Below are 72089 nucleotides of genomic sequence, written 5' to 3'. Positions count from 1 at the left end.
CCCAACAAAGATTTCTTGAGGGAAAGATTCTTCACATATAAGATAGATGCAATAAAGTCCTTCATGGATAATCTGAATGAGTTTAAGAGACTATTTTTTGAATTCAGATCAAAGAGGTATTGGAGACAATCTTAAATCCTGTGAACATTGCATATTAGGCAAAGCAACAAAACAACAGTTCCCCAAAGGACAACACAGTTCAAAGGAAATCCTTGAATATGTGCATTCAGACTTGTGGGGGCCAACTCACTCTCCATCTCTAAGTGGAGCAAGGTACTTTCTTTCATTTGTAGAAGATTATTCAAGAAAGAGTTGGGTTTACTTTTTAAAATCCAAAGATGAAGTGTTTAGTAGATTTAAAGAATGAAAGACCTTGATTGAGAAGCATACCTCTAAACAAATTAAACATTTGAGAACTGATAACGATTTATAGTTTTGTGGAGAAGAGTTCAACATGTTTTGCAGGGAGCATGGATAGTAAGGCATAGAACTGTGAGGTACGCACCTCAACAAAATGGAGTAGCTGAAAGGTTAAATAGAACTGTGCTGGAAAGAGTAAGATGTTAGTTGTCCAATGCCCTATTGCCTAAAAAATATTGGGTTGAAGTTATCTCCTATATCATATACACTCTTATCAATCCATAGAGCTGAAGACTCTTGAAGAGAGGTGGATTGGGCACCACCTAAGCTGTAACACTGGAAAATGTTTGTTTGTGTAGGCTACGTGTATCAAAGTCAAGGGAAGTTGAAACCAAGGGCTGTAAAGTATATGTTTTTAGGCTTTACACTAGGAGTAAAGGGCTTTAGGTTGTGGCATCTGGTTGAAAAGAGGTGTGTGAATAGTAGAGATATGGCTTTCAGAGAAAATGAGATGCTTATGATGTCTGAACAGCCATCTACTTCAATGACAAAGACTAGTAGCACAAGATTTGAGGTGGAGCCTCAAAATGATCATGGAACTTCTACGTCCTTTCAAAATCTAGAGTTAGAAGGTGATGAGGCTGTTGCAAATAGTGAGCATGTGTCAAGTGAACAAGTTCAGACAGATGGAAACTTACACAAGTATTCATTAACAAAAGACATACCTAGAAGAACAATTGTGCCACTAGCAAGATACCAAGAGTCTGATTTTGTTAGCATAGCATTAAGTGCTACTTTTTCTTTTGAGTAATAATGAACCTTCCATCTTTGAAGAAGCAACAAACAGTCCGGATGCTAGGCAATGGATTGAGGCAATGAATATGGAAAGAAGCCCCTCAACCAAAATGACACTTGGAGACTAGTACCTTTGCGTAAAGGGTACAAACCTATTTTATGTAAATGGATTTAAAAATTTAAAGAAGAGATTCCAGGTGTGCAGAAGTCTAAGTTCAAGGCTAGGCTTATTGCTTAGGGTTAACTAAAAAAGAAGGTATTGACTACAATGAGGTATTTTCTCCAATTGTAAAGCATACTCCCATTAGGCTGCTCATTTCCTTAGTTGTGCAAAAGGATTTGGAGCTAGACTAATTGGATGTAAAGATAGCCTTTCTCTATGTGTTTTGTTGAATGAGACAATTTACATGAGTCAACCTCAAGGCTATGTGAAAAGGGGAGAAGAAAACCTAGTGTGTTTATTCAACAAGTCCATATATGGCCTCAAGCAGTCACCAAGATGTTGGTATGAAAGGTTTGATGTAGCGATCTCCAAGATGGGGTTCGAAAGAAGCTCATATGATTGGTTTGTCTACACAAACTCTAGTAGCTTCAAGGAACCGATCTATCTACTTTTCTATGTAGATGACATGCTGCTGGCCGGGAGATCCAAAGAAGAATTAAAGCAAGTGAAAATGCTTCTTAAGAAAGAGTTTGATATGAAAGACCTAGGGGAGTCAAGGAGGATCCTAGGCATTGAGATTGAAAGAGACAGAAAATAGGGCAGATTGCATGTTGATCAATCTAAATGTTGTTCAAAGATACTACAGAGGTTCAAAATGGAGAGTGCTAAGCCAGTTGGCACTTCTCTTGCACCTCAATTTAAGCTTTCAGCTGCCAATAGTCCAAAGAGCGTAGATGAAGAGTATTTGAACTATGAAGGTCGTCCCTTATTCCCAAGCAGTGGGATTATTGATGTACCTTATGACTTCTACACGAACAGACCTGTCCTATGCAATAAATATGGTCAGTAGGTACATGGAAAATCCTAGTAGAAGACATTGGGAGGCAATCAATTGGATACTAAGGTATCTATGTTCATTCAAGGATGCAATAGTCTTATATAGACAGAATGAGCCATCCAATGATGAAGTATATGGTTATATAGATGCAGATTATGTAGGAGATTTGGATAGAAGATGTTCTCTATCAGGCTATGTTTTCCTATGGAGGAACAATTTGATCAGTTGGAAAGCTACTTTGCAGCTTGTTGTGGCCCTTTTCACAATAGAGTCTAAGTTCTTCGCATTGTCTGAAGTTGTGAAGGAAGGTTTGTGGCTGAAAGGTTTACTAAAGGATTTCGACATAACATAAACAAAAGTCAGAATCTATTGTGATTGTTGAAATACGTTGAATTAGCCCTAAAGGCATTTTTGTAATTTTTTCTATATTTGTTAAATTAGGGTTTCACCTCATTCTATTTATATCTGAGATTGGTCTATTGTAAACATGACATAAAATAATAAGTCCTTTTCTACCGTGGTTTTTCTTCCCTGAATTAGGGTTTTCCACGTAAACTCCTTGTGTCGTCTTCTTTTTCTACATCAATATGGTATCAGAGAAATGTGATGAAACCCTAGCCCTGGTAGAAGAAACTCAGTCATCAAACTTGATAGGTGAAGATACGCTGACTAATGAGGCTGTGATTCAAGCAGCGGTTGACCGCTATCTCCGAACCATCATCCCAGGTGGCTCAGCTGAACAGATCCAGCTGGCGAGCCGAACAGCAAGTGGTGGAATTGCTCCAGCTGGCGCGCCAATTAGCTTCCAGTCTCAGCCGTTCCAGCCGAACACCATCGATCGGACCTTTCCAGCCAAACAGCAGGTGGTGGTGGAAGGTCACGCTTTCCAACCGGCGCACGCGAACGGGTCACAACCGATCGGACTCTCGACTTCGCTCCAGCAGGCACATGCGAACGGGTCACAACCGATCGGACCCTCAACTTCGTACACAATCGTCTCAGCCTCGCACGTTCCCCAGCCAGCGCACGCGATCGATCTACAGCCAATCGGTACCTCGGCGTCGCACAGAACCGGATCTACACCAGACGGTCATGGGTTTGCTCCAACTGCCGGGTCGGGTCAGATCGGTGCGATTTCTTCAACCTCGCAGCCGATCGCCGAGCCTTCTGTTCGTTACCCACCATCACAGCCGTCTGGGAGCAACGCCAGTCATGGGTTGCCGAACTTTACTGCTGGTGGATTTCCGGCAGTAGCTTCTTCACAGTACCATGGTGGACAGCTTCTTCCTCATGTATATCCAGTTCAGCCCCAGTTTCGAATGGGTGATTCCATTAAAGAAAATCCCATGGTTTTTAGACAGAAAAATTCCAGATGTGAATCTCATGGGGAACTCCAACAAGAATTAGTTAGTCTTCAACAACAGATGGTCGCCCTAGGAGCCAGATTGAATGGCCATGATTCTTCCCCGATGTATTCAGAAAATCCGGTATCAATGTTTCCTACTCTTCCAACTTCTAATCTTTTATCTGGAACAATTGGAAATTCTGCAGGAATGATCACGGGAGAGAAGTTGAATGGGCAAAATTACTTCTCTTGGTTCCAAAAAATTAAAATGGTTCTTGAGGGACGCCACAAGTTTGGATATTTAACTGGAGAGATACCACGACCGAATCCTGGGGATCCTCAAGAGCGTGTCTAGAAGGCAGAGGATTCTTTGCTCCGCTCAATGTTAATCAATAGCATGGAACCACAAATCGGGAAACCCTTACTCTATTCAGCCACTGCTCGAGATATTTGGGATGTAGTCCGAAGGTTATATTCGAGGCGTCAGAACGCATCCCGCCTGTATACTCTACGTAAATAGGTTCACAAATGCAAACAAGGGAGCATGGATGTAACGTCATACTTCAGCAAGATATCATTGTTATGGCAAGAAATGGATCTATGTCGGGAGATCAATTGGACTTGCCCACAAGATGGAATTCAATACTCCAAGATAGAAGAGGTTGAGCGTGTGTATGATTTTCTTGCCGAGCTGCACCCCAAATTTGATACAGTTCGTAGTAGAATACAAGGGCAGAAACCAATTCCGTCTCTCATGGAGGTCTGTTCAGAAGTTAGATTGGAAGAAGATAGATCGAGTGCAATGAACGAGCTAGGTGTTACCACTGTAGAGTCAGCTGCCTTCGGGGTAAAGTCCGCTGGAGTTGATGGTGACAAGCAGAATAGTAAAACACTCCCAGTTTGTGAGCATTGCCAAAAACAGTGGCACACGAAGGATTAGTGCTGGAAATTGCATGGTCGCCCTCCAAATGGTAAACGTCGCCCTCCGAATGACAAGTCGAAATCTGGGCGTGCTCTAGTGGGTGAATCAGTTAAGGGGGCTGCATAACCTCAGACACAGCCTCTAGTGACTAATCCTGGTGATTCAGGTACCATAGGGATCGAAACAGTTGCTCAATCAGGTAACCCTCAATCTTTTAGTTTCCTTGTTGAAGGGAATGATTCTAGATTCAGGAGCAACCGATCACTTGACTAGCTCATCCGACCGGTTTCTCTCATACTATCCAAGTGCTAGAAATGAGAGAATTCGAATTGCGGATGGGTCCTTCGCTCCTGTTGCTGGAAAAGGCAGACTGTCACCATTTCAGGGATTAACTCTGCAAAATGTCTTACATGTGCCCAAAATTTCTTACAACTTATTATCAATAAGCAAAATAACAAAAGATCTGAACTATAGAGTTGTCTTCTCACCAGATACTGCTCTGTTTCAGGACTTGAGCTCGGGGAAGACGATTGGCACTGCCCGATATGATAGAGGCCTATATTTCCTTTCTACAGATGCTTCCTCCAGAAGCTTGTTTAGGACTAGTCTTTTATCTTCGTTTACTATATCTGAAGCAACTTATTTATTGTGGCATTTTCGTCTTGGACATCCTAGTTTTCAATATATGCGATATTTATTTCCTCATTTATTCCATAATGTGAATGTTTCTTCATTATCTTGTGATGTCTGTATACGTGCTAAACAACCTCGTGTGTTGTTTGTTTCTCAGCCCTATAAACCTACCCAGCCTTTTCACCTAGTCCACAGTGATGTTTGGGGTCCCTCGAGCATCACTACCCTGTCTGGTAAACGGTGGTTTGTAACTTTCATTGATGACCATACCCGACTTACATGGGTATATCTCCTTGCTGATAAGTCCGAGGTTTTATCTACTTTCAAACAGTTCTATACCACTGTATTAACACGGTTCAACACAAAGATTGCCATCCTCCGAAGTGACAATGGTCGTGAGTTTGTCAACCACACCTTCCAGGAATTCATAGTGTCAAAAGGGATCATCCATCAAAACTCGTGTGCATATACTCCACAACAAAATGGGGTGGTTGAACGAAAAAATTGCCATCTCATTGAAGTTGCTCGTTCCTTGATAATTCCAGCGTCTCTTCCTTCGTACCTTTGGGGAGATGCGGTTCTTACCGTAGCTCATCTAATTAATAGAATGCCTTCACGAGTTCTAAAGTTTCAAACTCCTCTTGAGTGCTTCAAAGAGTCCTATCAGTTTACCCGTCTTATTCTGAGGTTCCTCTTCGTGTGTTTGGGTGTACAGCCTTTGTTCATACTCATGGTCCACACCGGACTAAGTTTGCTCCACGAGCTAAAACATGTGTGTTTGTCGGGTATCCTCTTCGGCTATAAATGCTTTCATCCATCTTCCAGAAAATATTTTGTCACTATGGATGTCACGTTCCTTGAAGATAAACCGTTCTTTCCCGTTAGTCATCTTCAGGGGGAGACCACGAATGAAGAGACTAAGAATTCCACGTACTTCATACCCATTAACCTCAATCTTGAGCTTAGTCCGAATATTCCTGAACCTGAGCCTAGTCCCAATGTTCTTGGACCTAGTCTACCTAGTCTTGAACCTAATTCTGCTCCTGTTGTTCCCGTGTCAGTTCTTTCTACTAGACAAGTGCCCTGGATAACATACTATAAAAGGAATCACAGAAAGGAAATTCAGGAAACCTCTGGTGTTCCATCGGAAAGTGTCCAAACGTTGGAACCAGCTCAGGTTCAAGATCCCGCTGTTTCAAAGGAGAGTCTTGAAGAAAAGTCTAGGAACATAGAAAATGATGAAATGAGCTCAAAGAAGGTTGAAACTTCAGAAAGTAATGAGATGCTGAAAGACCCTCAAGAAGATGCAGAATTGTCTTAAAAGTCTGATACTGAAGAGGGACAGACGAAAACTGACAACTATGATACCACTCTAGATATGCCAATTGCTCTGAGAAGGGAACCAGGTCATGTACAAAATACCCTTTGCATAGTTTTCTGACCTATAGTAACTTATCTCCTGTTTTTAAGGCTTTTACTACTCAGCTAGATGCTCTAACAATACCTACCAGTGTACATGCGGCCATGGAAGTTCCCGAGTGGAAAGTAGCAGTAATGGAGGAAATGAGAGCTCTTGAGGCAAATAAGACTTGGGAGTTAGTAGCTCTCCCTAGAGGTCACAAAACAGTTGGTTGCAAATGGGTGTTCACAGTGAAGTATAAGTCTGACGGAACACTCGAGAGGTATAAAGCCAGGTTAGTTGCTAAAGGATTCACTCAGACGTATGGGATTGATTATTCAGAAACTTTTTCCCCAGTGGCTAAGTTAAACACGATTCGTGTTCTTCTGTCTGTCGCCGTGAATAAAGATTGGCCCCTACATCAACTAGATGTAAAGAACGCATTCCTAAATGGTGAGTTGGAAGAGGAAGTTTATATGAGTCCACCTCCAGGTTTTGAAGCTAAGTTTGGGAATCATGTTTGCAAACTCAGGAAGTCTTTATATGGGTTGAAGCAGTCTCCTAGGGCCTGGTTTGACAGGTTCACCGTGTTTGTTAAGTCCCAAGGGTTTGTTCAGGGGCATTCTGATCATACCTTGTTTACCAAAAAATCACCCTTAGGAAAGATTGCTGTGTTGGTAGTGTATGTTGATGACATCATCCTATCAGGGGATGACACGACAGAAATTGCTAAGCTAAAACAAAGGATGGCAAGTGAATTTGAAATTAAGGATCTTGGTAGTTTAAGGTATTTTCTAGGGATGGAAGTGGCAAGATCAAAAGCAGGAATATCTGTTTCTCAGTGGAAGTACACTCTGGACTTGTTAAAGGAAACAGGAATGATCGGATGCAAACCTATTGACACTCCTATTGAGGTCAATAGCAAACTGAAAAGTATTTCGGAAGGAGTTCCTGTGAATAAGGAGAGATATCAACGCCTAGTAGGAAAACTGATTTACTTGTCTCATACTAGGCCCGACATCTCCTATGCTATGAGTGTAGTAAGTCAGTTCATGCAGAGTCCATATGAGGAGCACATGGAAGCTGTGACTCGAATTTTGAGATATTTAAAGTCCACCCCTGGGAAGGAGTTGGTGTTCAGGAAACATGACACACGAAGCATCGAGGCATATAATCTGTGACTGATAGAAGGTCAATCTCAGGGTACTGTACCTTTGTATGGGGAAATTTGGTAACTTGGCGGAGTAAAAAACAGGGTGTAGTGGCCAGAAGTAGTGCTGAGGTAGAGTATAGAGCTATGAATCTGGGCGTGTGTGAAGAAATCTGGTTGCAGAAAGTTTTATCTGATCTTCACGAGAGTAGTCTGGGGCCCATGAAGCTGTATTGTGATAATAAGGCTGCCATCAGTATTGCGAATAATCCCGTGCAACATGATAGAACCAAACATGTGGAAATTGACAGGCACTTTATTAAAGAAAAGTTAGACTGCGGAGCTATTTGTATTCCCTATGTACCTTCAGTCCAAAAGATTGCAGATGTTTTTACAAAAGGGTTATCGAGACAGACGTTTAAAGCTTGTATTAGCAAGTTGGGTCTTGCCGATATCTAAGCCCCAACTTGAGGAGGAGTGTTGAAATACGTTGAATTAGCCCTAAAGACACTTTTGTAATTTTTACTATATTTGCTAAATTAGGGTTTCACCTCATTCTATTTATATCTGAGGTTGGGTCTATTGTAAACATGACATAAAATAATAAGTCCTTTTCTACAGTGGTTTTTCTTCCCTGAATTAGGGTTTTCCAAATAAACTCCTTGTGTCGTCTTCTTTTTCTACTTCAATAGTGATGACTAGAGCACAATATACCTATCTAAGAATCAACAATTTCACAATAGAACCAAGCACATTGATATTAAATATCATTTTATTAGACAAGAGATTGAGAAAGGGGAAGTCAAGGTAGTGAAGATTCATACCTCTGATAATGCAGCTGATATGCTACCAAAAACTATTCCATTAAACAAGCTTGGAAGATGTTTAGACCTTATCGGGTTCGAGTTACCTGAAAAAGGTTAGCTCAAGTCAACTCAGTAAAGCAAAGAGGGAAGGTACTCTGGATGCTTACATTGTTATAGAAAGACTCAAAATCAAGAAGAACAATATTTGTAGGCAGTTGAACCGTTGTCGACATCTTTCTGTTATGTGTTGTAATCACCAGAGCTTCATCGTTGACTATATTGCCTATATATATAATGGAAAACGAATGTGAGATTAATGTGATAAGAAGAATAAGAGTGAATAAGAAAACAAGAGAGCAAGGAATTTGTTCTATAATACTTTAAAGAAGTAATGAAGAGAATCTCCCGATTTCCACAGTGGACATAGACCTTTGGCCGAACCACTTAAACTCCCGTGTCCTTTCTTCATATCTCTACGATCGTTTAGAATTTACTAAAGTATCGTTTACACGATCGTGTAGTTTCTATCTCATCGTGTACTTGATCGTTAGCTTCACGTCCAATCGTTTATACAATCGTTTAGCTTCTCAACTGTCGTCTACACGATCGTCTAGCTCCACTTAAGTGTCGTCTACATGTTCGTCTAGCGCTTCATCCAATCGTTTACATAATTGAACTATGGACTAGTTCTTGGAGATTCGTCTACACGATAGAGCTACCATTTGGTAAACGACTGACGATTTTCAAGCCTCAATATACTACATTCCCTCACTCTTGAATTGTTATTGACCGTTAGATATGGGTGTTTTATGATTGTTAACATGAAGATCTTGTCATCTGGGACAACAAAGACAAAGTGTACAAGTTGAAAAAGGCCTTGTATGGATTGAAGCAAGCTTCGCGAGCTTGGTATAGTCGCATTGACAATTTCTTTATAAAGATAGGTTTTCAAAGCTGGTGTCCATATGAACATGCACTCTATGTCAAAGAAGATAAGTATAGCAAATTTCTTATTGTTTCATTATATGTTGTTGATTTGCTTTTAATTGAAAATGATAAACTGTAGTGTGATGATTTTAAGAATTCCATGAAAAGATAATTTGAGATGAGTGATATGGGTCTCATCCATTATTTTTTGGGAATTGAAGTCAGTCAAAAGGATGGAGAGATTTTCATCTCACAACAAAAGTATGCTCATGATTTGCTGAAAAAATTCATAATGGAAAATGCTTTTCCTTGTAACATGTTCATGGATGCAAATTTGAAATTAAGCAAGAATGATATTGGATAAGATGTTGATCCAAGCTTATATCGAAGTTTAGTTGGAAGTTTGATGTACTTGACTGCAACAAGACCCGATATTCTATTTATTGTATGTATGTCAAGCAGATTCATGTCAAGCTTGAAATGAAGTCATTGGGAAACGGGTAAGCGAGTGCTTCGTTACATTCTTGGCACTATTAATTTTGGAATTTATTACAAGAAAGTTTTAGAATCAGTGTTAGTTGGTTTTTGTGATAGTGATTGGAGTGGTAATGTTGATGATCATAAAAGCACATCTCGTTATGTTTTTAGCATTGGTTCGGGTGTTTTTTTATGGACTTCAAAGAAATAACCTGTTCTTACTCTTTCAACCACCAAAGTAGAATTCATCTCTTTATCTACAGCTGAATGTCAAGTTTTATGGCTTAGATGGATGTTGAAATAATTGAAGTGTACGCAAAGAAGTCAAACTACTTTATATTTTGATAATTGGTTCTGCCATTGCATTATCAAAAAATCCAATCTTCCATGGAAGAAGCAAACATATTAGAATCAAGTATCATTTTATCAGAAACTTCATTAAAGATGGAGAAGTGATGGTGAAGTATTGCAAGACTCAAGATTAGTTGGCGGATATTTTTACGAAGGCACTAAAGTTTGACTTATTTGTTAAGTTCAAAGAAAAGCTTGGAGTTGCTCAAGTCCAAATTAACGGAGAATGATAAAATTAATCTAGACTTATATTCAAGATGCATGAATTATATTTAATTAGATACATGAATAGTTGAGATTTAAGGAATAGTTAAATACACGAATTACAAGATACAATGATGAATGTTCATGTATTGGTGAAAAATCACATGTATTTGCATTTATCATTGATGTCTTTTGATGTATTTTTCTACTAGTATAAATATGTGTAGGATTTTTCATTTGTAATCAAGCCAAGAAAATAAAGTAATATTCAAGTTCTAGTTTCTCCAATCTTATGTGAGTAAGAGAATAATCTTCTTCTCTTATCTATTGAGTTGTATTGTGAGAGCCTACATCATTTCCAACGGAACATCACCATTGAAAGAGCCATTATTTGGTGCTATTGGATCTGTTATTATAACTTCTTCCTATGACATTTTGTCTTGAAGAGAAAAGAAGATTAGAAGGAAAATGGATTCTACAAAGGGTTTTTAACTTGATTCTTGTTAAAAGAATTGAACTTCAACTATATTTTGGGTGTGGAGTTTATAGAGAAATAATAATGTACTATTATTGGTTGTACGTCAGAATGTGATCAAGTGTGGCATAATGCATGACAGCTGCTAGTGCTTATCTAATTAGACTGAGATTATATAGACCATTCATTCAACTTGAATTTGACCATTGTAAAAGGTTGGCACGTCTTCTAGAGCGATGTTTTGTCTTGATTGAGCGAAGGTTTAAAACGTGTATGGGACCAAAATGTTGAAGTCTTACAGCCTAGATGTTGACTAATGATATGTTCCTGTCATGTCAAATATGATGTTCCAATCACTGTAAAATTTATTAGAAGTTATTTTCTTTTTTTTAGTAAATGCTGTCTTAACCATCTGAATACTTCTTTCTTTCTTGGTAGCTGGAAAGATCTTGGTCTATATTCCTTGTTCTTCTTAAATTCTTCTTAAAGCAGATGTATGGTACTACAGTTTGGTTCGTTGATCTTAATTTAGGCAAAATTCGAGTAATATGTAATATGTTAAAGACATTGTCATAAATATCGTTACATGTCTGGAAGCAAATTTTACAGAATTTTTTTCTTTCTTTTTTTTCGACTTATTTTTTTTTAAAAAAAAATCAACATAAACATATATAATTCAACTGATATAAGATATATACTATTGACAAAAAAGTTAAAAGTACAAATCACTCCATATGTTTAACATAATTTAAGTATTTGTACTAAAGTATTAACACAAACTTGTATAAAAATCACATATTTTAAAGACGAGTATTAGGTAAGGCTAGCATAATTTGGGATAGAAAATTGTGCTTTTTATTAGTATATTATTACTTTTTTTATTTTAAAGTATACGAATTAAAATAGACATTACAGATTAAAATAAAGTTTGTAATGAAAAGAAAAGATTAAAACAAAAATACTATATATACGGAGAGATTATTGTTGAAATGAGAGGAAAGAAAATAGTCTCTCCTAGAACTTGAGAGAAAGTTTGCTGAGCCATTATTTGGTGCTATTGGATCTGTGATTACAACTTCTTCCTATGACATTTTGCCTTCAAGAGAAGAAGATTAGAAGGCAAATGGATTCTACAAAGGGTTTATTTAACTTCATTCTTGTTAGAAGAATTTAACTTAACTATATTTTGGGTGTGGAATTTATAGGACTAATAATGCATGGCAGCTGCTGCTAGTGCTCATCTAATTAATATATTTTAGACCATTCATTGACGTTGAATTTGTCCAATGTAAAAAGTTTGGCACATGTCAGTTAGAACGATGTTTTGTCTGGATGTGATAATTATTGATTAGTATATTATTACTTTTTTTTATAGAGATTTTCGTCATTTTCTTCAATCTTTGTACAAATTCTTGCAAGACTCAATGGATTTCTTGAAAGTTTTGCTACTTTATGAATAGGTAAGTTCTTTTATCTTGGGGATTGTGTTAGGTGAGCCAATTCTTGAGACTTTTTCATTTAATTTTTTCTTGTAATTTGTTGTTCTTGAATGTTTTTACTGTTAATTTCAATAAAATCCGATAGAAATGGGTTGAACCTCAATTTTTTTTAGATTTTTGTATGCAAAATTACATGGCTCTATAGCATAATTGCAATTAGGTTGCAAAAATTAGTGATTTTAATGGAATGTTTGGACTTCTTTTCCTATTTTTCTTAAAAGATTTACTAGTTTAGAACATTCATATTAATCATTATTTTAGTCTTTTTAATTTCAAGAATGTCATAGTCGAGAAAACCCAAGAAATGCATGCAATTTAGGAATTACATGTGGAATGTCTTTAGGAAGCTTTTATGAACTAAATTGGGGTTAATTGACCAATTTAGGTTAATTGGCTAACTAGGGCATTAGGGCTTAACCTTAATGAACTATGGAACAATTGAATTGCTTAAAATGAATGATGTCTATGATAGAATTAGGTTAATCTGCATAATATTCCCGAGATCCTTATTCCATTGAATATGTTACATAATTTCTTTTATACTATCTCTCATTATTCTCATTACCAAAATTTCATATCAATTCTTCTTTTACTTTTTCTTAGTTTCTTAAAACCAACAAACCTCCACTCAATTTGGATTTCAAAACTCAATTTTACCAATTAATAGAGGTTCTCCATGGATCGACCTTGTGCTTCCACTTTACTACGTGTTAGTATTAGTAGTTGTGCGTATTTTAGAAATTCTATTTGTTTTGGATTAAGATGAACAAATAACATCATTTTAGCTCGAACAAATTGGCATTATTGTTGGGGACCCATACAATTGGCTTATTTGAATTTTGAATTCCTTTAAAAATAAAAAATAAAAAAAGAGAGATAATAAAATCCAAAAAATAGTTAATGTGATTAAATTTTTTTTTTTTTTTGTGCATGACCTGCTCCTCGCGGAGTGTACTTTGTGATTTGGTTGTAGACATTAACCATGAGTAGAGGCGACTTCGAAGGAAAATAACAAGAGGAGAAGATGGAAAAATTGAGGAGCTAAGACAAGAAGAAGAAGCAAGAGAGTACCATGAGAGAGCTTGCGGAGCCGGATTACAACCAACAACCATTGTGCATAGTCTACCCGGAGACTACCGTTCCGTTCAAACTTAAACCAGGACTTGTGCATCTCTCGCCTAAATTTAGATGACAACCTGACGAGGATCTGCACAAATACATGAAAGAATTTCATCTAGTATGGGATGGAATGCACCTGCATGAGATAACCCAAGAACAACTTAATCTTAGGGCCTTTCCTTCTCTTTGAAGGATATGGCCAAAGATTGGTTGTACTACTTGTCGGCAGGATCCATCATTACATGGAATGGTTTGAAAAAGTTCATAGAAATTTTTTTCCCTATATCTAAGGCACAAAATATTAGAAAAGAAATCTATGGCATTAAGCAAGTTGTAGGAGAGTAACTTTATGAATATTGGAAAAGATATAAACAACTTTGTGCTTTATTCCCTCATTATCAAATTTCTTAACAATATCTAATCCAATATTTCTATTCAGGTTTGCTTCCATCGGAAAGGAGCAACATTGATGTTGCCGTCGGAGGGGCTCTAGCTGACAAGAGACCCACAAAAGCTAGTCAACTCATATCCATCGTGGCGGAAAATTCTCAGAATTTCGAATCAAGGACTGTCAACTACAACATTGGTCAGTCCAAAGAGGTAAGTGAGCTTAGAACTCAAGTCTTTAATCTTGTTTCTCTTTTTACACAGGTTTCTCGAGGTGATCTTCCTCATGTTAAGACATGTGGAGCATTTGGAGTAGCTGGACATACCTTCGAAGCTTACCCACAAGTTCACGTGAATGATATAGGAGGCTTCTAAACGAAGTACGATCTGCATGGGCAAACGTACAATCGAGGGTAGAGAGATCATGCATGGAAGTACTCAAACATTAGCAAACTCATGCAAAAGAAGTTTTATTACTAAATACTGCAGTGCTAACGCATTATATTGCAGGATCTTTACAAAAAGCTAATGCATAATCAAGAAGTGCCGCAGGGAAAGCTCTAACACATGGGCCATGTGTCGGAGGGAATTCAATGCAGAGAAGATACATTGATCCAGGCTGATTATGTCACATCACCACTTGCAGTATGGGCATCTGCCGTAGGCAGCGTCTGAAAAGCTTCTGAGAGTCAGGCAGTTGACCAGAGCATGGACTTTAATGCTGCCAATTCATCAAGTGAACATGACCAACGCCTATAAATAGATGAAGTCCCTCCAAAGTTCGAAGTCAAAGATAGTACAAAGAAATTATCAAGACTCCCACTCTCTGTAATTAGCGTAGTCGTAGTTTAAGTTGTGCTGTGGTGCCAAGACGAACAGAAGGGTTGAGAACCACCACCACCGCCGATCAGGGAGCGGAGGAAGCCAAGCTTAAGAAAGATACTTCGTCCAACTCCTATACAAGTTATTGTACACAACATAAATGAGCCAAAGAGATACAAGAGATTGTATTGTGCGGCTTGATTCAGTTTATTTCATCTCATTTATCGCTTTCATTGCATTTGATTGAATATTACTTTTGTAAAGACAATATACTTCTTTATAAAATTCATATATTTGATCCATCACATTTTGCCATTGTTTATTTCTTGTTTATGTTGAATGCATTTATACTTTATGCAAAACTTCATTTCAACGCTCAAGCCAATATGATCAATTTGTAAAAGCATCTTTAACTTAGACTGTTCGAGAGAATAACTAAGCCGCATCAAGTAGGACACCTAGTACAGCTACAGATATACTTACTAGTGTTTATTGTTTTCTGTGTTAGACGCATGCATCCTAGAGATAGGTTTTGTATGTTGGTCGCATTGAGAAGTGTTAAATAAAGTTTAACGCATGAACAAAAGATGAGCAAATCATCCCATCTCATCCACATCACATTCTAATTTGTGTACACTCATCTTAGACCGACGCATACCACCTATATTAAACTCCATTTTCGCATGCCTCATCACTCACCACTCAACTCTATTGTATCTTCTTGCACAGGCACAACACTTTAGTATAAATAACACATTTTTCTCATATATTTAGGAAAACTCATACAATAGCTACAATGCAAGGTCTGCGTCAGTTTAACTCAATCCCTGAGTTCAATCCTGGACTTATCAGGAACCTAAATTAGATTTATACTTGGGCCTGATTTAGGAAAACTTAAACGTCTACAAAGGAGTGTCGTGCGTCTGTTGCATATCTTTAACGCACCAACGTGTTACAAATACTTAAACGCATCAAAGCATCAGCGCATCGTTTATACTTAGAACTTGTTTTTTCCAATTTATTTCATATAATACACTCCTAGCTCGAATCGCGATAGCAGCGAACAATTTGATACCCCTTTTCACCAACGATAAGCGTGCGACGGTAAAAAAATTGCAAAACAGGATGAATTTTCTCTTTGTTTTCATTTGCAATTTTTTTTCTTTTATTTTTCTCTTACTTTGTTAATTTTTTTATTTCTTGGCATACTTTTTTAATAAATAAAAGAATGAAAGAATAATTTATTTTTCTTTTTCTTTGTAGTTAAACTGAAGGAAAATGAAAGCTAACAGAAACAAAAAAAAAATATATATACAAAGAATTCTCACAATCAAAAGAATAAGCAACCACAAAAACTAGAAAAGTTTCTCTCTACATCCCTTACTTTTCGTTCTCGAACATACATGCATAGTTTAAAAAATGAGGACAATGTTCAATTTTTAAGTTGGGGGTGGGAAATATTGCTTGCATGTTTTTTATATTTTTTTCATAGAAAAATGAGCCTTAGTTAAATTTCTCGCTTTATAATGATATATAAATGCATGTCTGGAACCATTGAGCATCTGAACTCAGGTTAGATTTAGCATTTGATATTTTGATATCTTGACTATATGTTTGTGGCTCTATGATGATGACTTTTAGATTGTGAATCATGATTTCTTTTTTATGTTCCAAATGATTATTTTGCTATAAATGAATAAATGCATGATTGATCGAATGCATGAAAACACAAAATAAAAGAATCTCATTCATATTTTTTTATGTTCTCATTAGATTTCTATACAATCATTATTTCTTATCGATGAAAATTTTGATAACACACTCTTTTTAGCAAAGAACAGGCAAAATTTTAGAAATTTTAAAATTTTCTAACAAAATTTTGGAATCATTTTTCAAAAGAAAAATTCTTTTCCTTTTAATTTCATAGAAAAAATTGAATACTTTTTTTTATGTTTATTTACAATCTTAGACTTTTAGAAATGTCATTTCTACTTGATTTTCATTGTTACCTCGATAGGACAAATATTGATATTAAGAACAACTACTTTGTTTTAGAAGCAAGTCTATATAAAGAGGATATAATAGGGCCTACTAAAAAGTTACTTGCACGTAAGAAAATAAAAAAAATTAAAACAAGCTTGTAAAACAACATAACTTTCACTAACATGTTTGTGTATGCATGGGTAGAAGTGAAAAGAGCTACCTCTATCGTGTCTAGTTAGGGCCCACGAGAAAAGAGTGATAAGTTCCTAATGGTTGGATTGTGAAAGCTATCCCTCTAGGTAAAATAAATGCCAACTACAATTTGTGTGTGAGTTTATAAAAGACACCCTTATTTTAGACTTGCCTATTTTTTGCAAGTTTAGGTTTTCTTAAACCGATAACTGAGTCAGTGTAGGGCGAAGAAGAAATGAGAGTTAGATAAAACTATTTCACTAGCCTTAGGCTCATAAATAAACTAAAACTTTACATTTGTTCTTTTCATGAATTTTTCTAGAAAAAGAAATTTTTTTGAAAAAATAAGTCTCAATTGATTGTTAGTAAATTTTAACTTTCTAAATGCTTGTTTGTATTAATGTTATTTGTGTAAGTTGAGTGAGCATATAAACAATTTGAATGAACAAAGAAATAAATAAAAAATTAAGTGATTCATATTTTGACTGAATGCATGTTTTCAATTTTACTTGCTCAGGACGACCAAGAGCTAAATTGGGGATATTTTGATAGATCTTGAAAAGAACTACATTTTAGTACATAACTCCCTCAATTTTATACTATTAATTTGCTTAATATGTCAATTTTATTGGTAAAATAGTCCAGGAAGTATTTTAGAGTCATTATAACAAAATTTGAATTAAATTGGAAAAAAAAAGGACAAAAAATATAGCCAAAGATCTCAAAACCGAGCAATGGATCAAAGGAAGAGAAGAAAAGAAAGAAAAGAATACGAAGATGTGCAGATTTTTTTGCCAACCAACATCTTTTGTGCGTCATTAAAAGCAGATTTCTTGTAGGTCATTGTTTGTCTGTCATTAAAAGCTCAAGGTGAATGCTGATGTCCAGGACAACGTTGCAATGCTACATATTTTGATGGAAAGATAAAAAAAGACGTGCATGCCTACGCAAGGGAGTGTTCCAATACTTCCTAACAGCGTTACAACGCTTTGACATCTATTTAAAAGTAGTTTCTCATCCATTTTTATGGGAGAGAGACCCATTTTTTTACGATTTTGAGAGCTTTTCTCTGTATTTTTTAGAGAGATTTCCGTAATTTTGTTCAATCTTTGTATAAATTCTTGCAAGACTCAATGAATTCATAAAGGTTTTGCTAGTTCATGAGTAGGTAAGTTCTTTTATCCTGGGGATTATGTTAGGTTAGCCAATTTTTTTCCATTCAATTTCTTATTGTAATTTGTTGTTCTTGAATGTTTTTTCTGTTAATTTCAATAAAATCTAATAAAAATGGGTTAACGCCTCAATTTTGTAAGATTTTTTTTCTGCAAAATTACATGGCTCTATAGAATAATTGTAATTAGATTGCAATAACTAGTGATTTTGATGGAATGTTTGGACTTCGTTTCCTATTTTCTTGCTCATGCAATTTAGGTTAATTGGCTAATTAGGGTATTAGGATTTAGCCTTAATGAACTATGGAACAATTGAATTGCTTGAAATGAATTAAATCTATGATAGAATTAGGTTAATCTGCATAATAACCCCAAGATCCGTTTCCCATTTAATATCTTACATAATTTCTTTTATACTCTCGCTCATTAATCTCTCTAACAAAATTTCATATCAATTCTTCTTTTACTTTTTCTTAGTTTCTTAAAACCAACAAACCTCCACTCAATTTGGATTTCAAAACTCAATTTTACAAATTAATAGAGGTTCTCCATGGATTGACCTCGTGCTTCCACTTTACTACGTGTTAGTATTAGTAGTTGTGCACATTTTACAAATTCTATTTGTTTTGTGTTAAGTTGAACTAATGACATCATAACTCAAATAGCAAAGAAACGAAGGAGAACGCGACTGTTAGTGGAGACTGTACCGCACCGTTGTAAGACTACGAAGAAAAACAACACTTTGTTTTTTTCCGTAGCGTTGCAGCACTGAGCACAACGTTGCAATGCTCTGAGACAGAGAGAACAAATTGGTTCTTGTTTGGTTTAGTTTGCAGATCGACTAGTTTGCATCCGATTCGATCGATTTGAGAGCTTCAAGTCTGGTTTGGGTGCTGGGCAGTTTGGTTCGAGCGGTTTAAGGGCTAGTTCACTTTTTTGAACCGGTTAACTATTATTTTGTAATAGTTAGATGTTTTTTAATTAATTAAATTAATGTAAGTATTATATTAATTTAATTAATTATTTAGATGTCCAATCCTGGTCTAATAATTATTATATTAATTATACATTTGATGTATGATTTTAATTTATTATTATATGCCATCAAGTATATCATATATTGTAATATCCCACCATAGATTATACATTTAATTTCATGCATCATTTTTAAAAATGTTATAATATATGGTTGCATGGTTTTATTTTTATAGCATGCTCAGGCATCATATAATATAAAGGGTTGTTTGGGGCGCTGAGATGATATAGGATGTGGGATGTTCTAATGTCTGGAGAGTTTTGATGTCTGGGGAGTTCTAATGTCTGTGTTTGGGTGTGCAATGTTGTTATGTCTGAGTTAAAATATCTGTGTTTGGGTGTGTAAAGTTAATATGTCTGGATTTGAGTATACAAAGTTGTTATGTCTGAGTTCATATGTCTGTGTTTGGGTGTGCAGAGTTGTTATATCAGTGCTATTTGGTTCAATTTTTGTACTCTATAATAATTTACTTATATGAACACTATTTTTTTTTAAAAAAAAAATCTTATAATCCAATTATTGTATTCATCCTATTTGGAATAAGACATTGATTGCATTTTTTTATTCTTTCCAAATCTCAAGATATGGTATACAGTTCAATTTTATATTATTCATTCCAAACTTCTCATCAAAGAAATCCAAATGGTTTTACAAAATAGTATTAATTTACACTAAATATGAAATTCATTAAATTCATTTCACGATAAAAAAAAATTAAACCGGATATGAAATTCATTAAATTCATTCCCCTCAAAATAGTTTATATAATTTTATGGCCTTATACATTACCATTATACTTGGTTAAAAATATTTGCATCTATATCTAAGGGCCACATGCCACTGCCCATTTGTACATGTCACTAAAAATCAACAAATTTATGATACCTATGGAATAAGAGACTAGGGAAAGTTACAAAAAAAAAAAAAAAAAAACAACTTGCAAACACCGATATCGTAATTAGTTAGTCTTTCCTAACCAACGCATGCAATTCCTTCTCTTTAATGGTGGTAGAATGGCTAGAAAATCGTCTACTCACTGAATATCATTCACCAACAGATATATAAGGGTCAACTGGTTGTTTGTCTCTAAACCCTCAATTTGGTAGATCTGTTCGATGACCTACTAACATATCTTGAGCTCTAATTCATATTTCTCTTTTTACCATTGTACAATTTTCTCCATTTTACTTTCTTATACGTCCATTGTTGTGCATACAATGTCAAATATTCTAGATTTGAAGGGAGTCCTCTTGCGTTTCGTTCTCTTGTATCATTACTTGATCCAGTACGTCTACTGATAGGTGTATCTGGGAAAACATCATCCATCGCATCAACGGTCCGTATGTTCATGTCAGGTATGTGATGGAGTAAACTAACATGCAACGGAGAAAATAAAAATCAATAAGCACTCTAATTATACTTAATTTGAGTTTAAAACATGCTTTAGAAAAACTAATTCATAAGAGAGTTTACTGAACACAATACCTTTAATGAAGCTTCTTCAGAACCAGTTGAGCTCCATAAATAGATGTTGCAATCTACAAGTAGACCACCACAAATATCTTCTCTGCTATTATCTTGTAAGGATTGTGTGGTGGAAACACTAAATTAAGTTTGTTTTGATTAAGACTGAAAAGGGTTTAGAGAGGGTTTCGAATTCTGCAGAATTCTTGTAGAAATTCGGAATACTTGGCTCATGATTCAGCCCAACACTCTAATTTATAAAACTTTCATCATACAATCTCAAAGCTTGCATGAAGGCCAGCTTCTTCATGGAATGAGTGGAATTGGATGAATAAGGTGCTTTCACTCATAGTGGAGATTTCCAACTTTTGGAAATTTCCGTTTTGTTTTCGAAATACATTTTCAAGAATGATTTTTAAAATCAATTTTATAAAATAAACCAATTTATTTGTTTATTAGTTTTATAAAAATTAATTCACTTAATTAATTTTAGATAAAATTAATTAATTAAACCTTTTAATTTATTTTGTTAATTTAATATCTAATATTAAATTAATAAAACACCAATTTCACTACAATGAATTTAATTTCATATCATTAATATTTAAATTATAATTTAAACATGTTTAATTTTTATAAAATTAAACATTTCAATTGTATCAAATACAATTAATAGAAACCCTAATTGAATTTGAACATTTAAAATTCGAAACCCTAATTTCAAATCTCATCAAGATTACTCAATTAACTAATCAAAATTAGAAGCTAGTAGAAGGACCTTATTGACCTACAGATCATGAGCTCTAATGATTTGTAATTATTTGGTTAAACTCTTTAAACTGAATTAATCACTATTCGTTAACTACCAAGACATTTCACTATAGCTCGATAGTTGCACTCTCCTCTCTATAGATATATTTCTGTCCATTTTAAGAATAATTGGTAAGACAATCCTTCATAGGTCGTATGTATTTACAACTGGGTCAAAGATTATCGTTAGATCCCTGTAAATACATCTTGCTGCTTAAGCTCCCACTGTTCCTTCATTGAACAATTTATTTATACTATAACTTATAAACAATAACCCTCTATTTTATGAAAGGGCGGGGCCCGGTTGTTCAAGACAAGGCATTAATATTGGGAATGTTAAATTTTGTGTTAAACATTCTATTTATCAATAAAATATTATTGAGTATCTTATTCAATAAAGTTGTTCATTTTGCATTCTATTATGAAAATCCTATAAACATATTTATGGCTATAGTATGAATACTTTAACTTTATGTGGTAACATAAATAGGAACAAGTTAATAGTATATAGCCTAAATAGTCTATAAGTATATGTATGAAATTGGGTATCTCATCCTGGTAAACACTATTGGAAGCGACCCATTTTGTATAGGTAGTACAAATGATGTGATCCATAGATCATTCATGTAGAGACAAATGAGTGGGGACATCGTATGCAATGAGTTTTCATATAGACTGGACCATGAAATAGTCATTTTTCTTTATAATGACCGTTTACTGTTAAAACTGACTATTTAATACTAAAATAACCTAGAATAACTCGACCTTAATCCTGAGCTAACTATGAACTACTGTTTATTCGGGATTATCCTTTGATCTGAATGTGTGAGAGTAGACCAACAACATTGCTCAATAAGTCTTTCATTTTGAGGATAAGACCGGATGGATAGTTGAAAACATAGTCTTGCAAGATGCAATTCACTCCAACCCATTTTAGGGTTAGCAGATAGGTTTTTCTTTTAAGTGCTGATTCCAGGTCTGTCCCACTTTTCATGATAGAGAAGGGCATGATTGATAATTAGTATTATGAATCAAATTGTTCATTAGAGGGTCAGTGGGAACTTAAGGAATAAGATGTATTTACAGGGGTAAAATGATAATTTTGATCCAACTGTAATTATGAACGACCTGGGAAGGATCGACTTACTGATTATGATTTACATGGTCAGAAATATATCTACAGTGAGAAGAGTGCAACTATCGAGCTCTAGTAGTGTGTCTTGATAGTTAACAAATAGTAATTAATTCGATTAAATAGTTTAATGAACTAATTACAGATTGATGGAGGCCATGATCTGTAGGTCCATTAGGTCCCTCTACTAGCTCTTAAATTAGGATAAAAGATTGAGTATTGATGTATGAAATTAGGGATATGAATTTGAAATGTTCAAATTCAATTTTAAGGTTTTCAATTGATTGTATATGATACAATTAGAAACGTTTAATTTAATTGAAATTAAACGAAATTGGAAAATCAATTAATATTTAAATTATGATTAAATATGAAGTTGATTTATATTGGTGAAATTGGTATTTTATTGATTTAATATTAAGATATTAAATTAATATTATTTTAATTAAAAATGTTTAATTAAGAAGTAATTAAAATAGTTTATTTAAATTAATTATTTTTAATTAATTCTATAAAACTAATGTAAAAAATAAAAGAAAATGATTTTTAAAATAAATTTTTTTAAGTTAATGGATTTTTCCATTTTTTTGGAAAGACCCATTAACAACATTTTGATGGATTATCACCAAAATCGCATTCAATTTTGTGATGATCACCAAGTAGGTGGTGCCCTCCATGTATCCTATTAATTTTGTATGATTTCTATCTATATATAGAAGCTCCATGCAAAAAGATGATCAAGGAATCTGAGTTTTACTTGCTGAAGTGAAAACCTGAAAACCCTACTCAACAATCAAGATGTTCAATTCAGCTTGATTTAAGTGTTTCCACCATGTGTTCCTGCTTGAGCATAGTGTAAAAGATCTTGGTGTTAGTCTTCTTAAAGATACAAGCTCTATCTTGGTGGATTTTTGCTGAATTTGTGGAAGACATCTTCAAAGTTAATGTGTGTTTCAAACCCTCTTATGAATATCATATGAACAACATGTTTAAAACTCAAATTAAAAGTAGTTTAAGTGCTTATTGATTCTGAAGTCTTCCGTTGCATGATATATTACTCTTTCAATCAGCGCTTAAGAGAACAACCTATCTGCTAACCCTAAATAGGATAGGAGTGAATTCCATATTGCAAAGCTATGTCCCCAACTATCTATCCGGTCTTATCCCCAAAATGGGAGGCTTATTGAGCAGTGTTGTTAGACTACTCTCACCTATGCAGATCAAAGGATAATCCCGAATAAATAGGAGTTCATAGTTAGCTTAGGATTAAGATCAGAATACCCTAGGTCATTTAATTTGAAATAGTCAATTTTAATAGTAAACAATGGTTATAAAGAAATGTGACTATTTTGAGGTCCGATCTTATGCAAACTCATTGCACAGAATGCCCCCACTCACATGTCTCCACATGAATGATTTTTGGATCACATCATTTGTATCAGTATACAAAATAGGCCGCATCCAATAGTGTCACCAGGATGAGGTACCCAATCTCATCCATATACTTATAGACCATTTTAGATACATACTAAAACTAAAGAAAATCGAACACGAGGATTTCCATGAGATGCGGAAAGATCATTCCAAATTACAATCGTATATGAGCATTACAATTACAATCAAACACGAAAACATATGGTTATGCATTAAGTACAGAAATTACAGCATGATATATAACAAATCAAGGACAAAGGCTATACACTTTTATCGACTCATCACAAAGCTCCTTGATCACAAATGCTCGATCACAGCAACAAAGCTACACACGAACGCTCGTCCAACATGACCGCTACACTGCACGAACACCGCACACTGGAACTAAGCGATCGCCTTGGTCACGAACACCTCGAACAACACAAACGACCTCCACAGAATCTCGACAGTTTCGAGTTGAGTATGACACCACAAAGAAGGCTTCTTTAGTATTATCGTTCCGAGAATCCAAAGGGTGGGCTCTTTGTGGACTTGCTTTGAGGCAGAAATTAGGAGGAAACACAATTGTGTAAATGATTGAGCAAGTTGGAAATGGCAGAACCTATCGTATAGGTCGATGCCCAATCATTTAGGAAAACTAAGTGATCGTCTAGCAAAAGCTATGCAATCGTTTAGTTCATCGCTTAGCTGAGTGTCTGTCGCCTACTAACACTCCATGATCGTTTAGCTCATCAAAGCTGTCGCTTAGTAAATCTCATTTACTTGACAACTTCTCGTGAATTATTTCAGAGAGTGCAAAACTCAAATTAACAATTTTACCAACATTACTAATAACCTCCCACTCAATTGGTTATTAGAGAAAAAATATATAATTATCCAATAATTAATATTATTATAAATATAAATGGTAACCAACTTATCATACTATATTTATAACTTATAGTTTTAATATTTCATCTCATGAAAATATAAACTATAGCTCTTTTTCTATTCTATGGCACTTAATGTAAATCTCATGTACATTAATCCTCAATTTGATGTATCTCATACACTATATCGATCATAACATATATAATCGACTGACCACTTGTCAATTTGAACATTTAAAATCAACACCAAGAACTGATCCTCAACTGAATCCATTGATCTACTAAGGGGACCTTATGGTCCTGTAGCTCGAAGCTTCAACAGTACGTGAATAACTGACTAAACTCTTTAGTCACGGGATCCACCATCCATTAATTGCCAGGCACTTCACTAAAGACTGACAGCTGAACTCTTCTTACCATAGATATATTATGTGTCTATCTTAACCAATCAATAGTGCGAAAACCTTTTACAGATCGCTCGTAAGTACAGCTTGGCTAATAATCGTTATGCCATTGTAGTTACATCTAACTCCTTAAGTACCACTGAATCCACTAATGAACATAAGTCAGAGTCCTACTATGACTGAGTCCTCTCTTCCAAAGAGAAGTTGTGGCCACTATGTTCAAGCCCTGGAATCAGCCCTTAAGAGAGCAATCTCTCTATTTACCCCCTGCATCAGGGAAGGAGTGAATTTCATCTTGTGTATTAAGTTCCCAGTTCCTAAATCAGACAAGTCCCCAAAAAGGTAGGCATGTTGAGTTGGTAATCTGACCACTCTCACCCATACTAATCAAAAGACCACCCTCAAAGGCAGGAGTTCCCAAAATACTCAGGATTGAAGTCGTTCAACTATGGTCGTTTAGGTGAGATGTAAGTCTCTAGAATCAATGGCATTATATACAGAGTTTAGACATCTCGTGGTCCAATCTTATACAAACTCTTTGCATAGAACACCCCCGCTCGCACGTCTCTAAATGAATGGTCATGATCTACCATCTGTAGTAGTTTATAACACTTGCGAACCTCTACAAAGTGGGTCGTATCCGTAGTGTCACCAGGATCAGGTATCACACCTTAATCATTAATTTACAGACCTATTTAGGTTATCATTTAAGGCGTGATCCACTTGTATTTCACATATACATGCTTAAGTTTACATATGATAATCATGGAGCTTTGTTTATTGGATATGAGTAAATGCCAAAATAAAATAACAGTTATTTTATTCATAAAACAATGTGTATCATTACAAATAACGAGACTCCGGGAGAATTAGGACACCAATCCTAACAATATCCCACTTGTCCTAATGCCTTGGGAGACTAATGTACCATACAATATAAAAAATGTAAAATATATAATAAACTAGGGCATACCCCAGTATAATCTCCCACTTGCCCTAGACCAGATGCCACATGTCCCGCAAACCCAGACTTTCCAGGTGATCCTCGAACACTTTAGCCGTGAGAGCCTTTGTATAGGGATCAACAACATTGTGCTCTGACGCGATCTTCGTGACTATCACATCACCACGATGCACAATCCCCCTGATAAAGTGATATTTTCACTCTATATGCTTACGTCGATGATGACTCCAAGGCTCCTTTGAATTTACCACAACCCCGCTGTTATCACAATAAAGTGTGATAGGAAAATCCATATTTAGAAGAACTTCCAAATCGGAAAGGAATTTCCTCAACCAAACAGCCTCCTCAGCTGCTTTACAAGCAGCTACGTATTCGGCTTCTATAATGGATTCTACGATGCATCCTTGCTTGATGCTTCGCCGCACTACAACCCTTCCATTCAAAGTGAACACTTACCCCGATGTCGATTTGCAAGAATCTCTATCGATTTGAAAGCCAGAGTCCGTGTATTCTGTAAGTATCTGATCCTTATCTCCATACACGAGCATGTAGTCCCTCGTTTCCTACAGATACTTGAGGATTTTCTTCACCGCCGTCTAGTGATCAAATCCTGGATTGGACTGATATCGGTTGACAATCTCTATTACATAGCAAATGTCGGGTTTGGTACACAACATTGCATACATCAAGCTTTCTACAGCTGAAGTATAGGGAATTCATCTCATTTCTTTAACCTCTTAAGGTGTCTTAGGACATTGATCCTTAGAAAAAACGATTTCATGCCTGAAGGGTAACAAACCCTTCTTGGAATCCTGCATCCTGTACCTGGTCAACATTTGATCGATGTATGATGCCTGAGATAGGGCTAATCGTTTGTTCTTATGATTTTGAATGATCTGGATCCCTAGAACATATTGTGCCTCACCCAAATATTTCATTTAAAACTGGGTAGCTAGCCATTTCTTAATCGAATATCCTCTAAATGTTCATCTGTTGCAGATGCTTGATCGTACGGGGTTTCACTGCCTTCACCAGTGGCCCTATCTTTCCCAAATACAATTGAATACTCATCATAGTGGGGAAGTGGTTTGTGTATCAAACTTTCACGTTGGGATGGGACTAAAAACAGGAACGTATATTATGTTAGAATATAATATATATTAGAAAGAGTTCACCATTGTAAGATAATAATATTATACTGTGTTCTCTTACCCGAACCCATACATCAAAAACCTCTTTCTCTAGCTCCACACATTTGAAATCATTGTTCCAACCATATCCACTGCATGCATTACTCAGCATCTCAGCGATTGCACAATATTATCACTTTAAAAATCTAACCTTGCACTCTATTGTTGACAGCCTGATGGAACAACAAGGAATTTTTTTGGTAAATAGACATTGTAGCTGTTGTAGATAGCCAGGCTTGAATATTGCATTATCAGCTTGCCAACCTATTTCTACCAAGTGCAGTAGTGACTCTACTAATCGTGCATCTTCAACCTTTGTCCAAACGTGTTTTGTCATTTTCTCATATCTTGCCATTTAGCTACATACAAACATATAACATAATAAAATAAATTGGGCACAATTAGATAAACAAAGTTTGAGTACGAATAGCGTAGAACATGTTTTATCATTCACATAAACCAATGAACACAATATAGATAAAGATAATTCAATACAGTAGATTGTTTGAACCAAAAGATAACATAATCTAAAAGTAGGAGGAAGTTATTCATAGTAAAGCTACTTGAATAAGAAACTTTATGCTCATGATGCTTGTTCCCATTCATCGAACATTCGCATTGCTAACTCATCCCTGAAATTGGTCCATTCGTCAAATGTTTTAGTAAATTGTATATTTTCATCACTGAGATTGTTAGATGTAGAATCTTCATCATCCGTAGTTCCAAACATTATAGTTTTGCCCATTCCTTCATTATCAAGTTGTGCAGGAAGCAACATGCCATTACTGTTCTACATTAGATCTTAAATTGGTAGTAAGACTTCCCACATAGTATTACCCAATGACCTTTGAGTATGCCAAATACTTTTTCTATGTAGCTTCTAGCAGATGAATGCTTCATGTTGAAAAATTCCCATAGATTAGTCGGTGCATTTCCAGTATCATGTCATTCTCAAAGATGGTACCACTCTCACCTATATGGTGCCGAGAATCCCTCGATATTGGGATATCTAGCATCATATAGGTATAATAACCTAGGCATGGTATACACAGAATTAGTTGACAAAGTATTTTCTCTTGAATCCAGACAGAGCAATCACAAAAGTCTATACCCTTGGGAACCTTTAATCCGTGGAGAACAGACGGTAAGCACATTCGTGGCTATCTCACCTTTTTGGTACAATATCGGGGATGATCACTTGCGCTTACATTTTCCTTGATGTATGTGCCATCTAATGCACCCAGACAGTTCTATATGGGATCATACATTGACAAAGGGATAAACATTTTCTAGTTTTACAAAAATCTAGAAACCAATGTTTAACTAGGTGTGGAATTCAAATTATTGTAATACCTCAAACCATTTCCACCTACTATTAGTGCAGTCGCTCGCGATAGGCTTTGGTTTTTTCAGCAGTAACTCATGGAGTTGTAGTACTATGATTAGAACGAACCTAAAATACCTCGAAATAGTTTCTCCAGACCGTGCGAACTATCGTCCAACTACTCGATTCTTAACGTCGTGCGCCAAAATGTGGAGGAAAATTGCCACCAACTCTTGGATGTCAACGAATTGAGTAGGTGACGGCCGATCGGTCGTCCTAAGCATGTTACAGAGGATGGTGAAAGTTCGTCTATCCATCCGCGTGCTCTCGCGACAGCAAACATCATTCTCACAAATAAGCCAAAAGAAGTTTAGCTATCTAATCTAATGTCTAATGTGGGAGGGTTGGTTCTCTATTCTACAATGGTCATTTAGTAATAGGAAAAATGTTAGGAATAGTTATTGTTGGGACGTGGTGATTCTTGAAAGGATAGTAAAGACTTCTTCATTTTCCATATTTTGGGATAGAAACCTAAATCCCTAGGATACAAAAGGAAAAATAGTTTAATGAGGGATTGGGTCTGAATTGAAATACATTACTACAACTTCATGAGTTATTCAAGGGTTTAACTAGTAGATTCGTAAATTAATCATCTCATCCTTAAATCCATATTAAAAAGGGTAAGAATTTACATTTGAATTATATTAAAGATATATGATTTAAACGAAATTTAGAAAATAGTAGCATGATTTTTTTTATGATTTATATAAAAAATCTACTATTTAAATGAACTCTATCTATTTAATTTTATTATTCTTTTCATAAGTTGGTCAAAAGTCTTTTTAATTTATTTTTAGTATTCTTTTCACAGGTTGATTAAAGGTATGTGAAAGTTGTTGCATTAGTATTCATTTCAATAATTACTAAAATAAATTGTTTCAAATAAATTGTTTCAAAGATCTTCATTAGTATTCGTTTCAAAGATTAATTAGTAAAATAAATAAATAATTTTTTTCAATTAAACATGATTATACTAATTGCTTGAAAGTTGTTGCATTAGTTGGTCAAAGGTCTTCATAAGTTGTTACATTATATTAATTACTACACATGAATAAATTAATTAAAATATTGATAATTGACCATAATATATATATTCATTTTATATTAAATAATTAAAAATGATTACATTGATAATTTATATTAAAATAATTAAAAATGATTATATAAATTACTAGAATTTATTAAGTCTAAGTAATATATTTCTATTTATTAGTTAACTAAACTATATTTTTATTGTTCAATCTTCCAAAAATAAAAATATCACACTTTTGCTCGGTAACTTAGGTAACTTCAATATGAAGAAGCATGTAAACATTAAAAATAAATGAAGACAATGTAAATACTCATAAAAAATTAAAAAAATTAATAACACCAAAAAATGTCAAACAGTCTGTGTAATATATCCATTGTATAAGTAACACACCAAAATTAATAACATAAAAAAAAAAAAATACAACTGAAATAGAACATAGGAAAATACAAAAAAAAAAAAAAAGTAACAAATCAACCTCAAACTAATTTAATATTCCGTATTAATTTGGGCTGTATAACAAAACAATAAAAATAAGTTAGAAAAAATCTACAAATACTTATAATGTAGGAAGAGAATTAGTTCGAATAGAGAAGTACCTATGTTACTTTTATAAAATACGATATGGATGGAGTCCATGGGTTGCCGAATCAAAATACAATGAGGCACCTTACCACCGACCAAACAACCAAAAGTTAGAAACTTAATAATATGAAAATAACATAAAGAAACATCAGAAAGTAGAGAAGGAGAAACCAAAGTTAAACAACTCACCAGATTGAAAAAATAAATCTTAGACAGTGGAGGTTCTCAGCAAATAGAGAAGGACTAATATTGTTATATAGGAAAAGTGAAGGGAGAGGGGTGGGTCGTTGAATATTAATAACAGTCCCAACAAGTATTAAAATAAAAGTGTGACCAGCCTCAAAATTAAGTTTACATCATGAATAAACTAAAATTCAATTAATAAATTGGTTGAGTTATTAATGAAGTGGTTGAATGTGTAGTGGAAATACGCAAGTGAAATAAAATTAGCAAACAATTAGAACATCATTGATCAAATCAACAAACAATCAAAACAATCATTACTAAAGTTGGTGGACAGTTTAATAAATGAGGTAACTAATAATGCATAATATTGAAAACGTACAAAATGCGCGAGTATGATTGAGTATGATCGAGTATGATCAGCCATGATCGAGTATGAACAATTAAGTATGTTCAAGCTTGATCAAGTATGATCGAGTATGTTCAAGCATGATTGAGTGTGAAGCATGATCGAGTATGAATGATCGAGTATGATCGAGTATGGCTGAGCATGATTAAGTATGAACGATCAAGTATGATCGAGTATGTTAAAGCATGATCGAGTATGTTCAAGCATGACTAAGTATGAACAATCAAGTATGATCGAATATGATCGAGTATGTTCAAGCATGATGAAGTATGAACGATCGAGTATGATCGAGCATGTTCAAGCATGATGGAGTAGGAACGATCGAGTATGATCAAGTATGATCGAGTATTTTCAAGCATGATGGAGTATGAACGACTAATTCTCTACGAGATTTCATCTTCTACAATTCTAATAGCTAGAAAATCAAACCAAGGCATGAAATTAAAATTTAAGGAGAAAGACTCATCATTGGTCGATCTAGGGTTTAGAAATGAACCTAAGTGGATAACGTTCTTCCCCACCAAGCTGCAATTTCTTCAACGAGTCCCTACCATGCATTCAACGATTGACGATCGAAGCAACATCGAGGACCAAAAACAAAATGTACAACGCGTTATGGATGAACGGATGATAGTCAAAGCGGCAAGAACATGGTTGAAGAGAAGATTGAAGTGGCAAGGGGGAAAAAAGAAAACACCAGATTCGTGAGAAAGCAACAGATATGTGAAGAAAACAACAGATCTATGAAGGAAAATGAAACGATGACATACGATACACATGAGAGAGAGACATGGTTAAGGAATGGCTTGAGGAGAAGATTAAAGCGGCTAAGGTTTTAGAGTTTGGTTGAGAGAATGGTTGAGAGAAACGGTGACATACGATATACGAAAGAAAAATGGCAATGAGATACGAAACACGTTCCGAGAATGGGCCCACAAACAATTAAAATCGGTGAGATGAGATAATGAGTCTCCAAACACTGAGATGATATACTAACCTATGGTATACCATCACATGTTGGGCCTTCAAACAATACCATAGATTGATGAGAAATTCTAAAGAATCTTAATGGAAAACAGTCAAATTCTTCTGCAAACTTTAATTTCAGAAAGGAAAAAGTAAGTTTACATGTTGTACAACTATTATTTGTTCTTTTCTTGCAATTCAAACTCCAATATTTAAAACTTTAACTATAATATGAAGCAGACCAGGAAAATAACCATATTAAATGAAACTTCGACACCAGAATTATTTTAATTTTTTTCTCTACAGTCTAAAAGCTTCAACAGATTAACTAATTGCAAGATCATTTAAAGCAAAATCTCCGAGGAACGAATCTCATTCCCATGAGTGTCCCCAAACAAAACCTTGATTAAAGATCTTGATTTTTGGTCCACTGAAATAGGAGTACAAAGAGCTTCGTTAAGAGCTACAGAGCCAACCTTCAACAATATTGAGAATTGCCCCAAATTAACTTCTCGTTATGATAGCTTTTTCGTCATGGGCAGCAAGCGATCATCGTTGTTTTGGGTAGCAGCTGAGCGTCACGATCACAGCAGCAAGTCATGGCGCCGCAGCGGCAGTCAATCTTCATGGTGGCAAGTCATGGCGACGGCGATAGTAGTCAATCTTCATGCACAGTATTAGAAAGGTGGTAGTTCATGCACATTTTCTTGAAGATTTGGGGAGAAGGTACCTAAACAAAATTAGTTTTGGAAAGGAAGAGGTCCCAAAACGACGTCGTTTAACTAAAATGAAAATGATGTCATTTTGATCAAAAGCCCAAAACAGCATCGTTTTAAGGCTTATCCTTGATGGTAAAGGCCATCAATGAATGCCTTTTTCTTGATGAGCATTTCCTGTCAAGAAAAACCTAAAAGAAAGACGTCATTTTAATTCATTGTTGATGGTCAACGTTAGTCAATGAAAGGTGCCCGTCAAGAAAGCCCACATCCGCGCGACAAAAATTCAAATCGTGCGCGATATATATTTGTTTTCATGAGTAAATCTATTTTTGGTCCCCACCCATCAAGTAATGCTTCTTTCTTGATGGTCATTACTCGCCAAGAAAGAAGCATTACTTTAACGAAACTTACGTATTTTTGTGACAAGAAAAATATTTTTCTTGACGTGCATGCACGTGAAGTTAAATATAAAAATTTATTGTTTCAAGAAATGTATTTTTCTTTATGGTCTTTTTCCATGACCATCAAAAAAACAAAAATTGTGTGCATCAAGAAATGCAAAATTTATCGTAGTGATAGAGAGCATAGAGCCCCAATTGAACAAATCTGTACAAAAGGCATTGACAAAGACGAACATTCACAAGAAGAAAAGGAAGAGATAATGGCTCAACCTGAGTAAGAGCATACATTGAGAGACCTTGATACCCATAACGTTGGCCAGTACTACTTCTACATCACTTAGCCTAAGACTGCAGGTCATTTTGAGCTAAAGTATGGCTTAATTCACTTATTACCTATTTTCTATGGTTTGGTAGGAAAGGACCCACATAAGCATTTAAAAGAGTTTCATATTGGTTGCGACGGTATGAGACCACAAGGCGCCATGGAGGAACCAATGAATTTGAGGGCCTTTTCATTTTTCCTCGAGGACGACACCAATGATTGACTTTACTACCTTCCTGTTGGTTTAGTAACCACTTGAAAGAATATGAAGAAGCAGTTCTTGGGGAAAAAAAATTCTTGCACCATGTGCTGCAAGGAAAAGGAAAGACATATACAAGATCATGCAAATAGATTGGAAGAAGTTGCATGATTATTGGGAGTGCTTTAAACGCCTCTATGGCAGTTTCCCACATCATTAGATATCTTATGCGCTCCTAATATAGTACTTCTATGAAGGGCTCGCTCAGTAAGACCCCTTTGGAGGAAAAAGCACTCATCTCTACCATGGCAGCAAATGCCCAGTAGTTTGAGGCACGAGCCTCCTATCCTCATAGATTTTCACAAGAGGCAAATGAACTTAGAGCTTAATTAGCTAAACTAATAAATCTGGTGAAACAGGCATTCTCTATGACAACGCAGTAGCACCAAGAGCCTATATAGCATAGGTCAGTTATGCCGGCAACCAGCAGGGTGGATGAATGTACAATTATAACTATTGGGGCAATCAAGAAAACCAGAGACATAGCAGTTTAGGTATGCCTCTTGATGATGTGGTGAAGAGCCGGACAGACATAAATATACAGCTCAAGCAGAATCAGGAGACAACTTTCTCCCACATGCAGAGTATGGCGAATCAACTTTCCCAACTGATCAGCACAGTCAGCAGGCTAGACACGAAGTATGGGAAACTTCCTTCCCAACCAATGTCTGATGTTTGTAAGGTCAGTGTCATCCCCACTATTTACTACAGTGATGGATATGGATGGTGACATGACGACCAATGATGGATATGGATGGATATGGAGGCAGCTAGGATTTACATTTGATTTTGCTTTCATAATTCAGGTTTCTTTTCCATTTTTATTTATTTTTGGCTTAACTCTTTCAATTTTTCTTGATCTTTAGGTTTTTGTGCCTTGAGAAATGAAGAGACATATTCTTAGTTGAGCCAAATATTACTATCATCTTGTGTTCCAAATTCCAAGGAACATTTATGTTTCCCTTTCTTTTTGTCCCTTGTCTCTACTTCGTAATCACATTAGAGGCAGTCTTTAATTTTAAGTTGGGAGTGGAGATGTCCATGTTTTGGTTGAAGTCCTTGAGCATCTAAGCTTGGACTACTTTATTTGTGTGCTTAATTACATGTTTGCTCATGTTGCATGGTTTATGACTAGTTGATGACGCACTCCTTTGTGATTTTAATCGGTATGAAATATTCTTTGAATTGAATAATCATGATTTTAGCCGTTTTTAAAAAAAGTTCTTACTTCTCATGCACGCTTAAGTTTTTTGCCATGTCTACATTAGGTCTTGCATGCTTAGAATTATATTACTTAGTTTTTTTTTAAAAAAAAAACTCCAATAGACCCCGTTGATTTAAGAGTGTCTTGCATGATAAATCTAATATCGAGGAAGAAAAATATGATTTATATGTCAGCTTAACAAATAAACTGATATAGTTTTGCAATGAAAAGAAAATATCATGGATTTTTTTTTTAAAAAAATTATAATGTTTATGCATGACTAAAAGGGGAAAAAGCTACCTTGTTGTGATTAGTTAGGATACTCACGAGAAAAAAGTGAGTATAGTTCCTTACAATAATGTATGAAAGCATATTATGCCTCTAGGTAAAAGAAATGCAAGTTTAGGACCCTAGAGTTTATTTTGAGGCACATCAGTTGACATATTACTGCATTCACATTTTTTTTGGGTTGCTGAGCTAGAAAAACAAATTGAAAGCTACTTAAAACCATTATGGGTTGCTGGGACTTAATTCGAGGGGCTATGAACTCACTCTTGCATGAATAAGTTTATAATTAGTTTTAAATTGTGCTTCATTGACTGATTATGAATTGATTTCATTGTTGTGTACAAGTTAAATTTGAGGAGACATTTGAAACTTCAATAACGAACCATGCAATCTCTGTGAGCATCCCTCTTGTGTGACTATGTGTTTTATTCTACCTTGCTCGAGGACGATCAAGAATTAAGTTTAGGTGATGTTAGTGCCCAAAATGTGCTATCATAATCCACTTAACTTGAGATTGTTCTTATATTTTATATATTTATTTGATTGATTTGTAGGTTTCGAGCACCTATAGGGTAGAATGTGGTGTTAGGGATAAAATGGAGTTAAAAATGGCCAAAACGAAGCCTAATTGTATCAATTAGAGAAGGCCAAAATTACTATTTACTACTATATGTGGCGCAATGGTGACTAGCCATGTGCCACAACCAACACTGCAACATAGAATGCAACGATTTTGTTCGAACTGCACAACGCCACGAAACTGTCCTATAGTGTTGCGATGTTCCAGAGGTGATCTACGCATCAAAGACACGCAGCGCCACGTGCTACCATGCCACCAATTTGACAATTATAAATATTTCTTTTAGCGCCTAGTGTTTTGATATATGATCCCAACCAATTCTCAGTGCATTTTCTCTCTATTTTTTTTTTGCCTTTTGATCTTGATGTATGAAATTTCAGCCTCCTTGATCAGCATGTCAATGAGGAGCTAAGCTACTAATTCTAGCTTAGGTGAAGAGTTCGCTTTCCTCGATATTGTAACTTGCGAGATTTAAATCAATTACTTGATTCCATGATTTGGTCTTTAGTTTCTTTTTCTATCATGCATGTTTATGATTATATCATTACTAGAAGTTGTATGATCATTAGCTAGGTATCGAATGGCAATAGGCGATATATAATTATGACCGATATAAAGTGGCAAAAGGTTAGCTTAGCTTGTTATATTGTTCTAATCAACCTAGGAAGAACCATAATAAATATTAATTTAGGTTGTTCCTAGTTTATATCCACCTTAGCATAATCTTTAATTGTAATGCAGTTAGTTTTAATTAATTATGATGCTTTTCATCTAATTGAATTGGCTAATTTGATTAATTGGACTTTCACCTAATTTTTTTTAGGCAAGTTGGCTAAACATAAACAACATAGGAATTAATCCGATAATCTATGATCAAGTTATAATTCGGGAAACAACTCAAAAGCGTAAGCTAGATCATTTAATTATTGAATTCAAACTTTGTTTATTTTTCTTGCCATTTAATTATTAGGTGACAAATTTTGTCTGACCAATATGGTCTATCACTGATAGTCATCGAGAGTTAGGTCGATATTTTATTATATCTGCAAAGTCTTTTGTATTATGTTATATGTAACGGCCCAACTTTTCGAAATCTCTAATATGGGTCGTTACTTCATAATTACATATTTACATTCAAAACTTTTGACCTTTGAAGTAAAATTCTTTAAAATAAGAATGACACTTCAAATAATTTTATCAAATCAATAATTAAACAAATGAATAAACCTTTTGTTCGGGGTCCCTTAAAAACATTTACGAAAAATAACGAACAAAAGAATAAATTTTTTTGTCCAACATTAAGTTCCCGATTAAAATTTAAAATAAGTTGAAAACATAAACTGAGCGAAAGTGATTTTCTTGTCCCATATGGCACGGTCACGGGTCCTTCCTATCACTTGTCGGTCTGTTCCTGTCTGTACCTAAAAAACATAGCTCCAAGACCAATCGCTTAGGCGAGATTGTTCATACTAATTCCAAAAGTCCGTACACACATATACCCTATCTTAAAACAACAAACCGAACCTATGTCCTTAATCTCAAAACATTAATTCCTCTTATTTTCTCAAAAACAAAAAAATATTTCTCAGATATTTTCATTTTCTCTTACCCTTATCTTTTCCAAGATTAATAAATCTAAGATTTTTTTTTTCACTTTCCTAGTGAAATATATCTGTATCAAAACATGTGACTATTCCTAACCCCTTCACAATCTACAATCCAATTCTTAAATTCAAGCTTTAGCAAGCTATCCTTCACAAGTTGATATCATTTTTAACTCCAAATACCTTTTCTTCTTCCTAGGTCATTTAATTAAACTTGAGCTTTCTCACTATGACAAAACGTAGTTCAAACACAAGTACCTTAAGAATAATTCAATCCAACAACTTGTTTTCCCTAATTTAAAATCAACTATATTTCAACCATCTTGGCCTTCCTTGACCAATTCATCTTACCTAGGTCTTGTAAATAATTCCTCATAATATTGCTTTATGCTCCAACTAGTAAGTCTTCTTCCTTTTAGACATGTAACATGACAACTAAAACACCACACCTTACTTACTCTACCAACTTCGACACCATGAAAATGATCATGACCTAATTATCTTTTCAAATTTTCTCTTAAGCATTTTAATTCTAATATCTAGTAATCTTTAATAGAACTAAAGTCTCTTCTTCACCTGTTTCTTATCTTATAAAGCATCTTTAATATCATACCTAAGAACGTATGCTTTTATGATAAAGTTTCTTGTAGAACCACCAATTTTATTCTCTCAATGTAAAACGAATACTATTTCTCAATGAATTTTCAACTCACCTACCTTATTCTATGGCTTAAACAAATACAAAATTTTATTTCTTTCCATATTACCAAAACAAAATAATCATCACACTAACTTCTTTTAGATTGCTAAACTAGCAATAACAATTAATGAGTACATAAAGCTTAAACATGAAGGTTTTTAAACACATTTTTCATAAAACCCTCATTGATAGAACATACATGTTGAGGATGAAGGATCCGTAAATGGGACATAAGGGACATACATTCTGGAGTAACATCGAAAATCCGTCTATAAAACCTAAAACTTAGCTCTAATACCAACTGTAACGACCTAACTTTTTGAGTTCTCTAACATGAGTTGTTACTTCATAATTACACATTTACATTTAAAACTTTTGACCTTTGAAGTAAAATTCTTTAAAAAAGGAATGACACTTCAAATCATTTTATCAAATCAATAAATAAAGAAATGAATAAAACTTTTGTTCAGGATATCCTAAAAACATTTATGAAAAATAATAAACAAAACATTAAAATTCCTATCTAACATCGAGTTCCCGATTAAAATTTTTAAATAACTTGCAAACATAAACTAAGCAGAAGAGATTTTCTTGTCCCATATGGCACAGTCACGGGTCCCTCCTATCACTCGCATGTCTATTGTTGCATTTACATGAAAAACATAAAATAAGAAAGGATGAGTACAAGAACACTAAATAAGTAACCCACTAATGGGCTATTTAGGTAACATATTAATCTTCCTATCTAAGTGATAGTGTACATCCTATAGCATATCAGTCGTGGTAAACCCGAAAGGATAAAAAATAAGTCGTGAATGTGATCCCAAAGGAAACACATATCAGTCGTAGGTGTGTTCCAAAGGAGCACATATCAGTCATAGGTGTATATTCGAAGGTACATATATCAGTTGTAGGTGTGTCCCAAGGGAGCACATGTCAGTCATAGGCGTATACCTGATGGTACACTATCAATTATAGGTCTATCCCGAGGGAGCACATGTCAATCATAGGTGTATACCCGAAGGTACACAAAATAGTCATAAATATGAACCTGAAGGTGCATATACAGTCATAGGTGTAAACCCAAAGGAACACATAATCCGTTGTAAGGAGTATACTACCCAAAGAAGAAGGTTAAAAGTGACGATATATACTTAGCATGCATCAGTCCATATATATATATACTTCTTCATAATCATAGAAGCTTAATTCATGAAAAATTACTAAAATGCTCTCAATCATTATATCATAAAATTTCTGTCAAAACAATCCATAACATTAAATTAAACAGTCTTATCATCATTATAAGGTCGAAGCGAGTGGTTCGAATACGAACCAGTAGTAAGACACTTATCTCGGATTGAAATTCCAAAATTAATCCAAGAAATAAATCTCCAACCGAAATTTGAATTAGCGTTCCTAACACCACGACCTTCAATTTCATCCCAAACCTATAAATTTTATATCAACTAATTTAATTTCATTTTATAATTCTCCAATAACTTACCAAACGCTTTGTTTGCTCTAAATTTATTCCAAACTTAACTCAAATATTCAGATCTATACTTAAACCATAATTTAGGAATTAAAATCCAATTTCCAACATTTATAACTAATCCAAAAAGTTCATAGTCTTAATACTCACCAAATATGCGTCATAATGCTCCGAAACTTGTTGAACAGTACATTAACGATATTAAAAAACTTGAGTTGATGCTCCAAACTGAGGGGATCGAATCCCAAGCAGAAGCATGTGATTGCTTTGCAGATTTGTTTTTGATTTGACATAAAAAAAAATACATTATATGGATAAAAACTCAAGATTTGCATGCATTTAAAAGAAAAAAAAAGGGAAGAGTTAAACCTTACCTTTGTAAATTCCTAAATTCTACACGATTCCCTTTGTGTCTTTCCCGGAACGTCTCTTCAATGATCAAGCGACACCACCATAAATGAAACCTTGTTATTAGGATCCCAAGAATTGGATGTGGGTCTCCAAGACTTTGGAAAGGAAGAAGAAGTAGTCGAGAAACGAAGAGAGATTTTGAGAGAAGTAGTAGGAGACTAGAATTTAGAATTCCCAATTCAACTGTGTCACAAACATGGGCCATGAAGACCTATTTATAGAGAGGAAGGGTGTCCCCCTTCTACTGGTCTTTCCTATTCTCACTTTAGTTCTAATTTAATTAAATAATTTTTATTTAATTAATTATTTCAATAACTAAATAACCATATATATTAAATTCAATTTAATATATATAATAAATAAATAAACATTACATGCCTATTTATCTCTACTTCTTAAAAATTAATTAATTAATTAACCATTAATTAATCAATTAAACGACTATATTAAATCATATTTAATATATAATTAATCAACGTATAATTATCACATATTTATACGTAATACACTCTTTAGTATTTGAATCTTATTCAGATATTTTCTCTCTTTAAGTATAGATCACATCTATAATTAACCATATTATATTAATCTCATTAATATGCAATTGATTTGAACAATTCAAATCATTCCTCTTATATATCCTTTAGTGAGCTAACAAGGGGACCTTATGGACCTACAAATGAGAAGTTCAAATTATACAATATTAATTAATTAAACTCTTTAATTAAATTAATCAATTTTCATTAACTACCGGTCACTCCATTGAAGACTGATAGTTGCACTCTTCGCACTGTAGATTTATTTCTGTGTCCACAACTATAACCAATCAATAATGAGTTAACCCTTCACAAATTGCTCATAACTATAGTTAGGTCAAAATACCGTTTTACCCTTGTAGTTAAATCTAATTTATCTACTTTCTCTAAGGTCAAGAAAGGAGTTAATTCTATCTTGTGTAATTGTGTTCCCAACTCCCTACTCGGACGAGTCCCTAAAATGGTAGGCTTGTTGAGCTGGCTAACAAGGCCACTCTCAGCTATACAAATCAAAGGATTGCCCTCATAGAAGAGAGTTCATAACTCAATCAGGATTAAGGTCAAGTCATTTATGGTCATCCTAGTGAAATATAAGTCTCTTCTAGCAATGGTACTATATAAAAAAACTATTCATTTTGCGGTCTGGTCTTATACAAACTCTTTGCATAGCTTCGCTCGCATATCTCCACATGAACAATTAGGATCAGATCATTTGTAGCACTTTACAATAATTGTAATATCTACAAAGCAGGTTGTATTTGTAGTGTCACCATGATAAGTTACCTAGCCTTATCCATCTACTACAGACCATTTATATTATCACTTAAACGTGATCCACCTGTATGTCTCCACATACATGTTTGAGTTTCATAAAATAACCTTGGATCTTAGTTTATTGGATTGATTTAATATAGTATAAACATTAATAAAATATCTCTTATTTTATTAGATATATAATTTATCTTTACAAGCTACAAGATACACTCAATTTAACATATTAACTGCAACACAAACCTTATGGGTAAATCAAGTTTGGTCCAAAATTCAATGCCTACTAAAGAATCAATTAAGAAATTCAAAGAAAACTCATCAACAACTCACCAAATAAAAAATTCGGCGAGCGGCAGTGACCAATAGATGCATAACAACGAATGGTTAAAAAATGTGAAATTAATAGGAATTTTTCTTTCTAATTGACCACTCTTTGGAATGAAGTGAATGATTATATTTATAGACGAAAAATAATCCCAATCCTAAATTATTCGGAATTCTATAACTCGAAGTAGTAGATTATTAAAGTAGTAGATAGATTAGATTTCCTTTTTTAATATGATATTTTCTCTAATTATGAAAATCATAGTTTATTTAATTAGAAAATCCATAATCTAATTAATTTATGAATCTGTATTCTAATTGAATTAGAAATTTCACAATCTAACAAAATTAGAAATTACAAATATAATTAATTTAAATTAAATCCAAATTTCTAATATCAACTTAATTTAAATTAATTATTTTCTCTAATTTGTATCCAAACTCCAAAATTTACGAGGATAAAATTTAAAACCACAATTTTTCCTTTTTCTTCTTAATTAAATTTCAAATTTCTTTTAATTTTCAAAATCCTAATTCTTTTCCTTTTCTTTATTTTCAAGTCGTTATCCAAAATTTCCCTCTAATATATTTTATATCTTCCACCATTTAATAAAATTGAATTATCTTTTTATAATCCAATTTTGACCGTAAATGTAACTCCAATTAATTTAAAATAACTAAATTTGAATTAATTTAATTAATTAAATTTCAAATTTCTTTTTATTTCCAAAATTCTAATTCTTTTCCTTTTCTTTATTTACAAGTCTTTATCCAAAATTTCCCTCCAATATATTTTATCTTCCACCATTTAATAAAATTAATAAAATTGAATTATCTTTTTATAATCCGATTTTGACAGTAAATGTAACTCCAATTAATTCAAAATAATTAAATTGGAAACAATTTGCTCAATTAATAAAATTTCAAGTTCCACATTCATTTATTCAACTTTCCTAAGATAAATTTAAAAAATCCCAAATAATAAAATATGCATGATTAAATATCCCATTCTTTTCCTTCTTCTTTTCAAACTTGCCACTCTAAATTAAAGAAGGCCTCCAGATAAATTAATCCAATTTCTTCTTAAATTGATTTAAAATTCTAAATCATTACAAATATCATTTGAATTAAATAGCTTACCTCTTAAATTCAATTTTGGCCTCAATTTAACAAAATAATGTCCAAACAATTTAAGATAATTTAAAGAAAAGTTACATAAAAATTCGAGGTGTTACACTGTATATGCTAATACTTTGGACCTGATTGCTATATTTACAACTTCTGTTTTTTTTTGTGTTATGAGTTAATATTTTCTTTGTATATATATAATTGTTACTGAGATTCCTAAAACAAACAGGTGTTTTTAAAAACAACTTTCTTAATTTTCAAAATTGGCATGGATTTTAAAAACATTTCTAAAATTTAGAGTGCGCTTCTAACGAAGATACCTCAGCGAGATCCTAAACATTGTTTGGGAAAGTCAAGAGAGCTTTAAGTGTGTCCGAAGATTTGTCATCCGATCCAGATACGTGCCTACGCACGCTGACCTCGACGACAGTGGCTCCATACCCTGAATGTCAAGATCCGCGCAGCGGGTGATACCTCTGTTACAAGAATCTTGACAATGGAAGAGACTTTTTTCAAGTTTTCTTCCATACAGGGGAGGTGAACCAGAGTTAGGAAGCCCAGCAAAACAAATAAACAATATTTAGACAAATTGAAATGGCTACCAAACTGTATTTAAACTAACAATGATTTCAAGAATACTTATCTCCATGCATCCCATTCAATAAAAAGAAAAAATATTAAAAAAAATTACAAGAAAAAAATTCGTCACATGAAAATCTGTGATTAAACACTTATGTAAACTAAACAAAAGTGTATATTATCGAAATGCAACTAAAGATTTTTCTTGTTTCAATACAATTTTTTATGTTTAAAGGTTGCCCAATTATTGGAGGAAAGTAGAAAGGTAAATGAATCAATGTCTTGGAAAGTCATAAGCACTAATGAATAAACCTCTATAAAAGCATCACAGAACAACAACCACAAGCACTCTCAGCCAGAAATGAAGCATCTCACAATTGCTGTCTGGACAGAGGACTTTAGTAATGAATTTCCTATGTTTTATAGAAAACATTTTGGTAGAGATACATATATTGTCATAACATTTTACAGACACATATATTGTCATAACATTTTGGTACAGATACATATATTGTCATTTCACCATCTGAGCTGCCCTTGTTTTCTATTCCCATGTGAAACATGCCAATTAAGATATATATATATATATATATATATATATTTTGGAATCATTAATATTTGAATAATGATGGTGAAAATAGCTCCATACAATTATTGAGATATTTATCTTCTGTGAATTATTAGATTTCTCTTCATATTTGTTAACAATAATCATCACAAGTTTTTTTCTAAAATTAGGTTTGTTTTCCCTTAAATTTCATACAGTAATTTTCACATTTACGGAAGAAATAGTTATTTTTAAAACATTAGAAAAAAATGAAGTTAATAACAAAACAAATGAAACTTATAGGAGGAAGTAGTATTAACCAGCTACTTAATTTTCAAATAATCAGGAACCAAAACCAAATGGTTACTACATATGACCTTTATTTTTTGTTTCAAATTTTTAATTTTAGAACTAAGTTAATAATAACCTCTTTTATACCTAATAATATTCTTTATTTACTATTCAGAAGTACTTTAAAAGACTAGGTCTAGTTTTGAAAACTAACCAAAGTACATAATTTTAAAAACTTGTATTTTTTTTCTTTATTTATTTGACTTAGAAGTCCAAGTGTTAAGGGAAAGATGAAAACTATGGTAAATAAATTGTAAGAAGATACTTACAAGAGAAAAAAAAAGAAAAGAACCAACCAGTTATCAACCAGATAGTAACTTTGTAGCTACTTCACCCAATATCATCTTTCCAATCCTCCTGGAATGCATCTTACATAAAGCCTATGTGTAAGGATTCTATATATCTTCATAAAATTAAAGATAAAAGAAAATGTCATTTCAAATAGTTGCATCTGATTCCAAGCCACCAAATAATGCCACTTTAAGCCATGATGTGATTTTTGATAGCTACACATATATATATATATATATATATATGATTTCAAATACTGATGAAGTATCTTTGTATCATATTGTGTTAATTTATCATCTAACTATATACTTAGTCATTAGAGTGTGATATTTCCCATTTATGATTAGTTTCTATCTTTTTTGATGTTTTGACCAAGATATCTAAATTTTTAACATTATTCAATTATACCATTTATGATTAACTTCGATGAGGTTCCTACTCGATTTGCAAACTTTCAACATTAAATGATAACTTCTATTACTTATAAATATATTCAACATTAAATGATAAATGTCTATCTCGTGTTGTTCTAGGACAACACAAAAATTGAGGAAGAAAAGAAGAATGAAGAGAAAGAGCTCGAAAAGTTAAGAGAAGAAGTGATAAGAATGTTTGGAGTTGCTACTGAAAATTTTTCAGAAAAGCTAAGTTTGATTGATTCAATTCAACATTTAGGTTTGTTTTACCATTTTGAAAAAGAAATTAACAAAGTCTTAAATATGCAAAACACTTTTAACCTTGACGACGATGAAGATATTTACTATACTGCCCTCAAGTTTCGATTGCTTGATTTCATGTGATTAGTGAACTAGATCTCTAGTCAATTTCTGTGGAATTATAGTAGTGTATAATTTGTAATAGGTTTCAAGAATAGTGATCATTTAGTTGAAACTTTTTTTATTGATGGAGACTAGTGTTCATGGGTTTCCTCCAAACCATGTACTTTTTGCAAGCTTTTTAAGTTTTTTTCCTTTTTTTTTTTTCATTAGGAATTTTTTAAATTATATTTCTATTTTCTTTTTCTAAAAATTTTCGATAATTTAGCACCATTTTTTCTAAGGAAATATTGAGTTATTTTAAACAGAGATATTCAACAAATTTACAAGAGAGGGGGAAGAATTCAGAGAATCAATTGTGAATGGAAAAAGTGAAATATTGAGTTTGTATGAAGCATCACATTGGAGAATGAATGGAGAGAGTATATTGGATAAAGGTTTGGCCTTTACAACTACTAAACTTGAAGCAATAACCATGGATTCTACCTCTCCTTTTATTGAAGAAGCTAAACATGCTTTGAAGTGGCCAATCCTAAAAGCTTTGCCAAGGCTTATCACCATACACAATATCTCTATATATGAAAAGGATCCATTGAAGAACAATGTTTTGCTCAAGTTTTCAAAGTTGGATTACAATGCTATGCAAAAAATTTACCAGAAAGAACTATTTGAAGTTTCAAGGTGAACCCCCCTTTTTTTTATGCATTCTAGTTCCTAAGAAAAATTTTATAATTTTAATTTGTTCATCATGTTGTTAGTAGGCTTAAATCCTCTCTATTAAACTCCATTAGTTGAAGAATTGTCACGTATGGAGAAATCAATTATTCGAAGAGGCCGACCTAATATAGTCGTTATTATTATTATTTTTAGAAAAGTTAATTTAATTTCGACCTGGGGATTATTAGGAGATGCAATTTTGAGTTTTAATTGTGTTTTGCATAAATAATGTATAGATGGTGGAAGCATCTGAATTTAATGGAAGAACTATCTTTTGCACGAGATAGGGCTGTGGAGAGCTTCATTTGGGCATTGGGAGTTTATTATGAACCAAAATACTCTGTTGCTAGAATATTATTAGCCAAAATTATTGCTCTTGCGACGGTTCTTGATGATATGTATGATATATATGCTACATTGGATGAACTTCAACTATTCACTTAAACAATTGAAAGGTTTTAATCCTCAACTAACTCCTTCATTGATTTATTAGTTTTTTAACATGTGTCATGAGGATCAAACCTCGAATCAAGAAGTGGGTAGTATAAACTTTATGTCAATCGAACTAAGATCATTTTGACTATATTTTGTTATAGTTGGCTAATTTGTATAATACTAGTAAATATGTTAGATGAATACAGTTCATCATTTTATTAATTATGGATTAATAAGTGTGTTAATATAAATATGTTGCGTTTGTGTCTGTTTGAATTGATTACAGAGATTTGTTTCAAAAAAGTCATTTTTATTTAAATTTTTTTAATAAAAACTATTTAAAATGAATTTTGAAATTGTTTGATTCAAAATCTATTTTAAGTGGTTGGTAAATACTTCAACATTTTCTAAAATGGCTTAATTTATTAAAATCAAACATTTCAAAAATTAAACAAAACATGCGCTTAAGTTGAGTTTAATTAAATCATAACGTATTACTTATAATTTAGTTTTAAATTGATGTAATGTAATGGTAATACTCATTTCTTTCACCATTGGTGATGAAGTTATTAATTAGTAACTATTTAAGAGGTATTAAGTTTAAATTCTAGTAATGTTGTTTTTTAACTCATTATTACATGTTATCACTGCATATACACTTATAATACTCTACTCTTTTATTATAAATTAATAACTTTCTTTTTGATTGTATATATTCAGGTGGGATATGTATTGTACTGAGAAGCTTCCAAAGTACATGAAAATATTTTATGGAGTTATATTAGAAGTTTATGAGGAGATTGAAAAATATATCAAAAAGGACAACATTCCATATGCTATTCAATATGCAAAAGAAGGGGTGAGAAGTTTTAATTTACTCATTAATGGTATGTAGTTTTTAATTTCAACTTTTCATAAAAAAAAAAAAAAAAAATATCTCTTTTGTTATATGATATGATATTAAAGTTACTTTTACTCATCAACTATCGGTGATTTAAGATTGTATTAGAGTAGCAATTTTATTTTCTCTTCAATTGATACCATGTCATCTAACTCTTTTTTTTCTAATATTAATGTTGAATTTTGTGTACAGATGAAAAGGCAATGTAGAGCTTATTTTGCAGAAGCCAAATGGTTCCATGAAGGGTATTTGCCAACAATGGAAGAGTACATGAAAGTAGCCATTGTGTCTACTTGTTATTATCTTTTTGTTCCAATTTCATTTATTGGAATGGGAGTTGCTGCTTCACAAGAGGCTTTTGAATGGGTTGAGAGTGATCCAGTGCTTCTTAAAGCAAGTGGAATAATTGGCAGGCTCATGAATGACCTAACTTCCCATAAGGTACACAAGTCATTTAAAGGAAAATGTATTTAGCTTCATGATTAAAAGTAAAATCAAATCATACCCAAATGCAACCAATAAAACAATCAAAATCCAACCAACAAAGTGCTAAAGCCTAACATTGGTATAATATCATTCCAAACTTAAAAGCAACCCACGATATTGTTTAAACACAAGAATTCTCATAACTTTTACAAGCCTTTGAAGGCCGTATCGTTTCACTAATGAAGTTTAAGTATTTTGTACATGATACTGAAGTTTCTATTGAAGATGACTCATTTTGGACTTCTCTAATTTTAATCCATGAAGCACTAATTCAATTGTTCATGATCTGACTTGTCATGGTCGACTGACCAATTTCTTAAGTTGCATGGGTTGAAAATCACCATCCATGGATGGCTGTGTTATTGTGTCTTGTGATATGTCAACTCTTTAGTTCAAACTTTGTATTTCTATTTATTTTCATTAAAATGGAATAAAATAAAATAAAATATATGAGCTTTTGAGGGAAAATGGAAATTCAACTAACTAATAGAGTTTATTTAACTTTCCGACTAATTAGTAATTATGTTTGTTTTGATTGTTTGTTCCTGAAAATTATGTTTGTTTCACATCATTTCTTAGTAAGTTTGGTTGTGTCTTGTGACCTGTCAATTCGTTAGTTTTGGCTTTTGTTTCAATTTTTATAAAATAAAATATATAAACCTTTATGAGGAAAATGGAAAGTCATATAACTAATGGAGGGTATTTAACTTTTATGTTAATTAAGCATTGTTTGATCAATCATTCTTTTTTGTTTTGAATTTTTGTTTTTAAAAATTATGTTTGTTTCCCTATAGCAACTATTTAAAAGACTTTGTATTTAGTTTCAAATATTAAAAATAACGGTAGGGTACCCATAAATCATAAATGACAATAAATAAATCTGGAAGCGATTCTTAATAGTAAGTTTTAAACATCAACACTAAAAGCTAAGAAAAACATGAAAATAAGTTTAAATCTCATGAGTGGAAGCATAAAACTGGTCCCAGTGGCTTGATCACGAATTTCGCTTGTCATTTGTCGGTGCGTCCCCACTCTTACCTGAAACATGAACATGAGGAAATGGTGAGTATAAAATACTCAGCAAGTAACCCCACTACTCGAGTCAGGCTAGGCATCTATGACCTCTAGATACCTACCTCTAGTGGAACATATAAACTGCTCTAGTCCTTATGGGACACATACATACATGAAAAACTTATTTCTATCCTACTGTAGTTAAGTATGTCATCTACCTCTAGTAAGTCCCGTAGGACCCACAACCTATGGTAAATCCATAAGGAAACACAATCTCTTACATACGCATGGTTATGCATACACCTCTATCATATACACATAACCCACTTAATGTGTACCTCTTTCGTACACATGATTACGTATACACCTCTTTCGTATACACATAACCCACTTAATGTGTACCTCTTTTGTTCAATGGTTACGTATACACCTCTTTCATATACACATAACCCATTGAATGTGTACCTCTTTCGTACACCTGGTTAAGTATACACATCTTTCGTATACACATAACCCATTGAGAATGTACCTCTTTCGTACACCCCAGATCCTCTCTATAAATGTAGGAATGCATTCCTCTTTCGTACACATGGTTGTGTATACACCTCTTTCGTATACACATAACCCACTGAGCATGCACCTCTTACGTACACCCCCAGTACCCTCTAGGTATGTATTACTTTCATACACACCAGCCCTAGTACATCTCTTTTATGTACTTTCACCCTTGGATGTGCATGAATTTCATGCAGTCACATAGTCTGGAAAGGAAAAATATTGCATCTAACTTCATATTACATATAACGTTCACATAATCATGAATTCTCTAAAATCTCCTGATCAAGGTCTTGATCATGTTAATTAACCTCAACATACGTAATTAATCTAGTATCAATGGATCCACTCGAGTACATCACTTTCATGCACCAACTCATGTAAACAATCAAACATTTGAAATTTCATAATACATCATATAGCTTACACACTTTCATAATAAATCACATAAATAAGCACATCAACAAAATTCTCCAACTTTTACCTAACTTTAAGACATTCCCATAGTAGTGTCGCTTAACTCATAATTTAGGGTCATGCTCAATCGTCCTTTTAATATATCTCATAATATTCTAAATCATGCTCATACATTAACATGCTTCAGACATATTATCACATGCTAATATATCTTTTCTAAACAGTCTATTAAATCTCAGAAAGTCAAAATTATCCTGGTAACAAGTCTTACAATCCCCAACATAAATCATAAATTTATCGGTACAAAGGCGGTTCCAGTAGTAAGATTACTTACCTCAACTTGATAAAAAACACAAAACAAAATCTTCTTAGAACTTCTTTAGCACACTTGGATCAACCTAAAGTTGTGGCTTAGTCCAAGACAAATTCCAATACTCAATTTAATTAGCCAATATGATCATGAATGAAATCCAAAATCAATAATTTAATTTTTTCACTATTACTCTCAATCCAAAAGAATAACCATCCAACAACTTACAAAACTTACCGATCTTCACCAATTTTTTTGCAAAACAAAATGGTATCTAGCTTGATGGTCAATGCCTCGAAACTTCTAAATCTTGAATCTAAGTTTCAAATCAAAGAGAGGTTACTAATTTAACCAAAAATCAAAGGGGTAAACTTTATCTCCCAAATTATAAGGAAAAATAAGTCTTACCCAAGGTTTTCCTCAAAATTCCGACAAAGATCGGGTCAATGGCGATTGATGACGCATCGACTTGTGGCTACCATAGATAGGCAGCGTGTGTTGCTATCAAACGACATAAATTGTTTAGGCTAGTAGTTGGTAGTGAGGGTCTTGCATGAGGAGGGTTTACGAGAGTGGGAGAGAAGGGGAATTTATAGTTTATAGATTTTATTCAGCAACGATTACGACCAAACCAGAGCTTCAAACAACGATCCAACTGTTTAAAATGAAATCTATATGTCTCGAACAGGCTGATTAAATTTGAGCACGATTCAACAGTTCAAACTCTAGAAATTGTCAATTTTGTGAAAGTTGTTGCTAAAAAACCAAATTGCTTTCTCTCCTAATTTTTGACCTATTTTCACTCGCATTTAATTTCGAAAAAAAAAATCTCAATTCTTTTATATTTTCCAAATTTAAAAAGATAAATAAAATATTTTATCACAATATCTCCAAAATCTGCAAAGATTCTATTAAATTTAGAAATCAATTAACTTTTCAAATTATCTTAATTTAGACTTCAAAAACCAAAATTAAAAGGCATAAGATCCATCAATTTCATACAAATTAAATCCTTCCAAATATTTAAATTAATTCAAAATTACATGAAACTAATTATCTCTTTTATTTATTTTTCTAAGTTGGCCCTAAAATCCAAAATCAATGGGAAACAAAATTCAATATTTTCAAGATAATCAATCTGAATATCTAATCAATTAAATTCAATTTAACGAATAATTTTTTTAATTATTTCAATTTAACCTCACTTTTCCAAATGAAAGAGAAATTTAAACTCAATTTTAGATAATTAATTTAAAATTTTCTGAAATTCGGGATGTTACATATACGATCGTCTAGTTCCTCAGTTGTCGTCAATACGATCGTTTAGCTCTACTCAACTATCGTCTACAAGATCATTTAGTGGTTCGTACTATCGTTTACTTAATTGAACTATCGTCTAGTTTTTTGGAGCTTCATCTACACGATTGAGCTGCCTTTAGGTAAATGATTGAAGAGTTTTGAAGCCTAAAAAATATAGCATTCCCTGAGCCTTGAAGTGTACTTGACCTTTAATTCTGAGTTGTTTGTGACTGTGAACAAGAAAATCATAGTTATCTGGCACAACAAGTGGTATCAAAGCTCAGAGAATAGTTCAAGACAGATCCAAGATTTGAATTCTTGCATACTTCGAATAAGATAAATCAATCTTGAAGTTCAAGAATGGCTACAACCAAGTATGAGATCGAGAAGTTTAATGGTAAGAGAAACTTTGAATTATGGAAAACGAAGATTAAGGCAGTCTCGGGAATGCAGGAGGCACTTCTGGCCATTACAGACTACCTTGAACACTGATGTAGAGAAAGAGAAAATCAAGGTAAATGCTTATGGAATCATTATCTTGAATGTCACAAATTGTGTTTTAAGGCAGATTGTTGACAAGCCAACAGCCTATGCCCTCTGGAACAAATTGAACTAGATTTATCTCAACAAAGACTTGCCTAATAAAGCTTCCTTGAAGGAAAGATTTTTTTACATACAAGATGGATGTTGCAAAGTCCCTCACTGATAATTTGAACGTGTTCAAGAGACTGTTATCAGAATTCAGATCGATGGGAAACAATATTAGGGAAGAAAATAAGGCTTTAATTTGACATAACTCTCTACCAGAATCGTTTAAATATGTCAAGATAGCCATGAAGTACTGTAGAGAAAGAATCACTATAGAAGAAATTATTTCAGCAATAAGAGTCAGAGAACTAGAGTTACAGATGAATAAGAAAGACCAGCAAGGAGGAGAAGGCTTGTTTTTAAAGGGGAAAACAAAGAACAATGAGAAGGGGAAGCAGAATGGTGGTGACATGTCCAAAATCAAGTGTCATTTCTGCCACAAACATGGACACGTGAAAAAGGACTTCTATGCCTTGAAGAGGAAGTTGAACCAACAGAACAAGGGAGGAAAACAGACTGAGGCTGCTGTAGGGGAAAATTCCCTTATGTATTTAGATACCTTAGCTGTAACTGAAGAGTGTGAAGAGTAGAATTCTATGGAGATTCAAGACTAGGTGATAGATTCTGGCTGTTTAGTCCATATGACACCATCTAAAGGATGGTTTTGTACCTACAAGAAGTGGGATGGAGGGCTGATCTACATGGGAAACAACAATACCTGTAGAGCTATTGGAGTAGGGTCTGTATCCTTGAAGATGCAAAATGGTTCGGTGAAATTGATTAGGAATGTGAGGCATGTTCCTACATTGAAGAGAAATCTCCTATCATTGGGGATGTTTGATTTTATTGGCTGTGAGTATAGAGGTGTTGAAGGCATCTTTGAAATATTTAAAGACTTAAAAGTAGTATTGGTGGCAATCAATGTTAATGGCTAGTATATCATTAAAGATGTGCAAATGGCACATTTGGCCTTGATGGAAACTGATGAAGAACCCACATAAGATGAGCTATGGCAGAAGAGTCTATCTCATATTAGTGTTAGAGGGTTGCAAGTTCTCTCAAAATAGAGGATTCTTCCAGAAGGTGTTGGAGACAGCTTGAAGTTTTGTGAACGATTGCATAGAAAAGGCTATCTCATATTAGTGTGAGAGGGTTGCAAGTTCTCTCAAAATAGAGGGTTCTTCCAAAAGGTTTTGGAGACAGCTTGAAGTTTTGTGAACGTTGCATACTTGACAAAGCAACAAGGTAAGGCTTCTCTAAAGGACAGCACACCTTCAAGAAGATACCTGAATATGTGCATTCTGACTTACGGGGGCTAGCTCACTCTCCTTCACTAAGTGGAGCAGGATACTTTCTTTTCTTTGTTGATGATTACTCAAGGAAGAGTTGGGTTTACTTTCTAAATGCCAAAGATGAAGTGTTCAGTAGATTCAAAGAATGGAAGACCTTGATTGAAAAGCAACCCTCTAAACATATTAGACATTTGAGAACTGACAATGGTTTAGAGTTTTATGGAGAGGAGTTTAACTTGTTTTGCAGGGAAAATGGTATTGTGAGGCATAGAACAGTGAGGTATATACCTCAACAAAATGGAGTTGCTGAAAGATTGGACAGAACAATGCTTGAAAGGGTTAGATGTCAGCTGTCCAATGCACTTTTGCCTGAGAAGTATTGAGCTGAAGATGTTTTCTGCACAATCTACACTCTAAATAGGTGCCCAGTCCATGGAGCTAAAAACTCCAAAAGAAGATGGCCAGGACAGCCTCCCAAGCTGGAACACTTGAAGGTGTTTGGATGTGTAGGCTATGTGCATCAAAGCCAAGGTAAGTTGAAACTTAGGGCTGTCAAATGCATGTTTCTAGGCTTTAAACTGGGAGTGAAGGGTTATAGACTATGACATCCTGTTGAGAAGAGATGTGTTAATAGTAGATATTTTGTGTTCAGAGAAAATGGAATTTTTATGATGTCCGAGCTACCATCAACATCTATGTCAAAAACTAGTAGCACAAAGTTTGAGTTGGAGCCTTAAAATAATAAAGGAGATTCTTCTTCTTCTCAGAATCTAGATGTTGAAGGTGATGACACTGCTAAGACTAGTGACCTTGTGTCATGAGAACAACTAGAGACACATGGAAATTTACAGAATTATTTCTTAGCAAGAGATGGAACTAGAAGAACCATTGTACCTCCTACAAAATATCAAGAATTTGACTTTGCTAGTGTTGCTTTAAGTGCTCCCATTTCATTAAGCGACAATGAACCAACTAGTTTTGGGGAAGCAACTAACAGCCTTGATGCTAGACAGTGCATTTAGGCAATGAATGATGAAATGAGGTCCCTCAACCAAAATGATACCTGGTAACTAGTACCATTGCCTAAAGGGTGCAAACCTATTTCATCTAAGTAGATTTACAAATTTAAAGAAGAAATTACAGGGTTCAAAAGTCTAGATTCAAGGCATAGTTGCTAAAGGGTTCACACAAAAAGAAGGTATTAATTACACTGAGGTCTTCTCTCCAGTGGTGAAACATACATCCATTAGGCTACTCCTCTCTTTCTTCACTACAAAAGAACTTGGAGTTAGACCAAGTGGATGTGAAGATAGCTTTCTTACATGGATTGTTAAATGAGACTATTTACATGAAGCAACCTCAAGGGTATGTGAAGAAAGGAGAAGAAGACTTGGTGTGCCTACTAAACAAGTCTATCCAAAGCAGTCACCAAGGTGTTGGTATGAGATATTTGATGAAGTAATCTCCAAAATGGGATTCAAGAGAAGTTCCTATCATTGGTGTGTGTGTACAAACTCTAAAAGCTTCAAGGAACCAGTTTATCTATTCCTTTTTGTAGATGATATGCTGCTAGCTGGAAGTTCCAAAGAATAGGTGAGGTAGGTTAAGACGCTTATAAAGAAAGAGTTTGATATGAAAGACCTAGGGGAATCTAGAAGGATTCTAGGCATTGAGATTGAAAGAGATAGAAGACATGATAGATTGTATGTATGTCAATCAGAATACTGGGGAAAATATTACAGAGGTTCAAAATAGAAGGTGCTAAACTAGTTGACACTCCACTTGCACCTCATTTCAAGCTCTCAGCTACAAATAATCCTAAAAGCACAGATGAAGATCTCATAAACCATATAAAGGTTGTTCTCTATTCCAAAGTAGTGAGATTTCAAGCTCTCAGCTACAAATAATACTACAAGTTTGGTTAGTAGGACATGGCAAATCCTGGTAAATAACATTGGGAAGTAGTCAAATGTATACTGAGGTATCTCTGTTCATCAAATAATATAAGGATCTTATATAGACAGAATGATCCTTCCATTGATGAAATGTATGGTTATGTTGATGTTGATTATGCAGGGGATTTGGATAGGAGGCGTTTACTATCAGGCTATGTTTTCCTATGGGGAAACAATTTGATAAGTTGGAAGGCTAGTTACAGTCTATTGTGGCCCTTTCCACAACAAAGGTTGAGTTTATAGCACTGTTTGAGGCTATGAAAAAAGGTTTATGGTTGAAAGGTTTATTAAACGATTTCGGCATTACACAAACAAAGGTGAGAATATATTATGACAAGCAGAGCACAATCTACTTATCTAAAGAACTGAGCTAGAGGTTGAGAAGAAGGCAGAAGGGTCAGACTGTCGGATCGGTCTGAGCCAGTCTTGAATATTTTGAGATTCCGGCCAAACCACGAAGAATTATGAGCTGAAACTTTAGGGTAAGATTCCTAAGACATTTTAGAATAAGTTTGTTGAAGGAAGTATTTCTAAATAAGGTTCCGAACTATAAGTAATCTAAGTTGAAATTTGAATTTGAATTCTAGGGGTGAAAAAGGGACCCGAGGAGCTACTAGAGTGAAAAGTTCCTAAGAAATCGAGGTGAGTGGCTAAAATGTTTTCGAACTAAAACGTTTTTAAACTGTTTTGATTACAAACGTTTTACAGAAAGCATGTTTGCGAAAATAATTCTCATGCCTACTAGTCTTATAAAGTGGTTTCTAAACAAGTTTGAATTGTGATTTGAAGGCATGCATATTGTTGAAAAACTATTTACATATGTATATGTATTGATTTTATCCAGCATGCATTACCATATTTAAAGCCATGTTGTATATGTGTTATACTGTACATACTTTAAAGAGAAAAGTTGTTTATAAATAGTTTTGGTAAAATGCAATGCCGAAGTACAAGGAGAAGGCATCCACCCAACTAGATACTGAAGTACAAGGAAAAGGTATCTATTGGTACTGAAGTACGTTTGAGAAAGTACCAAGCCAACAGGATACTGAAGTACGTTGGAGAAGGTATTCTAGTAGCTCGATACTGAAGTACAAGGAGAAGGTATTTGAGCAGTAGTACCTAATGTGTTAAGGTACTTAGTGTGGCTATAGGTGAATAACATCAAAGATTGAGCAAAAGGGTTCTCTCTGGACTAGTAGTTGGTGTTAGGATTATTTTACCAGTTATACAGTACTTTGATTTGAGAAATTATTTTACTGTTTCATGTTTAAAACAGTTTTATATAATTTACGCTCGGAAAATATTTATGCTGCAAAAGTTTATATTTTAGATAAAACTATTTTCTGAAATTATGCATGGGAATTTACTAAGTTTTCTCGATCACTCACTAGGCGTAAGCTCACCCCATTTTCAAATGTTTTTGTTTTTCCCCCCCACAGGTAGCGGTCAAATCCTCTGAAGACAGCTCAGTATCTGCTTTGCCACTAAAGGAACAAAAGACTTGTAACCGTTTTCTAGGTAATTATAGCTAATATTGTACACATGTTACTATTGTTCATATAGGGACTAGGGTTTGTTGGTTTTGGGACTTGTAAATCTAATGTTGCAAATACTCTAAACATATTAAGTTTCTAAGTTAATAAATTGTGGGCCTATAGCTATCCAGTTGCATATAATTTGTATTTGGTATCAGAGTTGTTATGCAAGAGTTTTTAGGCAGTAAGTGTCAGCCTAAGGGTTGATAACTGCTGCAGTCATGCCCTTCTCTAGGCTAAGAGGGTGATCTGGGGCGGGGTGTGACAGTAGCAGGTATAATTGTTGGCCAGTAATACTTGTTACATACAATTTACCTCCATGGTTATGCATGAAAAAGGAAAATATAATGTTGACGTTGCTAATTCCAGGCCCCAAACAACCTGGTAATGACATTGATATCTTTTTGCAACCTCTTAATGAAGATTTACAAGAACTATGGGCAAGAGTATCATGTTATGACGTAGTTAGCAAAACGTCTTTCAGTTTAAAAGTCGTTCTCATGTGGACTATAAATGATTTTCCAGCATATGGAAATCTTGTTGGGTGCACAACAAAAGGTAAAACTACGTGTTCTACATGTGGAGATAAAAATCTTGCACTTTGGTTAAAAAATAGTAAAAAAAATTCCTACATGGGGCATCGACGATTTCTACCATCTTCTCATCCATATAGAAGAAAGAAGTCTTCGTTTGATAGAAAAGTAGAAGAAGGTATGCCAGTTAAGTTTATGAGTGGCAATAAGATTTATTTACGTCTTATGAAGTTCAAAAATAGTTGGGGATAGTGTAATAAGAGAAAGTGAAATACAAAAGTCAAAGAAATGTGGAAAAAACAATCAATCTTCTTTGACTTACCTTATTGGAAGGTAAATCATCTCCCTAATATACTATGCTATATTATACTTATGTTTAGGGATTATGTTTAACGACCGGATCCTTATATATTATGGTCCGACCGTTACGACATGCATACTTAGAATTTTCTATCATGAGATGAGTTTCGGTAAAAATCTCAAAAGAACATATCTAAGATTTTATCAATTAGGTAGAAAAATATATAAAAATTTTATTTTACAAAACACCAGGATCCATAATACATTAGTGTAGTGATATTAAAATGCATATGCCTTTGATAGTGAGCTTGATGGTTGGCCATTTGAGCGACGTCCAGTTCTGCCACCTATGTTGTGTCCTTACCTATAAAGTCTGTCAAAATAGGATGAGTATATAATATACCGAGTAAGTAGTTCTCACATAGGGTAGTGACCAAATTCACAATCACATGCAACATGTCTTGAAAACATGAGATTGGGACCGAAAACATATAATAACATGTGATGGTCGGTTTTGCTTCTAACGTAATTTTCTCCGCCCTGGTAGGAAGATGGGGACTTAAGCGGAAACTAACCCATCTGATGATTAGCAGGTCATGTAGTCAGTAGGGCCAGAGTCGCATCCAACATCAACCATTAGCATAAACGTAAGATTGGACTATAGGGTGCAACCATACATACCGTGTTAGTCCTAGCATAAACTTGACATAGAATTAGGTCTAGAGGGGTGTAACCATACATGCCCTATTAGCCTTAGAAGCATAAATTTTATCTAGTTAAAATTTAATCTTATTTCATCGTTGTGAACAAACATAATGCATGGGGTCCCTTGTCGATAAAATTATTTTAAACATGTAATGCAACATAACAATAACATAATTATGCAGCATATTAAAAGTACACTACCATGAAACACTTAAAGAGAGGGTGAGATAAACTACTTACCTTGACTGCGATCCTAGTTATTCCTTATTATTCCTTATGGTTTAATCAGTAGAGTTTTCCTTCATAAACCAGAAGAAAATTTGTTCAGCACTTCCCTCGCGTCTCCTTCTTCTAACTAACAGAATTACTTCACCCCCTTTTCAAACGATTTTTACTACTGTGTTTTGTTTGAGAATGAGTTTAACTTCCAGTCCAAAGCCTCTTATTTATAGCTGCTTCCAGCTCTTCTCTGTGTGACAACTCATCCTACAAATGCCTTCTTTAAAATTACTTTGGTTTTAGAATTTCTCTTAATAAGACACCTAATTTTGGCTAACGTTTGCCCTTACGTCATCAACCTTTGTTTGTATTCAATTTTAGGGTTCTCCATGTATAATCTATAAGATTGTGGCCAAATTCAATGCATAATCCATACTTCTGTCCAAATCTCGCTCTCTCCAGCTTTCTCACTGGTTTGGCTCTCGTGGCTCTCGCTCTCTACAGATTTCTCGCTAGTTTACTCTCGTGGCTCTCGCTCTCTCCAGCTTTCTCGCTGGTTTACTCTCGTGGCTCTTGCTCTCTTCAGATTTCTCGCTGGGAATCTCGCTCTCTCCAATTTTCTCTCCAATCTCGCTCTCTTCAGGTTTCTCTCCAATATTTCTCTCCAATCTTGCTCTCTCACCAGACACTTTCTCGCCGAGAATCTCGCTCTCTCCAACTTCTAATTAATCCTCTCTGATTCTACCCCCTTATTCATTATTTTTGGATAATTAATAAATTTCTTATTTTTTCCAATTCTAAATTTCCACCCGATTTTTCTATTAAGTTTATTTGTTTTCTTGCTTTCTAAATTAAGGTTAGGGTATTACATTTACTACCCTCTTAAATAAAATTTCTTCCTGCTTAACATTTGACATTTAATTTCCTGTAGTGTATGCGTACAAATTTGAGTTGTTACATTATGAGAAAGTAAACATTGCTTCAACTAACTATTTATTCTATTCATCTTGAAATAGGAGCTAGTGTTATGCCATAAAGTTGATGTCATGCATGTCCAACAGAATGTTTGCGAGAGCATTATGGGGACTTTATTATGTATTGACAAGAAAACTAAAGGAGTGAATTCACGAAAATACTTGGAGGTAATGGACATAAGAGTTGGTTTACATCTACAATAGAAAGGAAATCAAATATACCTTCCTGCAGCCCCACATACACTTTCCAAATCTGAGAAACAATCTTTTTGTAAAATACTATACAACTTGAAGTTGCCTGATGGATATAGTTGTAATATCCAAAACCTGCATATCTCTCAATGACTCCAAGATTATAGGATTGACGTCTCATGATTGTCATGTATTAATACAACAACTTCTACCTGTAGCATTGAGAGGGTTGCTACCAAAAGGGCCAAGAAATACAATAATGAGATTGTGTTTGATCTTCAATAGACTTTGTCAATGCATAATTGATAAAGAGCAGTTGGTAGAGATTGAAAAAGAAGTTGTCAAAATATTGTGCCTTCTTGAAAGATTTTTTCCTCCTTCATTTTTCGACATAATGACGCACTTCGTTGTTCATTTGGGACGTAAAGCTCGATTATGTGGACCCATTCAATTTCGTTGAATGTATCCATTTGAAAGGAAGTGTGTTTTTATAATTATATATAACTTCAAATTCATGTCATTATCTAATTATGATCAACTTATTGACTTAGATACATGAAGGTGTTTAAAGGATATGTTAGAAAACGAGCATGACCGGAAGGATGTATTGTTGAATGTTATTTAGTAGATGAATGTGTCAACTTTTCCAGTGGATTTTTTAAAGAGCCACTAGAAGTTTTGAGTAATATTTATAGTATCTTTTTTATCATGTATCTTGTGGTATAAATTTCTAATTATTCAAAATATTATTATAATTGATATATAATATGATGGAAGTTTGGAAAAAAACTTATCTTTTTCAAAAGATGGGTAGGTTGTGGAGATCAGGAAAATCACGACTTGTGTCCAAAATTCTTGTAGCTTCTAGTGAGGACGAACATGCTAAATCTAAGCTAACCAATATACAATCCATGAGTGATTTTACGGACTTATTTGATTGTGGTTAGTAGTATGTGAAAGATTGAAATGTATCTTTGAATGTCTTGTGGATTCCTAAACTAGTTAGTAATATGTAAAATTTTAGAAGGTTGTGTTTGTATTAAGGTGGTTGTTTTTTATTTTTTGTTTGGGGAAGGGGAAGGGCGAGGTTATCACTTGAAGCTACTTGTTTTATTGTGGTTATAGTTATTGTTAGGTTTCACTTATTTTTTTGAATGTCCTGCAGACTCCTAAGCAAGATAGTAGTATGTGAAAGTTTGAAATGTATCTTTGAATGTCTTGTGGACTCCTAAACTAGTTAGTAATATGTAAACTATTGATTTGTGGAAGGTTCTGTCTACATTAAGGTTGCTTTTTTTTTTTTTTAAGGGGTGGAGGGGAAGGGGGAGGCCAGTTATCACAACTCAAATTTTTTAAGATAATTTAGAAAATTTACTTTTTTTTTTTTGTTTTTACTTTTTCTTCCTTGGCCACTTTTGTTTTTCTAATTGATGGAATGCTAGGAACGTATTAAAAAAAATTATAATGAAGGGACAAACACTTCCTCAATTAATATAAAAAATAATGCAATAAGCAAAGTTATTGGTCTTGATTGTGATCATGCTAGAGGACTGTCTCGATTTTCTCAAAGAGAGAGTTATAGCTAACTTGAACAAAAGTGTAAGAAGATGGAGGGAGAGATGATTGAAATGAGATCTTTGATATCTCATCTACTAAAAGTTCAAGTATGCTACTAACTAGTAGAATCAATGTGGGTTTATGTTAATGTTTTCTTATTATTTAATATTTTTACGTTGTTTCTTTTCATTCTTTTAAGTTTAGGGAAATACAAGTGAACATCTCTCTAATGCTTTAAATGAGCCCTTGATTAACAACGTTGCTATTGACCCAATGGTATCTTCACCTTCGGTAAAGTGTTTATTATTTGTTTCTATATATTCTTATTTTTTATTTGTAGATTATTGAACTACCTAAAATTTCATAAGTTTCTCACTATGTTATATATTGTTTTTTATATTGTCTTGTTGTTAGAGTATTAACATTAATAACACTCTTTGCAAGTGCAAGTTGCTAGATTGGTGTGGTACAAGAGAGGTAGTTGCTAAAGGTTGATGATCTTTAAATGACCCAAAAGTTCTTGTTCATCATGTTCCCCTTGGTCCACAAGCAATGAGACTTTGGGTAGACTTGTCTATAAAACATGATGCATTTTTATGGAGGCCAAACTCATAAATGACATACATAGAAGATGTAATCGGTAGTACAGTTGCATGGTCATTTGACAAAGTTTTAATTAGCATGTATACATATCGATGATTTTATTTCTTGATTTCAATAACTTTACCTAAACTTTTTATTACTTAATTTTTTTTTGTAGGTTGATAAAGAACTATCAGCCCATATGCATCTCCAAGTATTTTGTGGTCGACTACATACACAACTAAGTTGGAGTTATTTTGGAATTTGATATCGACATATTTTGTAATTTAAAAAATTATATTTTGTTTCATCTCCAAGTTTCTAGCACTCATTACTTTATATTTTTTTGTTGGGATATATGAATCTTGTATTGAATGTTTTGTTAACATTTATTTTGGGGATTATATAAATATAATTTTATTTGATTTCTAATGTGTAGAAATGTATGAAAGACAACAATAGGATTTGAACATATTTAAGAAGTTATAAATATGCAACAATAGGATCATTAAAGATATAAATGAATGTTATGAATACAAAAAGTTGACAACCAAAGTTATTATAGCTTTCATTAAATAAATAATTATAATTGTAAACAGATGCTATAATATTCAAATTACAGCTACATATTTTTGTTATAAAAGTGATTTTATAGCGTTTTTAAAAATGCTATCTTATTTGATACAAAGACAAATGTTCTATTTGAAACTTGTATTTATAGCATTTACAAAATGCTATAAAAATTCGAACATTTCGTAGCATTTAGCAAGTGCTATAGAAGGAAACTTATTATAGCATGTAACAAAACGGTATAAAAAGTTGAACTTTTCGATAGCTTTTAAAAAGTGCTATAAAAAGCTCAACACTTTTAATAGCATGGGTTGTCAAGACTTTGGAGAAAATGCTATAATAGACATATGATAACATTTTTTCAAAGCTATAATAGACATTTTTCTGTAGTGTCCCAAAATTAATTTCTGCAAGCCCACACACTCTACTTGATTCTCAACTTTGAGAATACCGAGATAATCTTGTGGTGGTACTCGTTCTAGATTTCAAACTATTGTACATTTTGTTCGATTTCGAGAGAAGTTGTTTGAGGAGTTCATGACTATAGAGGATTTACATATAGGGATCGATCTTCAAGGATAAGTAATTCCAACTCCCTTTTTTTCCATCATACTTTCCAAAAATTTCGCGCAATGAATCCATGATCTCATATGCAGTGATCATGTTTTTATATTTTTTGGTCAATACTTTAGTTAAACTTGCCAAGATGTATGCTCTAGTCTTATCATTGGCCTTCATCCATCTACCATATACATCCTGAACATTTTGAGATGCAGTACGAGCATGGATTTTAGGACACTCCTCAATTAGGACAAATTTCAGATCTTCGATTATTAGCATAGTATTGATCATGTTTTTTCAACTTGTGTAATTTTCACCAGTTAATTTGTCGGCTCCTAGTAAATTATTTATAGCGCTTGCCATTTCAAGATTGTTGATACAAGAAAAATATCTAAATTAGTAAAAATATAAATATTTTAATCCAATCAAATTTTAGCAAAAAAAAATTGATATATCCTAAAACATTTAATTTTTTGTAATAATACTTCATTGAGTTAAGATAAAAGACACCGAAGGGTGATCAGTTACCTCTTCATTGAATTGAGATGTTCTCAACTAATTATTATACCAGAATAACTCTTATTACTATAACAACTAGTTATCATTGTTTTGATTAAAAATTATTAACTTCCTCAAAAATTTCTTGTGAATGTGACCCTTCATTATAGATACTAGATGTCCGTTCCAATAATGTCAAAGGAAAGAGCAAATTGAAGCAAAAACTAAAGTGATCCTATTTATTTATGGAGTTTTCTCTGATATTGATTCCATACAAACATATTCCGAAGGGAGGACACATCCAGGGTGCCACAAGGCCGAGTATGAAGTCTCACTATACGTCTAATGAAGGAGACCATAGGACATGTTGACACACGTCATTCTCCTACTCACTATAAATAGTTTCTCCATTCACCTTGATATTGGCCTATGTAAACATTTTTCAATGGGAGGACACTTCCAAGGTGCCACGAAGTCGAGCATAGATCTCACAGTGTAAATTTTTCGGGAGAGCGTGAGAAGAAAAATGATATATCATATACATCTTTTTTCTCCCACTAAGAATTTTAAAACCTAGGTTGCATACCTAGGTAAACTTAGGCTATGTCATTTATATAAGTATTTGTTAATTGTTCCAATATAAAATTCATATTGGATAGTTTAACAACTTTATTGCATGCTCATAAAATCTTTTGACTAGTTCACCTTTTAGGTCGGCTCCCAGGTCAAGGTGTTCCCTTACGTTCAGCTTAAATACCCCAACATTAGGCAGAACCTTCCTCAGACAAATGTCCCTTATAGCCAAACTCTTTTATAAATTTAATCTTTGATTAACTCTTTTTAATCTTCTTAATAAAATAAAATATTAAACCTAATTTCTAGTATTTATTAGAAATATTTTATCATAAAATTTTAATTTCCAAATTTTAAACCTCTTAGAAATCATGAATTAAAACCCTATGTTTGTATGCAACTCTTTATTATACATTTTAATTTCTATGTCATATAACTTTTATATAAGTAACGAAATTAAAACCTATAACATGCATCTAAAGACATTATCGATATAACAATCATATTTAAACTAAATTATATCATGCATCATGCACAATTTGTTTTAATTATCATTATTCTTCAATCATGCAATATAACTCTTATATTAAGAATAATGAATTAAAACCTTATTATATCCATTTTACTTTCTTTAACATTAATAATATAACTATTATATTCATATTAATGAAAGTCATATAGTATACATGTTTTTAATCATTCAGTAAAATATTATAATATACAAACTATATAATATACATCATGTATGTACATACTTTTAAATGTAACATAAACTTTAAATATAACAATTATATTTAAATATGATGCATGATCATGCTTAACCTCTTGTGGGATTTCAAATTATATGGCATACTTTATGCAACAAATAATTGATATAATTTAAAATATAAATCACATGCATTATTAAATTATATAGCAATAATAGACCAAAATTTTGGTATCCTAAAAAATAAAAAATAAAAAATAAATAAAATTACAATAGTTTTAATAAATAATATGGCACGAACTTATTGAATTAGGGCTCCAAAATTTTGGCTAATTTTCTTATCATTATAGCCCTTTGTCCAAGGGAATCCATGAAGCAAACAATGACAGTCAGATAGTCAGATGTTTTTATGACGCACAGACGATAACGGTCAGACAGTACCCTGCACAGAATCCTATTGGGTTTGTGCTCATAATTCTAATTGTCTACTCTTTTTTTTTTTTTTGGAACTTTTGAAAGCTAGAAATTGCCACAATCGACAAAACCTTACATGACCTTACTTACAAATAATTTGTCCAAAAACAAAAAGCCCTTACATTCATCAAATCAAAGTAAATTGCAGTAAATCTAATGTCGAAACTCCGAAAACGTCAACTACACAAAAACTATCCATATATTTTCAAGAAAAATGCATAAAACACCCACCATTTTTCTATCTTTCTTTCTAATAACGAAAAATTGAAAGTAAGATATGACGTTGATACCAATTTAAGGGATCGAATCTTGTGTAGAAGCATGTTCATACTCATGCTTCAAAATTCGTTGCAGAAAATAAAAGAAGAAACCAATTTAAGCATGTTGTAAATTAAAGAAAAGTTTTGAAAACCTTACTTTTGAAGCTATTTCTTCAAGTGAAATCTTAAAAAAAAAATGTGTTTCGAACATTACCACTAACGAATCCCCGCCATTCTCTGGTAGATTTGTTGCTTGTGAGAGCCCTTTTGGAGTTTGGAAGAAATTTTTTGAGAGAGAATTTTTTTTTTTTTTTTTTTTTTTAAGCCAAAGAGGCAACCACACATGATAATCATCCAGTTTTCTTCTTTTTTACGTTGAGTTAAGAACAGGGTTAGTTATTCCTCTCCCACTAATCTCATAACTCCCCACATGAGGGAGTTATTTTTATTTAATATATGATTAAATTAAATCATTATTTAATTAACATAATTAAATAATATTCAATAAATCATATTTAAATATATTTTTCTCTCATAACCTATATTTTAATATGAATCTTATTCATATTAATCTTAACCTATGGTTGTAATATAAATATAAAGGATATTGTTTAATATTTGAATCTTATTCAAATATTTTAACTTTCGCATATAAAAAAGTTTAACTTTGAATCTAATTTAAAATTAACTTTATATTACAATGTATCCATATACATTATATTAATTGTATTATGTACAGTCATATTTTCCAAATAATTTCAACAATTCAAATTCACCAAAACTTTAATAATTCTATTTTTTTTTTCACCCTTAGCGAGCTAGTGGGAAGATGTAATGGACCTATAGATTACAAGCTCTATTGGTACGTGATTAATTAATTAAACTCTTTAATTTAATTAATCAACATTCATTAACTGCGAGTCATTCCACCGAAGACCCACATATACACTCTTCACATTGCATGTAGATGTACTTCTATATCCATGGATACACTGTTACCAGTTAGTGAATCCTTTAAAAATCGTTCATAATTAAGTTGGGTCAATTACCATTTTTCCTTGTAATTACCTCTAGTTCTCATAGTCCTACTAATCATAAGATGAATAACTTATTTATGGTCATACGATAAACAAAATCCCTCTCAAACCAACGAGATAGAAGAGGGCCCATTGTTCAAGATCTAGAGTCAGCACTTAAAGGAACAATTTCTCTCTACTTGCCCTAAAGATGGGAAGGAGTAAATCCCATGTCGTGTAATTATATTCCCAGCTCTCTACTCAGTCCTTTCTCCAAAATGGTAGACATATTGAGTCGGCAACTCGGGCCACTCTCACTCATACAAATAAAAGGACAGTCTCTCATAGGTAGGAGTCTATAACTTACTAGGAGTCCCTTGGAATTCATAAGGGATTTGTCCATATCCAAGGTCTAAAAAGTCTTTTCGTTAGGCCAGGAATAGGAACGCATTAGCTGTCCGCTCTCCGGTTGGGCATGGCTGAGTGGACTAAAGCGTCGGATTGCTAATCCGTTCAATGTGCTCATCAGCGCCTGACCCTGAGATGTTACCTATAGTCATCCTATAAAATATTAATGATAGATTTTAGTCAGTTGGTTCAATTTTTCGGTCCATCATGCTCACACCTACTTTGAGTTTAGTCTTTCATACATTCAAATGTTCAATTTTAACTAATGTACTCTTAATAAACCTTGAATATAGTCTCTCATAGCTAATTTTTATTGAAATTAGCTAAATAATAATAATAATAATAACTTTCATGCAAGAAAATACAATTTGTTGATTTATTTTCAAAATATTATAGTGACATGTTACATAGATTACAAAAAGTTTTAAAAAAGGTAAAAAATAAACTAGAAATAAGAATAAATTTAAGATTTATTAAAAGTATACAGTGACTAAAATTATATTAAAATTATACATTTAAAAGTACAGTGACAAAATTTTAACAAATTCCATAGTATTGGGGTTAAAATATATAACTTTTCTTTTAAGAATGTACTAAAGGGAAGAGGGATTAGGGGGTGTATTGGGACATCTCAACTAGGTTGATACCTCCTTAGCACCCTCATCATACCCCGTAGCCAATAGTCATATTCATTCAAAAAGAAAAGTATGTATAAAGAGTTAGAGGAAAGTTGAAATCCAAAAATCAAGAGGGAAAAGGGCAATGGGGGTTACATACACGATTTCCAGTTTAAAGCGATAGTAGTAGCATCATAATTACAAAATAAATAGGATTTTCTTCACCATAGGCCAGCCAATGATAAAGCTTCATCCCAAACATGACCTTGAAGCTTCTGTTCATCTTGGAAGATCCTTTTGTTCCGTTCAAGCCATGTGCACCAAAGAAGAGTAGTGATGATGTTGCTTCTTAGAATCTCATCCTTAGTGTTCAGATTTATGTTCAAGAGACAGTTGAGAATATTGGTAATAGATTGATAGTGTTGTTGGAGAATTGTTTGGGAAAGACGAGCCCATAAATTTGAAGAGAAAGTACAACTGATGAAAAGATGATTAACAAATTCTGAGCTATGCATGCAAAGAATACACCCGCTTCGATTGAGACAGCTATGAGGATTTCTTTGTTGATTCTTCTCCGTCGTGTTGAGAATATTGTGAAGGATACTCCAAAGGAAGAATTTTCATTTTTTAGGTATATACAAATTCCAAAGATTACCCAGATTGATAGAGTAGTGAGGAATTGTGTAGTACCATTAAAATGTATCTTTAATGATATGTAAAATATATAATATGTCACCTTTTTTATCCATTGCTTTTTTTAAACTATTCTATTGCATAATAGTTGGAAGAAGAAGAAAAAAATAGCCAGTCGAACTTAGAGAAAGAAATAATCTTTCTGAAATAAACACCTAAAATAACATTAGTAGAGACATTCCATAGAACAAAACTTGGGACAAGATGACAAACATTTCATAAAACAAGACAACTTAAAAAATATAGTCAACACCAATTCTCTACCTTTTTATTTAATTAAAATGCAAATACTTCACTAGAAGTACTTTTACCCATTACATAAGCACACACTTTGGTAGAGAAAAGTACATATGCAATTAACAATTATTCTCCAGGAGATGTCAAATTGGTATGGGGTCTATAACCATAGAAGTAATGAAATGTTTGGTTGCTCCATGAACAAATGTATAACCATCTTCCTTCTTATAAAACAAGTTTGAGAGTCTAGCAATATTCAGCACACGCATAAGGATTGCATTCGAAAGCTCTGTTGATTTCGTTATGTAATCTTCTATTACATCTTTCCATGATTTTTCGATTTCTTTTTCTAATTCAACCACAGCTTCTTCCTCTGATACTTCGTGTTGTTTCATGTAGCACTCAACAGCGGAACCAACATGACCTCTCTCTTGTTCAAACTATTAAAAAAAAAAAAACATAGCAAAAAATATTATTAGGAATAAAATATCGATATCCATATCAAAGTTAAATAATTTATAAAAAATCGTTTAAAAAACACGTTATTAGTAGTGATTAATTGATGATATTTTTATATCTTTTTATGCCTATTTATTCGAGATATTGCAGATGTTGATCAAACCAGGATATCGGTGTCAATCCTTATGATTTACAAATATATCAAATATTTTAATTATCCTTGCATGGAACTACTCATTTTTATTAAAAAAAAAAAAATTAGCTTGATATTTTTCAATGAATTTTTAACATTAAAATAAGGTTCAACGACTTATTAGATAACATGAGATTCCATCTCAAAATTAATTGACAATGATTGGAATTGTTCACGATCTATGTTATAAGGAGTATTAGATTTCTTGATTTTCCAAGGTGGAATTCTCAACAAGATTAATAATTTATATGTCCAATAGTCTACTTAGGGGTGCACACGGGATGGATTGGGTTGGGTTGAAGGTATTTTTTGGACCAACCAAAAAATTTCGGTTGGTTGATTGACAACCCAAAGGATCCAATAAAAGTCTCTGACCCAAACCGACCAAGCTCTTAAAATTTGGATTTGGAAGTTGGCTTATTGGGTCATAACTTATTTTTTCTTTTTAATTAAAAATATGTAAATTCATATACAACACAAATTTAAAAGTTATCAAACAAATTTAAACAAAGATAAATATCATAACAATTTTTAAAAAAAATTATTAAAAATTCACAAATTAGTCAATACAAATTAATCAAACTTTAAATAATATATATATATATATATATATATATAATATAATATAAATTGGGTTGGGTCAAGCTAATTCTTTTTTAGTCAATGCACGTTCCAACATAATCCAACAAAAATAGAAAAAGTTTAATCCATCCTAACCCTTACATTTTGAGTTGTGTAGTCCAGATTGTTCGTAGGTGTCGGGTTATTTGAACATCCTTAAGTCTACTTACTATTAGGTTTAGACATTATTTTAGTACTATATTTCTAACTTTGATTCATTTTTTCTCTATATTCTCAAGATGTTGATGTGGTCTCTATAGTTTCAAATCTTGTTATTTTCATCTTTGTTCTTTAAAAAATGTCCATTTTCTGCAATCAAAATTTTAGCACGATACTCCAAACTCTAGTCATCAAATTTCTTAAAATATAACCATAATTTTTATCAAAGGTTCATCATTATGTATAAAATTACGTTAAAAATTTGTATATAGGGATCAAAATTGTCGCTATTTTGAAAGTATAGTAAGTCATGTAAAATATGACATATTTTAGAAGTACAAAAACAAAAATGAACCAAAGTTAGAGAAAAATAGTTTTTGAACCAATTAAATCTCTCTTCAAGTCCTTGTTTGGGTGTGAGCTTTCTTATATATAACCTATTACAACATACTGAATAATACCAATCATACAAGTGATGATTTTTAAATGTAATGGCTTGTGTACCTTGTGGGAAGTTATATCATTCATGAGCCTGCCGATTATTCCACTTGCTTTAAGAAGCATTGGATCACTCTCAACCCATTCAAAAGCTTCTTGTGAAGCAGCAACTCCCATTCCAACAAATGAAATTGGAACAAAAAGATAATAACAAGTAGACATAATGGCTACTTTCATGTACTCTTCCATTGTTGGCAAATACCCTTCATGGAACCATTTGGCTTCTGCAAAATAAGCTCTACATTGCCTTTTCATCTATACACAAAAATTTGGCATATATAGATATTAGAAAGCTTGAACAATTGAAAATAAAACTATATGACATTGATGAGTAAATTAAAACTTCTCACCCCTTCTTTTGCATAGTGAATAGCATATGGAATGTTGTCCTTGTTGATATCTTTCTCAATCTCCTCATAAACTTTTAATATAACTCCATAAAATACTTTCATGTACTTTGGGAGCTTCTCAATGCAATTCATATCCCACCTTAAATTCAATCAAAAGTACATTTTTTTTATATAGTTCATACTTTATTCGAATGGAAAAAACTTGAATGGCACCCAATTAAAAACTCTCACATGACAGTTTGCTTTTTAAAAAAAAACTAAAAAGATTATTTGTTTTAAGTGTGTATGAAATGAGAAACATGGACTTAGGTGCAGCCTAAATATTGCTCTCTTCGAATTGATCAGCTACGTTTATGTTGGCATGGTTTAATATGAATTGATGAAAATAGTTAGCATACGTCTTAAACATGGTAAAATGTTCAATATTTAGTAATCAGTTTAAAGGTGAATTACATTGAATCAATCAATCTAGAGTTGAAGAATTAAACCTTTCAATTGCATTTGTGAATAGTTGGAGTTCGTCCAATGTAGCATAAATGTCGTATAAATCATCAAGAATGGTTGCAAGAGCAATAATCTTGGCCAATATTATTCTAGCATGAGAGTATTTAGATTCATGAAACATTCCCAATGCCCAAATGTAGCTTTCCACCATCCTATCTCTTGCAAAATATAGTTCTTCAATCAAGTTCAAATCCTTCCACCACCTATATATATTTATGCAAAACACATAAAAAATTTCAAAAAGTTAATTCTTATCAAAATTGGTTAAACAATAATGATAATTTTTATACCATAAACGACCCACTATGTGAACACATTTCCAAAATTTATAAGAGAATTACTAACAATGTTTTTTTTTTTTTTTTTTGAAAAAGTAAATAATAAACTAACATAATTATTTATAGTGTTATTTTCAAATATAGAAAAATGAGCCAAGTTATTTTCAAATATAACGAAATGTCACTATCTATCAGTTCAATTACTAATAGACAGTGATATTTTGCTATATTCTGACATATTTCCAGTAGTTTTACCATTTAAAACAAGGGTAATTACAATTGGTAGTATTTTTAGGAATAATAATCAAGTGTAGAACATTATTTTAAAAAATTGCAAATATAGCCAAGTCTATTAGTTATAGACTTTTATCATTGATAGACTCTAACTAGTGATATAGTTTACCACTAATAGACTATTTAAATTTGGCCATATTTGTAATTTTTTTTACATTGTGTTATATCTGCTAATACTTTGAGTTTAATGTCTATATTTGCAACTGTCCCTTAAAGCAACTGTCATTAATTTTAAGATTTATTGAAAATAGAATAACTACAAAATTAAAAATATAAGACTCAAAATTCAGCTAACATAGTAGTTCTTGTAACAAAAATGCCCCAACCTAACCTTAAAAGAGAATAACCTAAAATATAATTACAAAAGTAAGCTAAGAAAAATGGTT

General features: G+C 33.2%; 2 protein-coding genes and 2 pseudogenes across 4 annotated transcripts in view; 3 read left to right on the top strand and 1 right to left on the bottom strand.

The window, feature by feature from the left end:
* The first annotated feature begins 12239 nt into the window (after nucleotides 1-12239).
* LOC150030471 (uncharacterized) lies at nucleotides 12240-14974 on the top strand. 3 transcript variants are annotated; one of them, XM_090309691.1, is made up of 3 exons: nucleotides 12240-12305; nucleotides 13295-13713; nucleotides 13903-14974. In XM_090309691.1, the coding sequence occupies exons 2-3, from the start codon at nucleotides 13659-13661 to the stop codon at nucleotides 14223-14225; spliced, it is 378 nt and encodes a 125-aa protein (XP_090165817.1). In that variant the 5' UTR covers nucleotides 12240-12305; nucleotides 13295-13658; the 3' UTR covers nucleotides 14226-14974. The 3 variants fall into 3 exon arrangements, 2 of the variants coding, with proteins under 2 accessions (XP_090165817.1, XP_090165818.1); XM_090309692.1 differs by having other exon boundaries at nucleotides 12242-12305; nucleotides 13318-13713; XR_016526847.1 differs by lacking the exon at nucleotides 12240-12305 and having other exon boundaries at nucleotides 12312-13713; nucleotides 13903-14284; nucleotides 14361-14974.
* Nucleotides 14975-34076: 19102 nt separating this feature from the next.
* On the top strand, nucleotides 34077-52477 carry LOC120070058 ((-)-germacrene D synthase-like; annotated as a pseudogene).
* Nucleotides 52478-59475: 6998 nt separating this feature from the next.
* Nucleotides 59476-60787, top strand: LOC150030470 (uncharacterized; annotated as a pseudogene).
* A 7616-nt stretch (nucleotides 60788-68403) lies between these two features.
* The window catches only part of LOC150030469 ((-)-germacrene D synthase-like), a 4474-nt gene continuing 788 nt past the window's right edge, over nucleotides 68404-72089 (bottom strand). Inside the window, exons 2-5 of the mRNA XM_090309693.1 lie at nucleotides 71116-71334; nucleotides 70628-70766; nucleotides 70284-70532; nucleotides 68404-68787 (exon numbers count right to left, since the gene is read on the bottom strand). Of these exons, the coding sequence (XP_090165819.1) occupies nucleotides 68491-68787; nucleotides 70284-70532; nucleotides 70628-70766; nucleotides 71116-71334 (904 nt within the window). The 3' untranslated portion in view covers nucleotides 68404-68490. The remainder of the gene's footprint in view (nucleotides 68788-70283; nucleotides 70533-70627; nucleotides 70767-71115; nucleotides 71335-72089) is intronic.

The sequence above is a fragment of the Benincasa hispida genome, unplaced genomic scaffold (genome assembly GCF_027475165.1).
Source record: "Benincasa hispida cultivar pf3 unplaced genomic scaffold, pf3_genome.v1.1 HicScf19, whole genome shotgun sequence".
Lineage (NCBI taxonomy): Eukaryota > Viridiplantae > Streptophyta > Magnoliopsida > Cucurbitales > Cucurbitaceae > Benincasa > Benincasa hispida.
This window is presented reverse-complemented; position numbering and strand designations above follow the sequence as displayed.

Bases quoted from the DNA above. Each gene is read 5' to 3' on its own strand.
- LOC150030471 (XM_090309691.1), top strand. From the start codon at position 13,659: ATGGCCAAAGATTGGTTGTACTACTTGTCGGCAGGATCCATCATTACA. The intron at 13,714-13,902 runs GTTTGAAAAAGT...ATTTCTATTCAG, and splicing joins ATCCATCATTACATGGAATG to GTTTGCTTCCATCGGAAAGG.